The 70,716-nt window shown below is 40.8% G+C and overlaps 5 protein-coding genes across 7 annotated transcripts in view; 1 reads left to right on the top strand and 4 right to left on the bottom strand.

Annotated features, from left to right (window-relative positions):
* LOC116042628 (axin-1-like) overlaps positions 1-10,417 on the bottom strand; it is a 20,639-nt gene extending 10,222 nt beyond the window's left edge. The window contains exons 1-7 of the mRNA XM_031288903.2: positions 10,220-10,417; positions 8,506-9,196; positions 5,325-5,518; positions 1,538-1,690; positions 824-958; positions 612-708; positions 125-262 (exon numbers count right to left, since the gene is read on the bottom strand). Of these exons, the coding sequence (XP_031144763.1) occupies positions 125-262; positions 612-708; positions 824-958; positions 1,538-1,690; positions 5,325-5,518; positions 8,506-9,126 (1,338 nt within the window). The 5' untranslated portion in view covers positions 9,127-9,196; positions 10,220-10,417. The remainder of the gene's footprint in view (positions 1-124; positions 263-611; positions 709-823; positions 959-1,537; positions 1,691-5,324; positions 5,519-8,505; positions 9,197-10,219) is intronic.
* Positions 10,418-27,377: 16,960 nt separating this feature from the next.
* Positions 27,378-29,971, bottom strand: thumpd1 (THUMP domain containing 1). The gene is made up of 5 exons (XM_031288905.2): positions 29,457-29,971; positions 28,784-28,958; positions 28,594-28,679; positions 28,230-28,392; positions 27,378-28,105 (listed from the first exon to the last, which is right to left on the bottom strand). Exons 1-5 carry the CDS (start codon positions 29,661-29,663, stop codon positions 27,771-27,773), a joined length of 966 nt encoding a protein of 321 aa, XP_031144765.1. The 5' UTR covers positions 29,664-29,971; the 3' UTR covers positions 27,378-27,770.
* Positions 29,972-30,969: 998 nt separating this feature from the next.
* Positions 30,970-35,425, bottom strand: eri2 (ERI1 exoribonuclease family member 2). The gene is made up of 9 exons (XM_031288904.2): positions 35,220-35,425; positions 34,854-34,918; positions 34,635-34,715; positions 34,408-34,535; positions 34,138-34,300; positions 33,750-33,850; positions 33,229-33,310; positions 33,042-33,130; positions 30,970-32,612 (listed from the first exon to the last, which is right to left on the bottom strand). Exons 1-9 carry the CDS (start codon positions 35,240-35,242, stop codon positions 31,134-31,136), a joined length of 2,211 nt encoding a protein of 736 aa, XP_031144764.1. The 5' UTR covers positions 35,243-35,425; the 3' UTR covers positions 30,970-31,133.
* A 274-nt stretch (positions 35,426-35,699) lies between these two features.
* Positions 35,700-48,972, top strand: LOC116043023 (RNA exonuclease 5). 3 transcript variants are annotated; one of them, XM_036000860.1, is made up of 20 exons: positions 35,700-35,821; positions 37,721-37,993; positions 39,089-39,215; positions 39,311-39,431; positions 40,224-40,331; positions 41,110-41,198; positions 41,304-41,419; positions 41,906-42,044; positions 43,585-43,679; positions 43,764-43,866; positions 44,020-44,111; positions 44,682-44,790; positions 46,175-46,291; positions 46,370-46,507; positions 46,713-46,805; positions 46,933-47,287; positions 47,687-47,886; positions 48,145-48,254; positions 48,342-48,414; positions 48,490-48,972. In XM_036000860.1, exons 2-19 carry the CDS (start codon positions 37,728-37,730, stop codon positions 48,394-48,396), a joined length of 2,433 nt encoding a protein of 810 aa, XP_035856753.1. In that variant the 5' UTR covers positions 35,700-35,821; positions 37,721-37,727; the 3' UTR covers positions 48,397-48,414; positions 48,490-48,972. The 3 variants fall into 3 exon arrangements, with proteins under 3 accessions (XP_035856753.1, XP_031145379.2, XP_035856752.1); XM_031289519.2 differs by having other exon boundaries at positions 48,342-48,972; XM_036000859.1 differs by having other exon boundaries at positions 35,704-35,821; positions 37,724-37,993; positions 48,342-48,972.
* A 913-nt stretch (positions 48,973-49,885) lies between these two features.
* Positions 49,886-59,914, bottom strand: parn (poly(A)-specific ribonuclease (deadenylation nuclease)). The gene is made up of 26 exons (XM_031289418.2): positions 59,795-59,914; positions 59,444-59,521; positions 59,265-59,344; positions 59,091-59,158; positions 58,541-58,622; positions 58,289-58,349; positions 56,959-57,124; positions 56,372-56,434; positions 56,226-56,264; positions 56,110-56,152; positions 55,943-56,023; positions 55,729-55,785; positions 55,431-55,508; positions 55,268-55,311; positions 55,139-55,181; positions 54,777-54,852; positions 54,577-54,687; positions 54,410-54,479; positions 54,249-54,304; positions 53,535-53,621; positions 53,369-53,443; positions 53,105-53,279; positions 52,861-52,988; positions 51,437-51,491; positions 51,207-51,352; positions 49,886-50,816 (listed from the first exon to the last, which is right to left on the bottom strand). Exons 1-26 carry the CDS (start codon positions 59,811-59,813, stop codon positions 50,770-50,772), a joined length of 2,028 nt encoding a protein of 675 aa, XP_031145278.1. The 5' UTR covers positions 59,814-59,914; the 3' UTR covers positions 49,886-50,769.
* Positions 59,915-70,716: the final 10,802 nt, after the last annotated feature.

Raw genomic sequence — 70,716 nt, 5'->3', positions numbered from 1 at the left:
GAGCTACCCAGGTGCCCATAATTCAAGTATTCTTGAGGAAACAACATCAACAATGGGATGAATTACAGCTCCACTCACAGTGTCTGAATCACATCACGAGGAACACACAGACACACAGACTTACCAGTCGTACTCTCTTCAGCCTCTCTTCGAGTCTTTCCTGGGCCTCTCTCTCTCTGAGAACCGTCTCCAGCCTGCTGATGAGCTCCGCTGCAAACCTCTCAGGCTCTACGTGGATGTCCTTTGGCATGCGGTACGTGCGCTGTATATAGACACAAACACAACAATTACATGCCACAAATTCCTATACACATCTGCAGCTCAAATTTAGATGTCATTTTAGAAAATGAACGTGCAAATTATTAACAAATTAAGGTTAAGAAAAACAGTAATAACCATTTCATAGCACAAATAGGAGTAGGATACTGTGAAGAGAAATACATGAAACATGTACTGCTACAGTAATAATTAAAGCTGCAATAGCCATGCTGATAAACAATTCCCCACTAATATCTGAATTGGGTCACCAGGGTTCATGCTACCGTTACACTACATGAATACAACTATGAATGCTGACATGAGGGTAAGGGAGTAGTGTCTGTATAACTCACAGGTATATGAGGTAGGGGAACACGTCCATTGGCTTTGGCACTTTCATGCATCTCTTTGCGATGCTGCTTCCGATATCTGTATGGAGGAATACCATCTCTGCACACAAATACACAGATAAACCACAATTAAACACAGATCTGAACAGCTAATTCAGTGCGAAAAGTGTTGTCACGGGTATGCAGTAATTCTGGGTGCATCTGCGTGTACTTACACACTGCTGTCGGTCAGTGACAGTGTGTCTGCATCGCTCGACATGCTCTGTTGCTCACTGTCATTGGCACTGGTTGCTGGAGCGCGAGCGTAGCCCATGTTTGCGTAGTATGGGTTTACCGGCTCCCTCCACGGCCTGAGGACGAGCGGAGAGATTACAATGTAGTGAGCTCACATTCAAATGTTGATTCATGCACACGCAGGCAAGGGTCAGCTGGACACGTCTCAAGACTTGTCATGTTTGGAGTCTTCTAACTCAGCAGGTTTGGTTTGTTATGTTACTTCAATATTCAGATGATATCGGTCATTTTAAACACAATTTAAAGAACAAGTGAGTCTATACAGAAAACCAGACATTTAATTAATTAATAATCAAAATAGGTGTAACAACCTAACCACTGTTTAAGTTGATAAAAAAGGGTTTAAGTAAAGAATTTCCTATTGTTCTTTTTTTTACATAGTATGTATAGGAAAAGGTGTTTTAAGACTGCTACGTTTGCATCAAAATTCACTATTACAGTAAAATGGGTAAACTATTTACACTAGACAAGGTGGTATTAAAAATGAAAATATTCATCATTATCAATGTTGGCTAAATTACCTTGTAAATGATCAATACTGATTTAAAAAAAATGTTTTACACATTGTGAAAGGAAATTATACAATCAATCAGATTCTTCTGTATAAACTTAAGAACGTTGAGACCCACACACACCTGTACTCCCTGCTGTCCGGCCTCCTCCTGTTGGTTGAGGCTCTCTGCGGTGCCGTCTGCATCAGCAGGCTTTGAGTCAGCCTACCAGCTGGTGTGTCGCTGCAATCCTCATCTTTCTCTTCCTCCTCCTCCCGCACTACTCCTCCTCCACACCTGAGATCAAATTAAATTAGATCTGTTAGTCAAACATAAGAAACATTTATTAAAAATATTTTGACATTTTGTTAGTGTTTCACTAAGCAACTTCGTAACGCAGTGAAATTTCAGGGCTCCAGAGTAACATTTTTACTAGGAGCACTGTCGCCCCTAACTGAAAAGTTTAGGGGTACAGCAGAAAATTTAAAATCGAACTGCAACGCAATTTTTCCCATTTTAACTGTATTACTGATAAATGCTTTGGTAATAAATACAGAAACTACAATCTGCTGTCTTATTTTAGTTCACAGTCACATTTTAATTGAAAGGTGTTTAAACAACAGCCTGTAACATAGCTTTCATTGACAATTTTAACCTCTTCTGGAAATGCCCAGCCTTCTTCCGTGGTGATGGCATACACCCCAATGGCCTTGGCTCACGTATTTTAACCGACAACCTTTTCTACGTAGTTAGGAATTCATATCCAGTCCGACTGTCTACCGGGTGTGCTCACTTATATCCTGAATGATTTATTTAATGACAAATGCCTTGATTTCTTGTTCCTGGAATTCGGAACTCTAACTGAACTTTGTCCACCAGACTGTTGTTTTATCAGTACTCCCAGGACCTCGGGCCGGGGTGGAGGTCTCGCGGTTGTGTATAAAAACTGCTTTCAAAGTCGACAGTAACCATTGGGGGTTTTTTTTCCTCATTTGAACTACAGGTGACCAAAGTTGGTAGTTCAAATCCATTTTATTGTGTTTTAATTTACCGGCCCCCTGGTTCAAACAGTTCTTTTATGTTTGAATTCAGTGATCTTTTGTCCTCTATTACTGGGTTGGAAAAAGTGGTTATGGTTGGTGATATTCACGTCGATGACATTTCTTGCACCTTTGCTGCAGATTTTCCTAAATGTCACTGAGTCTTTTAATTTTATCCAACATGTGTCTGGTCCTTACACTTCTTAATCTTGACTCTATTTTCTCTGAGGAGCTGCATGTTACTGACCATGACTGCATTTTATTCAGCCTGTCTTTTAATTTAGATTTACGGCCCAGTAAACGTATAAGCTGTTCTCGCATCTTAATTCGCTTCTCAGCTGAAAGGTTTTCTGCAGCTTTTGACCAAAGTGCAGTGTCGTCTTCTAATGCCGACATTAATTGTCTGGTCCACTCCTTCAACACATATTGCTCATCAGTTTTGGATAAAGTGGCTCCAAGTAAAATGTGACTTGTTCCCTCTGTCAACTCATCCCCACGGTTAAATGACTCCACTCGCTGTTTTCGGCGTGAATGACGGAGGGCTGAACGACAGTGGACCACCAAGCTTCATGTTCACCGGATCTATCACAAAGAACTATTATCTGAATATAATATGGTTAAGGAGGCGAGGACATCTTACTTTTCTAACCTTATTTCTTCCAGTAAGCGTAACCCCAAAATCCTTTTTGACACCATCAACAACATTGTCAATCCTGCTCCTCCTGAAGTGCCAGTGGGAATGCAGTGACTTTCTATTTTTCTTTGAAAAGAAGATCAGAGATGTCAGGAATAGCATCATCTCTTCTGCATGTTCTGTTCATTCCAATCGGCCATCAATTTTGAATCGTTTTGCTCCTATTTCACGGCAAGAACTCACTGACTTGGTGAGCAGCATGAAATCTTCCTCAAGCCCGGTAGATCGGTAGATGTTATACCAACTTCCTTATTTAAAAATGTCCATGGGTCTGTGAGTACTTGTGTGCTCTCTATAATCAACAGCTTTCGATACTGTGGATCACACCATCTTGCTTGAAAGACTTAAGCACTGGGTTGGTATCTCAGGGAGCGCCCTGGACTGGTTCTCTGCTTATCTTTCAGATAGAAGTTTTTCTGTGTCACTTGGTCCTTATTTCTCTGCTGCCCATTCTTGTGGGATGCCTCAGGGCTCTGTGTTAGGTCCGATTTGATTTACGTTGTATATGCTTCCCCTAGGCTACATAATTAGGCAATTTGGAGATATCAGTTATCATTTCTATGATGATGACATCCAGCTGTACGTTTCTTTTAACCCGGAAGAGACTTACGAAGTGTCAGTACTGCTCAAATGTTTGTCTTCCATTAAGGACTGGATGGCGAACAACTTCTTGCAGCTTAGATAAGACCGAAGTCCTTATTGTTGCTCCAGATACTACAGCCTCCAAGGGTGTTCAGCTTTTGGGGTCATATTTGATCATAATATGTTTCTTGACCAACATATCAAATCACTAACCCGCACATTTCTTTCAACTGAGAAACATGGCTAAATTAGAGCTGTGGTTTCGCAATGTGAACTTAAGATGATCATTCATGGTTTTATATCATCCCGGCTTGATTACTGCAACTCCGTTTTCATCTGTCTCAGCAAGTCATCCCAGGACCGTCTACAACTGGTCCAGAACTCTGCTGTAAGGCTGTTGACCAGGTCCACCAGAATGTCACACATTACTCCCGTTTTATCCTTGTTACATTGGCTTCCGATCAAGTTCAGAATCCAATTTAAAGTTCTTGTTCTTACAAATACATAAAGCATTGCATGGTCAGGCGCCTGTTTATATCTCTGACCTGCTCCATCCGTACACTACTAACAGGTCACTCAGGTCTTCTAACCAAGGACTACTGGTGGTCCCACGCACTTGTTTGAAAACTAAAGGTGACCGTTCCTTTAAAGTAGTAGCTCCGACTGTTGAACGCCCTTCGTATTAACTTACGCTCTGCAGTCTTGGTTGACGCTTTTAGAAAGCAGCTGAAGACACACTTGTTTCAACTCGCTTTTGTCTCATGTTTGTAATTTTGGGTCTTTTTAGTCTTTTAATCTTTTACCTTCATTGGTATTTTATTTGTTTTTGCTTGTTTATTTTCTGTTTTGAATCCTACTGTATTTTAACAAATGTTTGTTTGAAGCACTTTGTGAATGTCTGTAAAAGGTGCTCTATCAAATAAAAAAATTATTATAATTGCATATTCAGAAATGTAAAGAAAGTATTATTATTGTCAATGTACTGTATTATTGGCTCTCCCTCCTCTATCTTTTTTTGTTAACACTGAAACAGCAATCATATCGAAGGTGATTAAACTTCCATGGAAAGGGGAGTACTGTATCTAACCATCTACCAGTGGGTGTGGGAAATATTGAGTGATGAGGGAGCCAGAGAGAGAGAGAGAGAGAGAGAGGAACTCACGACACTCAAAACACACAAGCACTATTTGTTTTATGAGGATAATAGTTATTTATTTAGCAGCCTATATGTATTTTTTTTTCTCAAAGAAGTGGTCTTAGCTCCAATCTCTCTCTCTCATCCTCTCACACGTATCTCCCATTAATTTCTCCCTCTCTCCAGCAGCGTAGTGGTAGATGAGTTGGCGCGAATATCAGAAACTTTTATCGAAAATTGCAGCAAATTCACCACGCTGCCGGTATGTATAGTTTGGGTGAGAAATATTTGCATGTGATTATTTCGCATTTTCGTGTCTTTATTCGTCACGCCCCCGGTGTGTAAAGGCCTTAACTCCTTATCAGCTATTACTATGCAGCATTTTCGCAAAATGTCTGGAGCCCTACATTTATTGTTGAGTTGATCCATGACAGGCATGGATCCTGTGCAATACAAGACATTAGTGGTGCATCGTCTCACCTCCACTCCTCATCTTCAGCGAGTGTGGGTAAGTACCCAGGCACAGGCTTGGCTGGCCCCGATGAAGGGCTCTGATCACTGGGGTTAGGCTTGGGGCTCTCTCCTCCTGTCCGCGTGTACTCCAGGTACAGATCCGACTTAAGAAACAAAGGGTAGGTGTTCTCCTCCATCATGCCCTGGATCTCTGTCTGGGCCTGGAACAAACAAACAGCGGTCAGATATCGGGACTCAGAGCTTGTACAGAACTTAATGATGCCTAAAGAAGTTACCTTCATGTATCACTTCATTAAGTCCAACTCATCGATGACACATACTCTTTTCAGACTGAAGCCAATGGTTATGGTCTGAAAGGTTTTGACCTAGCTCTTGGCTCGCTACTTTTCTCTCCATTTAGGCTTAAACACAATTTTAACACTGCTTAGATTTTGAAAATAAATGTGAACACAGGTGACTATTATCTCTAGAGGTGCAAAGATTAATCGATTAGTTGTTAACTATTAAATGAATCGGCAATTACTTTGACAATTGATGAATCGGTTTGAGTAATAATTTAAAAAAGTCTAAATTATTTGATTCCAGCTTCAAAATGTGAATATTTTCTGGTTTCTTCGCTCCTCTATATAAGTAAACCGATTATCATTTAAGTTAAGGACAAAACAAGACACTTGAGGCCATTCTATTACTCTGAAGATCTCATATCTTTACTGTACATGTTCTACCTCAGTTTATATTGCTTAAGTACTTTAGTTTTGTATTCTGCTTTATCATCTGCTAAGTCCTGCCTACTGTTTACCTCTGTTAGCCTGTCAATCAATCTCCATAGTAGACGGCAGTTGTATTACTTTCAGTTGCTTCGGAGCGGTGGGGACTATAAGCGAAGTGTTGTTGTAGTTGAGTTAAAAATCACACTGCATAGTTCGGGAGTAAGAGCCTGTGTGCGTCCATTGGAAAGCCAATGTCCCTTCCGTTTGCAGACATGAGTCTACGTTGCTACCTTGTTGCAATGTTAGCAGTACATATTTCGTTTTCATGTTAGTTAGCGGTTTTAGCTCTGCATGTAATGGGTAAGCTATAAGCTAATGTGTATATGGCGATGGTAATTAAGCTGTGACAACTAACCTACATTACATGCAATGTGTAGTAATGCTGTGCAGCTAAAGGGCGTTTGTAACAAGTTACTGCAGTAGTGTGCCATCCATTGCATATGCTTACTGAATAAGCAGGTGTACAAGCTGAGAGGGTGCTGCCCAGTAAAGCCCTGTGTTCTGTTCATGCACATAAATACATAAGCTATAATGAATGTTATTCTTATTAGTTCTGATGTTGTTTACCATGTTATTTGCCAGCACTGTATAAATGTACTTCTTGTCTGAGAGTGTAAATGGTGCATAGTGCGTGAAGTGGCAATAAAACTCACTGAAGACAAATATTCATCTCAAGAGCATTTATACTGATGCCCTACGGTGATTACACTAACTGACCAGCAAACAGAGTTCGTAGTCAATCACACATCATCTTGTCTGATTTAACAATTACATTTTCTGACATTTTATAGACCAAAAAACTAATCGATTTAAACAAACACATTGTTAGTTATAGGCCCAATGATCACTATAGGGGTTTTAAAGCAAACTATTACCCACTGCAGATCAACACAATGACACAGGGTAAACCCACATTTATGCAACTGAGGGACTACCTAGCTATTCACACTTAATCCAGACTGACACAGAGAGGTGTGTTAATCCCTTTGATAGTCCTCCTAACCAGGTTTGAAATGTAATTTATGGGTGCTTAAACAACATTTAACTGACTCACAGAATATACAACTATATACAACTATATATATATATATATAAAGCAATAGAAAAGCAAGAGAGTGTGCTGGAAAAGGTTGGCTGCAGAGAAAAGTGAAACTGGCCTCATTTGGTTCATGGTAATTATATAATCTTATTCTGTGTAATTTTGTTGTTTAGTGGTGATGTGTAAGGAACTACAGTACGAGACTCAAGTCTCTGTTAACAAGACCTGTGATAGCAGTCTCTTATGTGTGTGGTCTGGTAACACACATAGTAGAGCAATATTGCATCAAAAAAAGAGCAATGAAGACAGAAAGAATGAAAGAGATCAAGGGGAACAGATGGGCGAGTGAGCGAAATACTAACCGGAAACTAAACCTCAACTTGATTTGGTCTTTTGTTCTGGTTTACTTACTAAAGCAGAAAAAAAACAAGTTAACATACAAGTCTGTGCTTTGGCAGTGACAAGTGTGGAACTATAGTTGCATCCTCTCTTGGTCACATATTTTTAAAATATTATTTCAATTTTGCTGCAAGGCTGCAACAGCCCTTTACGGCCACAAAAACATATTCGGGAACCCACAAACCTTTTGAGGTACTCAAGTACTATAACTGCATTTTAACTGCAGGAACCCAGACCCAGTTATAGTTCCTCGGCCACAGGTCCTGCCCACTAAAAAGTCTCTTCAGTGGAGTAGTACTAAATGTTGCTGACAGTTCCATCAAAAGCCTTGAGCCAGTAACTGTTGCGCAGCATTCATTCTGACTGCAAATATGATGAATCTTCCCATCAATGTGAATAATCTTCCATAAAAAATTAATACAAACACAAACATACTCTCTATACTAAAAATGAAATGCAATTTGGCATGTTCATAGACAAATAGATTCTCTACAATTTCTGGCCTGTTCAAAGGCCCGCTACACCAGTAGTGATGGAGGCAGACGTGGCAGACGTGGCTGTCAAGTTCGTCAATCTAGAAGTAAACATTGACATACAACTGAACTAGGATGGCTTCATAGACGTAGGCCAAAAACACTTGTCCCTCAATCGTGTACTGAAGAGAAGTGAGAAAAGTTGTGAGAAAAAAAAAAAGATAAGGTTCTCAGCCATCAAAGCCAATTGCGGTTTCTTTTTGGTGTCATACATTTCCTTGCTGTATCCTGCCAGACTGCAAAGCAATTCTGTTTTGCATTAGTTTTGCATACAATACCCCAACAGCCTAACAGTTCTGGCTGAACCTGACCATTTGAAAGTGCTGAGATGGACAAAATACAGCCTGTGAGAAATCCATAACAATTTCCGCTTGCCTGTGTAATCCAACATGCATTGCTGTTATTAGGAATATTTACATTAAACTTTAAATCAGTGTTTTAATTACCTGTTCAAACATGGCAGGGTCTGGATGCGGCCTTCCCACACAGTCTCTGATGAAGCTCTTGGTGGCTGCTTTGATTTGCCTGGAGACAATCCCACTTCCGTCTACAATGTACTTCCTGTAGATGGCCTTTGCCAGTTTTGCCCTCTTCTCCTGGCTGGTTTTCCTGAACCCCGAGCAGGCAAACCAGAAGTCGAGAAGGTCTGCACACCCTTCCTGGCACAGGAAGTTTCGGAACAGCTGGATGCCTTCCTGGTCGTCAAGGAGAGAATGAAGCGACTCTGCCCACTTCAGGTAAGGTGGCGTTGGTGAAGCCGAGCCCTCAGGTTCATACCCCAAGTCCAGATCCGGGCGCCGTGGGGTCGCAGACGATGAGGAGGGTGTGTAATTTGATGGATCCCCCATTTTTGATGATGAGGATGACGTGGGATAGCCAAGGGTTTGGGAAAAGGTGTTTGGACGGGTGTTGGCTGACTGGACTGGGGGGACCACATCAGATCCCTCCTCACCAGGAACTGGGGGTCGCGGAGCATCCTCGGTAAAGTGGGTAGGGCCGCTCATAGAGGCCACAACCCCACCACCGCCCCTGTACCCAATTCCATGTAATTCTCTGACAACACTCATGTCTCTGATTGCACAAGGCAGAGGTCAGATCTTCCCCTCTAGCAATGATTTTGCTGGCAAACAATTCACCCTACGATGGAAACAAGAAAAGTGGTTAGTTGTAGCAGTGGGAGTTGATACAAAGGGAAAAAAAACATTACCACTAAGATAAGCTGTCAGGTGACTGACTCATCTCTCACTCCCTTCATTCTGTCAGACTACACACACACATATATACATATACATATACATATATATATATATATATATATATATATATATATATATATATATATATAGCACTATTAGCAAACAGCAAAATGAGATGATAAGCAGAACAGATACATGAAAATAGAATAAAGAAGGATATAAACAAGTGTGGTTGAGAATGAGGAGAATCTTAACACTAAAACTAAAAATATTGCTAGAATGCTAACTTGGCATGTAACGTTAATCTTGCTAACCAATACCTGTTAGTCTACAGTATTATAAATACCGTCAGTTGCTTGCAACTAGCAACTAAGACTCCAGTCTGACCAAACAATTTGAATGTTGCGTGCGTAAATTTCCAAGCTTTAAGTTGACCATTAAGTTTTTGTCGTTAGTTTAACAGCTAGCTTAAAAGCTGGCGCTAACAGTTGTCAAAACAAAGCTCACACTTAGCTAGCGTAGCTAGACATCATTTTCTAAATAACCAACTTATGTTAACAAGCTAAGACAGCTAGCTAGCATTGTAGCAATGCCACCACCAATGCCAGTGCTTTGAAGTGGGAATCTCATTCATCTTGGCCTGCAAAGACGGTGGGGGATGGGTACAGAAACAAACTCTACAACCACACAAGACGGGCCTGCATGCAAAAACACTCCAACACCAGCGTACTTTGTAAATGTATTCGTGTCAAGCCAACTTGTACAGAAGCAAGGCCAACTTCCCTACTGATTAACGCCAACAAATCAGCCGATCTAAGATCAAACAAAACAAGAAAGCGAGGGCACGTTTTCCACTCTATTGGCTGCAGCGCCAGCTAGCTTGGTGTTAGCTAGTTTTGGTTAGCTTGTTAGCTTAGCTAGGTACGTTAACGTCCCGTGTTTTCCACAAAAGTGTCCGTCCTACCGTCTCTGAAAGCCCGATCCCCGTAATCCGATGCATTGGGGATACTGGCGCGAACTGTGTGCTCCAAAATGCAGCATATGGAAAGCTTTCTAATATTAAATATTAACAAAAATGACCCGTCGACTGCCCCCTTAACTCCCCATGGTGGCTGGTTTCTGAGCAATAATACAGAGCGAGAGAATACGTGCGTGCACACCGACGCCGTGCGGTGTGTGTAGTACGTTTATAGAAATATAACGAATAGAAGCGACATCAAGTTCCCAGTTTAGCAGCGGTGAAAAGTATTGACATTCTTCACTTTAGTTAAATTAGTATTTCCACAATGTGCAAAGACTCCATTAAGAGCAACAATCATGTATTCAACTTAAGTTAAAGTACAGTAGTATAATCAGCAAAAAAGTTCCCACTATGCAGGGAAATTTTCCTTTTTTCAGTGTTACATTATTATATATTACATTATTACTGCTGCGTAAGCAGCGTTTTAATGTTGTAGCTGTTTGCTGTGGAGCTAATTTTACCAAATGTATTTACTGTGAGGTGGTTTAATTTACTGTAATAAAACATTTTATTTTGGATACTTATATATGTTTTTAAAATTTCAACCTGCCAAGTAACTTTAGCTGTTAAATAAATGTAGTATTAAATGTACTGTAGTACAAAGTACTTACACGCATTAATGCATATAATTAAAATACTCAAGTAAAGTACAAGAACTTTAGAACTGTATTTAGGTACAGTAGTTGAGTAAATGCATTTAGTTACTTCCCCACTGCAGCTTACTGGTCATAAGTAACATAGACTTATGGCGCGTTCATGCCACCTCGGAATGACAGGGACCGCCCCCGTGATTACGTTGTTTTTCCGACTACCAGCGTTCACATGGTTAGGATGGTCGGGATCATAGACTGTATGGTCGGGATGCGTGTTCTTCTTCTTCTGTTATATTGGCGTTTGGCATAACAACTTGTTGCATGACTGCCACCAACTGTTGGCCGTAGCCCACAGTGTCCACAAAATAAATGTGTCCACAATAAATAAGTTTATTGCCATTGAAATATGTTCAGCGAACCAAAGTCGCCTACATCAAACGTCAGTTGTCAACAACGCGTCACCAACTGGGAAACTCGGTTAGCAAAATCCGGCCCGAGTTTCCCACCTCTGATTCCCACAGGAAGGGACGTGAATGATGACGTTTTCACTCGGAAAAACGTTTTTCCGATGTCCACGAACACATGGGTAGTCGGCCTTACTGAGAACGCCCACTAAAACGTCATTTCCGTTTATGCCGTGGGGGGGAAACAAACCATTAGAATTAATCAGCGTAGACCTTGTTCGCGCTTAATCTTTACTATTTGTCATATTTGCGATTGTTTTTTTTTTGCTTGGTACAATGCCAAAAAGTTGCTGTGTGGCATTCTGCGCCTCTAATAAATAAAAAAAAAAATCCTGATCTTAAGTTTTATATACTGCTGAATAGACAGACGGAGCTGGTGTTAATACCACTAATGTCGCTGCTACAGTCGAAACTGTAACAGTTACATGGAATGTATTCATTTAACATGCTAAGACATACTAGATAGCTTTAATATAGCTTTAATGGACGTGGGATAACAATAGACTGTTTTATGACCCTGGGATAACGTTACTGATAATACACTCAGATTGAATCATGTAAGAGTAGCTAACGGTTAACGTTAGCTGTCTCCTAGCTGGAGACTCAATCAGGTAGCTAACGTTAACAAAAAATGTCGGGAAAAACGACACCTCTGGCCGTTCTGTTGGGTCGTTTGTCCAGTCACTTATAATGTCAGGACAATCTGACCCAATCCGGCTCAGTTTTTTTTTTTTTATGTATGTTGCTCTGCCAAGCGGCAAAAGTGCTTTTGAGTAGTCCATACTGGGTTAACGCTATGTTATCCGGTCAGGGGGAAAGGATTGTTTCCCCCCACGCTGACTCCGCCACAAGCCACACCCCCCGCTATGACTAGTCACGACCAAGTGTATAGTGTATATCCACGACGTTTCACTTCCGGATTGCTCCGTTGCTGCCGAAAATTAGGCCGGATTTCACTCTTTTCGGCTGGATGTCCGTTACCTTACGCTTTCTTTGTGTTGGCATTTTAAACTCCGGTCAATTTATGAGGACTGTGGTCAACTGTTCCTCAGATCTCTGCAGGGTAAATCCAGACAGCTAGCTAGACTATATGTTGAAACTGAACAACTTTTGACCGTACACATGGCTCTGCCCGGTGCTTAGCGCCGCCCATGACGATTGTGATTGCAGTGATAAAAAATGTATCTCTAACACCGCCATCATTTGTTCTGATGCCCATTTCTAAAACAAGCGCCTACTCCACTGGTATTGAGTTCTTTGAGTGACCGTAGTTATGCAGTGCATTGTTGTGGAAGAAGTATTTAGATAATTTACATAGGTAAAAGTAGTCATACCACAATGTAAAACTACTCCATTATAAGTAAAAGCCCTGCATTTAAATTTGACTTAAGTACAGAAGTATCAACAGCAAAAATGTAGGCCTACAGGCTACATCGAATGTGAAAGCACACATTAGGCAGGAACACACATGCACGCACACACACACACACACACACACACACACACACACACACACACTCAGTAACTCAGAATTGTAACTGACATTGCATTAAATAAGTTGCTATCAGTTTATAGTTCATTACGGTTCTATCTGTCCCAGTTCTATGTCCGGGTAGCGAAATTGCGCACAACAGCGCCCCTTATGGTCATTACACAATTTCACAACATAAAGTGAATTGCAATACAAACGCTAGCGTCCTTTCTAATTAGTAGTTATTACAGCATTAATGGCAAATTGTTTGTACCACAAATGGCTATTAAAATGAACAAAAAGGCCGAATGCATTGAAACTGAAGAAAAAAAATGACCGAGCCTGACACAGGAACAGCCATAGGCAACATGACCAGGGAGGCTGCAGCTGACTTTGCTCCGGCTCTGAATGCGAGACAAATCTGAGACCACCCACATGTCACCGAGAAACACTGACAAAAAGAACAAGGCGACTCACGGATTTTCTTTCCTCTGGACAGTTGTTCAGTTAACGGAGCCAACCTCCACTGGAAGATTGACTGACAGGATAGAGAGAGCACACCACCGCCGCCACCACCTGAGCATCCTGCTTGTCACTCGCCTCCGCCGGGCTGTCAGTCAGGAGCACCGTGCTGCCACCGGTTTGTGTGTGTGTGGGAGAGACAGAGAGACAGAGAGAGAGAGAGAGAGAGAGAGAGAGAGAGAGAGAGAGAGAGAGAGAGAGAGAGAGAGAGAGAGAGACAGAGAGAGAGAGAGAGAAAGAGAGAGAGAGAGAGAGAGAGAGAGAGAGAGAGAGAGAGAGAGAGAGATTATAGTTAATAGTCTTCATTTCCTCTTAATATTACAAATAGCTTAAAACCCCTTACCAAAAATGAAATTCACATTTTGAATATTTTAGTGAGAAGTCATCACATGCTATTCCACACGTTTTAACTGTAAAATTGATGCTTTCACATGTGATACTTTACATTTTACACAAGGAACATCTGAAAATCACCTGTGCTCATTCGTGATTTAATCAGCAGTGGAATGTAACTGAATGTAAGTAAATACAACGTAAGTACAATTTTGACATACATGTATTTTACTAGAGTATTTCCATTCTGTGCTACTTTCACTATATTTCAGCGGGAAATATTGTACTTTTTTTTTTTTTTTTTTTACATAAAAAAAACTATATCTGAGTACTTCCTCCACCACTGGATGTTATCAGAAGGTCTCTTCCACATGTGATAAACTGTAAAATGTGGTTACCATGTAATAAGCTTTAATAATAACAATAAAGCAACAAAAACAATAAAAGCAGGCAATCAGGAAGTGTAGAAATAAAAAATAAAAAATACAAGTTATAATTGAGAAAAATCTCACTCAATTTAGTAGCTATTGTGGAGCTTTTGATTATATCATATGATGTTCATCCGCAGTTGGAGTCAGTTGTCTTGGCTGTTCACTATCTCACCACAAGGTGAGATTTGCTGTTTCTAAAGTCAAGAAGGAGCTTTAAACCTCTGCTAATGACAAGGTTAAAATAAAATGAATGTGGCTCTTTGTCTTTAATAATAATAAACTAATAAATCACTGATTTATATTTCTAAAAATGAATAATAGCAGCACTAATTAGTAGAGCACAAGGTAAAATCAAGCCAAAGCTTCTTCAATTTCACAAATTCAAATTGAGCTGTACATTATTATAGAAAAAACTACAAGAAAACAATTTTAGCGGTAATTTTCTCTTTCTAATGAGTTAAGAAGACCTCTAAATCCATCTATGATGTGCAGTGATTAACAAAGTAGTTTACCATGCCTCCTGTAAGCCTCTCAGGCTAGCTGTCCCATGTGGAGAAGGCAGGGTCAGGTGGCTCAGATGAGGTCCAGACACTCGTCCTCATCTCCTCCCAGTCCTGTATGGACAGTTCTTCCATAGTAATCTGAACCTGGGGAACAGAAAAACCAGCAAACTGAGCAAAAGACATATTTTCACATCTGTGCTGTAGCTCTCATCTATATCCGATTGTTGTAACATTTCTGTCACATTAGAAATCTGTGTCAGAGATATGTACAATTAGAGAACAATAGCGAGTGTGACATTGTTCAGAGATCTAGAGAAGCCTTTCAGCACCAATGAAGACAGGCAGGGTTGTTTGCAGCGGTGGTTTGAGAAAATTATGATGAAATGTTTTGCAGTGTGTTTGATTGGCAGACTGTAGATGCCAAGCTAAACACGCTTCATTATGGAAATGTATTCATATCCCTTTGGCTTATATGCTCAACAGTCATACACACACACACACACACACACACACACACACACACACACACACACACACACACACAAACACACAGGTTACTGCTGCAACAGGCTGGTGCTGTTATGGTTGCTGCAGTGCCCCCAGAGACAATGAGGAGAGAGGGAAGGGAGGCAAAGAGAGAATACTGAGGAAGATGAACTTGACCTTTATGATGTCTTGGTGAGGAGGGGTTGGGGGCATGTTGGTACTTATGAATCTGTAATGAATGTCGACTATGTGTGTGTGTGTGTGTGTGTGTTTGTGAGAGTATTGTAGAGGTCTAAACTCTTAGCTGAAGAAAGGTCATCACACCTGGGGGGCACTAATACACCTGGCTGCATGCTCCCTCTTTCTTTATCTATCTATATATCTATCTATATATCCATATATCTATCCATCTATCTATCTATCTATCTATCTATCTATCTATCTATCTATCTATCTATCTATCATTCTATCCATCCATCCATCCATCCATCCATCCATTCATCCATCCATCTATAAACCTGTTAAAGCTGGCCGATGTTTTGAAATACGCTTAACGTTATATCTCTCATTTCATCCGTACAAAAACTGTAAAAATGACACGTTATGTCTTGGTTATGTGTCAGACTAGTTCTTGTCCATTGGTTGCTTGGCAACCTCACAGTGATGAAAAGACTATTCCTATTTCTATTTTAGGTGTAAACACTTAACGCATGGCTAAATAGCTTCCTTTATAGTTAAAGCTGAAGTTAAACATTAACTGCAGTTACATTTAAAACATTTATAAGTGTTCAGTTGGATTAAAATTAATCCAATATACATGTTCCCTGTATGCAGCATGACTCAGACTGTAAAGGCCTGTGATATTCTGTTTGTTTATTTTAGGGTCACAGCTGACATTTGGGCTTGTCATAGTAGGGAAAGGCACAGGTGTTACTATAACATTAACGACGGCTTTGTTCTGTTCAAGTGTCCCAGTAAACCATGAGTGACTGTGAGCCAGCATGCACAATACCAGGACCCTGAACAGAAGCAGCTAAATAGAATTCAGCATTTATTCATATTATTATTTCTACCTGTGCTTTTCCTTCTGTGACATGTCAAAATATCTTTGGTGAAAATGTGCCTATTGCTGCTTCATGCAAATATTGGACGTTTAAATAATTTGTACATCAATGTACTTAATGAAAACCCAAGGATTATTCAGTTTCTCAACTGAATATCCAGAGATATAATATAAAAAGGTATAATATCACAACAAATGTATTTATATCGCCATATTAAATGACATGTGGTGGAAGATTGTATCCATATGACCAATTCTTCACTGATTCAAGGTTTCGTCGTGTCATCATTATACAATACAGGATTGCACAGTGAAATATAATTCTTAGTATTTCTTTTCACTTTCTGTGTCCTGTGAAGCATTCAAGGACAGTGATTCTCAAGGTGGGGTCTGTGGCACTCTGCCATGGGGTCCGAGAAAAGTATTTAGATCCATTTATTTAAATGATCATGATACAAAAATAATATATTTTTTCAAAAAGCTTCATTTAACAAATAATATTTGAATTTTTAAATTCATAATAGTTCATAGATTAGGTTCTAATCTAACAGATCTATAACTCTTAGAATCTTCATTATGTTAATACATGTCTAATATTTTTCTACTAAATATCTCTTGTGTTGTTCTTTCACATAACTAAGACTAATGAAATGTAAAAAAAGGGCTACGTCAAATTATTCCAAGGTACATGTACACGAGGGGGTCCCTGGTATATTCTCTATCTTGTAAGGGGTCCTTGGCTGGTAAACGATTGAAAACCTCTGTTATAGGAGACTGTTTTGGCTAATACGAATGTGTTGCAGGAAATGATGATTAACCCTTGTGTTGTCTTTGGGTCAAATTTAACCCGTTTTCTAAATTTCTATATCAGAAATATGGGTTTCTTTTTAACTATGCCTAATTTCGATTGCCCAAAAATAACACGGATGATTCCACACGACGCACTTCGCAAGTACAACAAAAGACCGGATCTCTACTTCATCGAATTTTGAGTGTTTTATTACATTTTTTAGCATTTGAAAGAAAAAATTGAAATGTTTCGAAACAGTATCCCGACTGAATGTTGACCCCTCTGTGATTATCCTTCCTTTAATATTATTCTAAATAATTCATAATTTCTGCTTTTTTAACTCAAGAATTATATTTCCTATAAATGAGGTATATTGACCATGAATTCCAAAAATAATTGTAAAACTGGTAATAAGTCAGTGTTAGTGGTGTTTATACATGGTAGTAAAAAGAAGCGTTAAAAGCACATTCAGAACATTGAGAAAAGCACCAAAAGTGCAACAAAAAGTGTAGATTTTTCGAGTTTTGACCCGGGAGGACGATGCATGGTCGACAACACAAGGGTTAAGCAATGCAATTGGTACTGATTGATTATAAAGTCAATGTTACATGAACAATCTATATCCATCGACTGATGACCCTTGCTAGCTAGTTTGAACTATTTGCACAGTCTTAATAAAAACACAAAGAGCCTCATTATTACTATCTAAATATTGTCAAGTATGTGATGAAAACAACCATTCCCAGTGACGATAAAAGTGGATTATTAAATCTTAAATTGAGGCAGCCCCCTTAGACTACTGAGACAGAGCTTTTTGTTAGTGTGTTGGTCCAGCTCAGGGGTCCCTTTGTTCCAGCTGCCACAGCAGATTTGGGCGTCTGTACGGAGGCCTGTCAGAAACAGGCTTATCTCTTGGGGGCCTCCCAGCACAAAGACCCATTTAGATGCTCACAGAGAGTGAAATCTTCATTATATACCTCTTGAAAGAAAAACAGACCTCTGCTCTTTAAGAAAATTAATTGGAGACACATATTTTGCTTGGCTGCAACGCATGCTCTAAAACAAAGGAACAGGAGAATTTAGTACAGTGAATCCTTTAATTATGTTCGACTTAGAGTGAGTTGGGAGATATCGATGTTTCAGGTCTGTTTGTGTTCATGTTTACTTTAAATTTAGACACTGTCACAGGGCTATTAAGGACATTGAGAGTTGAGAACCTTATGTCTAGTTTTGTCTTACTCCTACAGTGTTTTTCTTTTTCTTAAAATACTCTAATTAAGTTACACTAGAGGATAAGACAAATGTGAAATAAGATACCACAGTGTCAATATCAAGGGTTTCTATCCATACATGCAATTGCCTATTCATGTATCTCTATATCATCCATCCATACATCCTTCCATCCACCTATCCATCCATCTGCTGGCCTTTCCCAGCCATGCCTGTAGTAAGAGTGTCAGTATATCTGCCATGGCGTCCTGCTGATGTGTATTGTGATGGGGTTGAATACTCCAGCTACCAATATGGCCTGCACCAATACTGGATTAGCCACAGTGGATTAGCTGCCTGCCCTCCTGCTGCTTATTCAAATATTGTTTCACGTATTGTCATCATTGGGGCAGAGCTCTGGCCCAGTAGCCTGTAAGCTAAAGAATATTCTCAAAGAAAACCAGAAAAAAATGTCTTCCATTTCCCCACAAAAGCGCCTAATTTCATTTTTCAGTGAACGTGGAATTTGGACCACTGAGGGTTTAGGAGGGAAGTGATGGTTTCGGAGAGAGCGGCGGCAGCCCTAGAACAGGGAGAAAAAGGAGGATGGAAAGATGATGGAAAGCAAAACCCAACCAGGGCCAAAATCAGGCATGAAAGCGTGCCTTGATCTTTGATACATGGTGTTCTTCTTTTTTTCTCCTCTCTCCCTTTCTCTCTCTCACTCTCACACATACACTTGGGAGTCAAGGCAATTGATGTGCTGCCTTTGATGGCAAAGAGAGGCCTATATTAACAGCCAAAAGACCATGATGAAAGGGCTGAGAAAAAGAAAGAAAATGGGTATAAAATGTGTTATTAAAAAGAATGGCAACTCATGATGAATACTTGGGATGGAGTGATGGTAACCAGACATCGGGCGCTAAGGGTTTGATGGTTTAACGGCAGCGGAGGAGAGGCTAAGGTAGACGGAAAGCTTACCGTGCTAGCCCGGCGGTAGTGGTGGCTGACGTTGGCTTGGTGGTTCCAGTATGTCATGCTGGTGGTCATCCTGTTAGAATAAGGGAAGTGAATACACTTGCTGCACGGCCAGGGTTCCTCCTGGTGATTCGGAGGTCTGGACGCCAGTGGACGTCCCACAGCAGAAGCAGTCGCCATCTTTGTCCCGTTGTTGTCTTGGATATCCTCTCCTGCGTCTTCATCCCTCCCTCTGTCCTTTGATCATGCCTCCCTCCCTTGCTCTCTGCCGTATGACATCATCACGCAGCGGTATCGACAAGCATCAAAGAACCTCTGGGCAGGACTGTGTATCTGTCGGTCTGTGCGTTTGAAAGGGGTGTAAATATGGAGCATAAAGAGTCCTGTAAGCCCCCCGCTCCCCCCATCCACTGTTATCCTCTCCCTGCAGATGGATGGTTTGTTTGGCCAATACAAAACTATACACACACATGCACACACCCACACCACCCATCTCTCAGTCGGTTGTATCCCAAGGCCCCCCGCTGTGCCTGTAGCGTTTGATGATGTGTTTAACGGCTTCATTCATCCCAAAGCTTGTTTCTTTTCTCCACCATTTGTTTCACCCTCCTTATCCATCTTTTCAAGCTGTTGCAACAAACACAGATGTGTCCTTTAGTCAACTTTGTGGCTTAATGACAGTTAATTTCTTCTCAAACTGATCTAGTAACACTCCTCCTTGAGTCACCACCCCTCCTTCCTCCCACTTTGACTCTCATCCCCTGCTCTTTCTCTCTTACCTCTTACAGCTGGTCAGTACCATTTCCAATCCTGTTAAATTTGTATGTCCTCTTGAGGAGCCCTTCTGTCTGTCTGTCATTTGCCTGAAAATCACATATACATGTTTCACTGTCACACTCTCAATCCTCTGCGGCAGCTGTTATCCAATCCAATGAGATCTTCCCCGCCCAAAAAACACACATAATTTGCAACAGAATGAGTAGCATTTGACCAAACATTCATGTACGAGCAAACAGAATAGAGCCAGTCAACTCTTTACCACTATCAGCATATCTGTAACATACATTTACTTTAACAGTTAACAATCAGTATCTGACCTACAAAGACAGAGAGAAGCAACTACAAAAATAGTGAAGTTGAGAAGAAATGGGTTTTAAGGAATCAGGTTGGCCAGCAAACTGTGCAACAGAGAGAAAGGTTGTAATGCATTATTTTATGTATTTTAGGGCTGATTATTTTACCTCAACTCAACCACATCACGCAAATTCACTTACTGCTAGCTGTTAAGCTAGGCTAGTTATCTTATAGCCAAACTAATTTAGGTTTCTTTTTCTTCGTGATGACTATACTACATTTAGTTATGTAGAATGAAAAAACAGAATTATCAAGATGTCAGTTCATCAAATTTGATATTTTTAATTACAAAGAGAGCTTTGGAAAAAACGTTAATTTAGATTCAGCTAAGGTTAGCAGTGGATATGTTTTCACTAGAGTTAGCTATCTGGTTTTAGTTGTCTAGTTAGCTAACTCCCTCTGTGGCTTTGTTTTTAGCTTTATTTTGTAGTTATTGTAAATTCTACATTCTGTTTTCGCCGAAATGTTATATTTCAGAGTATAATCCAATTTAAATATAGTAAAACCAATGTCAAAAGGTCAGATCCTACTCAATTTTGACCAAATATGTAGTTACTGCGCAGTTCAAACTTAACATTTAGGGCAAATATATTTGTTATGTAACAAAGGTGTAGTCAAACACATGTTCTCTCTCTACCTATTTATTACCATTACACTATCTCCCTAACTGCATTGTTGTTGCTGGAATCCAATAAAATATCGTACTGTATTTGACTAATAAGCTAACATAAGCTAGCAAACTAGTTAAATCCAATGGAACACAAACCAAAAATAGCCTAATGTACTGCAGCTGAATTAATTATGTTATACTGTGTAATTAAGCTTTAACATCTCCACATGCTTGAGAAGTTTTACACATTGTTTTACATGGTAGTTTCTGATGCATTGATGTGATAGAAGATGTACTAGCAAAGTAGCGCACAGTGTTTACCTGAGAATAGGTGTTTGTAAGATTATACTCAGACTAGTGGCCACTTTATTAGGTACACCTGTACAATCTAATGCAGTCCAATACAAGCCCTGCTATTAGTTCTACATTAAAGATGTCTATACTGTTTAGTTTTTGGCAACATTGTCGTAAATGTGTAAATTCAATGATATGTTTTAGCATTAAGATCATGCGAAAGTTAGTGGTGGTGGTGTGCTGGACTTGATCATTTGAGAAGTGTTTCTTATATTCTACTTCCTCATGTATGTAAATAAGGACATCTTACTAACATCTCTCAATATAACGCAGTCAAGTGCAACACCACCTATTTCACCACAACCTCAATAATAAACAAATGATTGAATTTACACAATTTCATCAATGTCACCAAATATTAAACATTATAAATTTCATAAAGGTAGAATTTATGACAGCGCTTTTGTATTGGACTGCATTATTTCATTTTCATTTCTGTAAATTAGTAACCAGCTGGCTAATTTTCAACTGTAGTCCTTTGACCACATAATTTGAGACCAGAGCAACAGGAAACAGCTAGACATTAGTATTAGTGTTAAAATTTACAGACAGAAGACAATACACCATAACAGCAACAAAATAAGCATTCTCAAGAAGCTATGCAGAGCAACAGGAAGCAGCAAGACATTAGTACAGTAATACATCAACAGTATCCACATTCAGCACGTAGCCATGCATGCAGGCAAGCAAGCAAGCAACAAAACAGCCAAGCAACACTGATTATAGCCATTTTCTTGATACATGCAGCAATAAACAATGAGACAACAAAATATATAATCATGATGGAGATAGAATATTGATAGAATATTAAAAGTCGCAGTACAAGTTAATAAAATGGTGAAATAGTAAAGTACAAGTGAATATGTTATACATACACAGGCCATGCAGAGCTGACTATTAGATTGTACAAGTGTACCTAATAAAGTGGTCACTGAGTGTATGTTGCCTGTAGAAATTTCTAAACAACTATTGGCTTCAATTTCATCTTAAGAGTCTTGGTGCCATTCATATGATGAGTTCTTTCTGTGTATTCATATATACAAGGGTAAATTCATACAAGTCTCATTAGTGAAATAGGGCTTTGATCCAGTTCCTCTCAGCACTGATCATTGGTTCAAGAAAGAAAAGTAATTAAAGCTTTTTAGAGTCACACAGCTGATGCCCCAGTTCCACCTCCTCTCCATAGTATCCTGTTCTTCTATTTTGCCAGCTTTTTATTCACATCTTTACTCTGCACACTGCCCGGCCGCCTCTCTGCCCCCACGTCCCCTATCCTGTCTAACTAATTGTCAAGGTTCTTGTTCGCATTATGCTAAAATGCATCTCTCTGCAGCAAAAGCCACCCAGTGATATAGTAAGCCCCCTCAGCGAGGATTATACAGCTGATGATAATGAGTGAGTAGATGTGAGTGTGTGTGGTGAAGGGAATAACTGCTCCTGAATTTGTTGTTCACGTATGCTCTCTCCTCTCTCCACCTCCTTCTCTTCAGCTCAGAAAAATGTTTCTCAGCTTTCCTACAAACCAGCCCTCTTCCTCGTGTCCATGTTCCAATCCCATAAACAGTGATTTACATTCAAACAGCAACCTTATCCCAGGTATTAAGAAAACTAATTTCACAACATTAATAGACCCCTTAAAAATGCCCACTTATTTCCTCCACAAATTACTTCCCATAATCCTAATCAACTAAATCCGTCTGCTGATTGGTCCTCTTTCTGCGGGGACAAATAGGAATGTTTGGAATCAATTCGAGCACTCTTGGCCTACCTGTAGGATTGTTGGGGTAACAGCTAACAGCAGCGAGCTGACAGGCTGTAGAGGGTTGATAAGCATTTCTAATTATTGAACCCCATTCAGAAAGCTGGCAGCCACACACATATAACACACACACACACACACACACACACACACACACACACACAGAATCTCTCAGAGAAATGGATGTCCTCCAAACCCATATTCCCATTGCCACAATAGATACAAATAAATAAAGAATTCATTGGTGTGTGCATCTATTGACTGCCATGTGTGTGTGACAAAGGAGAAGGCATCTGGAGAGCTACAAACTGACGCCTGGACAAAATAACAGAAAAGCCTCTCCATACAATAGCTCTGCGGTAAACACCAGTTTGACAAAGCTTATAATTGCTTTTTGTTGTTGCTGTCGACGTTTGGGTTCAACTCAGTGGTCATTTTTTGAGGCCATAATTTCTTATCGAACAAACACCACATTCAGTGTCCCTCAGTCATTGTTGGTCTGCTTGTGACAACTTTATGAGTTGCCACAAGCGAATACAGCCGTGCTATGTATATCTTCATGATTTTTTGAGACTTTACCCTTCGCCATATATTTGCTGTTCTTGTGTCTGATGCACATGATGATGAACATGAAACAAAATGGCAATTCAAACTGCTAGGTGTTTTGTCATTGTAGGAAATACAGGTGTTACTAAAAACATTAACAATGGCATATGTTCTATTCAAGTGGCGCAGTAAGCCATGACTGTGTGACTGTGAGCCAACATGCCTGAAACTGACGCAGCTACATGGAATTCACCCATCATTCATTTCCTTTTTACACCTATGCTTTTCCTACTGTGACATGTCAAAATGCCTATATTTATTAGAGTTTTTTAAATAAAATAAGCAAGCGATAAAGTGGACCTTGAGCCGAGACTGTCATGTGCTTTCTTCAAGGTAAAAAATGAATGTGGCTAGGTCACATCCAGATATTGGATATGATTACTGATTCACAAAATCTCCTCTCAAAAGGATTAATGCTACACTTGGGAGTCTGTTTTAGTTACACCATTCTCTATAATTTCATTGTCATGGGTTGGACACATAAGGTAAATGTAGTTTTATTGCAGGATTTTGAATAAAGCGCCCTTATGTTCTTGTATCTGCCCGGATGTCACGTACCTGCCGTGCACCAATCACAATTTAGCAACATTCAAATCAATATGTGATGACAATTGTGGGGTTTTCAGGCCTCTGTCAATCACATTTAATAAAACCATAGTCTATTTCCACAACATTCCACTTCCGGGATTGCTCTGTTGCCAACAGAAGTTCCGCCGGATTTCACTCTTTCCGGCTGGATGTCTGTTACCTTCTGCTTTCTTTGTGTTGGAATTTTAAACTCTGGCAGGGTAAATCGAGACAGCTAGCTAGACTATCTGTCCAATCTGAGTTTTCTGTTTCACGACTAAAACAACTTTTGAACGTACACATGTTCCACCAAAACACGTTCCTTCCCGAGGTTATTTTGCAGCGGCACCGTAGCTCTGTCCGGTGCTTAGTGCTGCCCATGACGATTGTGATTGGTTTAAAGAAATGCCAATAAACCAGAGCCCATTTTTCTCCCGTCCCAGAATACTGTGTGGACTAGCCAGACCCTTCTCTGCCCGCCGCACTTGTGGAGGAAGGTCTGGCAAAGCGAGACTAATAAAACCAAAACAACACAGTTCTAATGAAGTAGATTAGCTGAGTCTTTCAGTGATAGACTCTAAATAATAATATATAATAATTTCTAACTTTATTATTTATTATTATTAGCTTATTTAGTAATAAATACGGAAGGTTATAATGCAATGTTTAAACTAAATTTTCAGGGGCTCTAATGGTTATTTTAACCATATGTAAGTAGGTGAAAGTAGACCTGGAGTCCTTAAAAATCCCTGAAGCTCAACAATTTGAGCCTCGACTTGTTCATTCTGCACTGTGAGAGAGAAGGCTACAGTTGTGAGGGGGCTGAGACCATTGTTCGGGTAAAGTGAGACAAATGAGACCCAGGAGAGCACTACTTAGCCATTAATAAAGGTCAGATATGGAGCCACACCAATGGATGCTAATCCTGACCCCGGGGACTGTGTGCTCATGCGCCTGTGGATGCAATTGTTTCACAGGCCTGTGACATTTAAACCTGAATGAGCGTACAATCCTGGGTGGCAGAACAGTGTGTACGTGTTTGTATGACTATTTTGTTTTAAAGCAGCGGGCTTTAGTGCCAACTGAGGTTTAATTAGAAATGGCCTTGGGCCAGTTAAAACATCAGAGGCTATTTTCTCATGTAGACAACACACAGTGGTTAGTACAATAAATATTCTCTTGATTTTAATTATGCTGTTAAACGTTTAAAACTGTCAGATTCCACGGAATGTTTTTTTGAATTGAATAAAATTTAAATAACCTACATTTGTTAAAATATAATAATATTATATAAGTTCCTTGGCCAAATGTTTTTTATCTATACTAAGATTTCACCTGACAGCAGCGATACCATTATGAGGCATCACTGTATGTTAGTCATTATGTAGTCTCGTCACACAGTCTAATTGGTATTGTACTAATAACATGCTGGCAGGCTGAAAACATCCAATCCTTTCCCCTTGTGTTGGAGCTATAAGCTTGTCAGCAGGTCACACTGATTGGGGCACCTGAGAGCCAGTGAGAATGCAATTTGTGAGTTTAAGCTGAATGTGGTGGAGATAACGACTGACGGGTCACAACAACAGTTCAGCCCAAGTGTAATGAGCAGAGAAATTCACAATTCTGTTAATGCATGTGTGTTATGTGTACATGACAGAGAACTATGGAAGTCCACACTATGATTAATGCCTTCACTGAATGCTAGTGCAGTTTATACTGCACCATATTTGCTTTAGAGAACATTTTTAAGTTTCTCTTATATTTAGATATTTAGTTTAGATTGTTCTACCCGCAGCTAACAACAAAGCCAAGTTCTCCTGATAATATCTTCAAAAGACAAACCATTACACTGTTCATGACCTTTGCAGAAAGGCTCGGTGGATGCAGAGGAGAGACCCAGGACAATTCTACAGAAATATGAGCACATTCTGACTTAAACCTGTAAACGGAAAATATATATATATAACTCATGCAAGAGTCACAGATGCAAGACCTGTCCAAACACAGCAAACAAAAACCAGACAGTAGCTCTCATATTTGATCATGTGTCACCCTGGTGTTGCTCTATAGGTATAGCAGTGCTGGCTGACTGGTCTGCCGGTTTTATCCAGACTGAAATATCTCAGTAACTATTAGATTGATTGCCATGAAATGTATTGTTTGTACAGACGTTTATGCCCCCCAGATGATAAATCCTACTGACTTTGGTGATCCCCTTACTTTTCCTCTAGCGCCACCATGAGGTTGACATTTGTGGCTTTGAGTAAAATGTCTACACAACTACTGGATGGGTTGCCATGCAATTTGTTACAGACATGCATTTTCCTTTCAGGATGAATTGTTATAACTTAGGTGATCCACTGAATTTTAATCTAGCGCCACCATCATTTAATTTGTCCAATCATTTGGTTTATGACCAAAAAAACCTGCAAAACTAAAGACACTCCCATCATCCTCGGCTGTCCTTTGTGTTAAGTGCTGAATAGCATGTTAGGATGCTAACAGGCTAAAACTAAAATGGTAACCTGGTAAACTTACTATACTTGAAGCTGCACTGTGCAGTCCTATTAGGCTACATCATTGATTGATACTTTTTGCATTTATTTCTGATGGAAAGACTGTCCTGGACTTTTTTCATGTTCACAAAGATCTGATAAACAATAAATCATGACAAAATATGACAAATTGTGAGCCATATTATCACTATAGAAACTCACCCAAGAACAATGCAGTTTTTTGTCATCACATTGTAGTGGTTACTGTTCCAGTTTTCACCTTTCGGCTGTCAAATACATCTGTCATGAGAAGTTATATTTTACGTCAATATGAAAGCCTACATTGTTAATATTTACAAAAAACAGCCATTTATACCAGAAGGTGATGTAGAGAAAAACATATGTAGATTGTTTAGAAGATTTTGATACATTATTCATCCAGAAACAACAACCATAGCACACTGGTCACACAATGACCATGTCGCTAAATGAGGGATTAACTCCATCTTGTGGTGCAGAGAAGAACTGCCAGTTCAATGATACTGGTGGTTAATAATGTCAAACAGGACATTTGACAACATGTGTGAAATGCAAGACCACAGACACCCTGCAGGTTTTTAGTAGTAAAGTAGCCTACTTATTTTACACTCCTGTCTTCTCATCTACTTTCCCCCCAGTGGTGTCAATCACTGAAGCATAATGTACCATAAAATGAGTATATGTGGCAAAAACATTCAAACACACGGGTAACTTTAATTTAGGGACTGCTTTAGGAAATAACAGTTACAAAAAACAGAGTTACTAAATGTGACACAGTAAAAATGTCAAAATAAATAAAATGACATTGAAATTATAAATCTAATTCAGCATTTTTAGAAAACTGATCACCTTAATTTAAAAATGGACATCCCAATAAAGTTGGTACTAACATATCATAGATATCTTTATGAATATAAAAAAAGACATTCAATTATATCAGGATTCTGATAAAGGAGGGTAATTGGCTAATCTTTGCTTTGAACCTTTCATTTAAAACAAAATCACTACAATATAATGCAATTTAAGATGAACTTTTTTTTAGAAATTTTAAATCTGACTGACAATCAGCTTCTCTAAATGTGAGCTCTTACTCCCCGTCAACTTCTTCCTTATCAGCCTCCTTGTTGTCCTGTGGCCCATTGTTGTCATTGTCTTCATCGCCTTTCTTCTCCTCTTCTTTGTTTGTCTCCTCTGCATCGTGTTTCTCCTTCTGCTCAGCTGCATTCGTATCCGTTTTTGCTGTGGTCACGTCAGGCTTTGGTGTGTCCTCTTTCATTACTTCCTGGACATTGTACTTTCTGTACAGTGTATAGTCTTTTACCACACTGATGCAACACACAGCCTTGATGACCTCCACAATGATTGTCAGTTCTGGGTTGGTCAAATCAACCTTGTTCTTAGGGTTCAGCTTCCCCACGAGACCTGCAACGGTCAAAAACCAAAGAGACAAGTCAGTTGTGTTCACTGAGGATCAAAAAGGGGAAATTCACTTTTCATTTACTTCTTTATTCTCATCTGACACCATTCACCTAGAGTCCAACACTACCTGCAATTGCTTTGATGATTTCGTCTCTCTTGTTGTGGCTGCTGTTGCGGGCCTTGAAGGCGATCTGGTAGGTACCACAGTTTGGGGTTTTGAACCAGGGCTCCAGGAAAGTAGTCAGGTACTTCACCATGTCATCCTGAAAGGCCTTGCACGTTCCAGTTACCTGGATGAGAAGAAAACAAGAACAAGACACGGCGGCAGCATGGAGCTTAAATTATTCTTGATATACTTTTAACAATACTTTTGATTGTTATGAAAGGATTAACAAAAAAAACTGGCTGCATCTCATTTCAATACACTCAAAACATCTGTTAAATCACATGTATCATAGTTAGGTTGACAGTTGTAAATTTGAGCTTCTCACTGGTAGCATCCGAAGGATCACACGTGACTTTTTCTTCTTGGTGGTGTGGAGATCAGAGAGGATGTGATGAACCAGCTTGTCAGATTCTAGGAGAGGAAAAAAACAAAAACAAAAAACAAATTGTGGCCACAATAACACTAAAAGGCAAACAAATCATGTCAATGACCCGTCCAAAAAAAACTTGACTTACCCAGGTTTTTAGTTTTGATGAAGATGACATTGTTTGCTCCACTGTCCAAAGCCTGGAAGCGCCTCTCCTGTTTAGCTCCAGATGCTTTCAGCTGTGCCACTTCCTTTTTCAGTGCTACATCAACATCTTCTTCATCAGCCTCCTCTTCACTACTGCTCCCATTATTATCTTGCAACTGTGATCATGAGAGAGGCATGTTTCTAATAACATATTACTTCTGCAAACTCAATTACTTGTTTAGTCTATAAAATGTTAAAAGAAAAGTGCCCCTTTCTAATGACTTTTTTTTGTCCAATCAACAGTCCAAAAGCCAAATATATTCAATTTACAATGATATAAACTGGGATCGGCGGCTGATAGCCAAAGCCCAGGTATCGATATCGGGACTGAAAAAGTCAGATTGGTGCATGGTTACATTTGTAATTGCTGGCTAGCTAAAGTCTATTGACATGGATATGTGCACAATAACAAGCTTTTGCTCTGGCTACCCCTATGTATTACACAAAACCAATGTGCAACTAAAACTAAAATAACTTATGGTAAAATATGCAATTACGTCGTCACTTTCCCACTACTGTAGGGTGCCGTGCACTTGCTTGCTTAAAACAGTCCAGGCAAAGAAAGGTAGCTATCTGATCACGTTATAACAAGGAATATTAATGTCTGGACTCACCTTCTCGGGCCCATAGAGCGTGTCGGCGTACTCATTGAGCAGATTGAAGGCCTCCGCGGTGCACTTCCTCTCGTTCATGTTGCATGTGATGAGGATCCCCTGCATGCCTATCTCCAGCTCCCGGGAGCCCTTCCACCGCTTGTTGTGGTGACCGCCCGCATACCGCTTCTTGCTCCGTTTCCTCAAGTCGTTTGACACGGCCGACATATTAGCAGACAAACTTAGGTACGAATCAAAACCTTGTATTTAAGCTCAACAACAGCGGGCTAACTTGTTGTTTTGGTTACTCCCCCTCGGCTTTATTAGCCGTTAGCTTAACAGTTGAGGCTACAATTTCCGGTATTTTAAAGCTGTAGCGACTACAATGTAAAACTAATGTGAATGTTACAAAATGATACAGACTGTCCGCTTAAATGTGTGTTCAAATCAATGAACTTTAGCTTTTCAAAGGACCGATGTCTCATTCAGTCACAACACAGCACGTTGTTTGGTTACCCCGTACGGCGCGTGAGGAGGGACAAAAGTCTTCAACGTTCTCGCGATTAATTGTTCACCTTTGGATTTTTGGCAGTGCTTATACAGTACATGTTGTATACTTACTATATAAAACTGGTAGTGGAATGTAACTAGGTACATTTACCCAAGTACTGTACATATTTTGAGGTAGTATTTCTATTTTATGCTACTTTTTACTTACTCCACAACTACATTTCAAAAGGGAAATGTACTTTTTACTTCACATAGCTTTAATCACTAGTTACTTTACAGATTAAGACTATTAACACAAAATATAAATCAACTAATAAATATGATATATTACTAAATGTTAAGGCAGTATATAGAGTAGTTAAAATGAGCGCTATTAAAGGGATGCTTATACATTAATGCATCACTAATTATAATACAGTACTACCATAAATATGCTTGTGAAATGGGCTATTCTGCATGAGTACTTTTAATACTTCAAATATATTTTTATGCTAATACTCTTTTTCTGTGTGCCAATCTGACAGCCACATACTCCTTTATGATGATACGATGCAGGACTTTTACTGAAGTCTAATAGAATATTTTTTTACACTGAGTACTTCTTCCACCACTGATAAAAACAACTGTCAAAACCAAGAGCAAAACTAAAACATGAAACAAAGTCAAGTCATGATTAAAACAGCCACTTTATCATTTTATTTGACCTCCAAAGCACATTTGCCAAAACATATTTTTACTGTACAACAGATAGAATATTAAGTATATTATCATTATTGGTTGATAGATTGTGTTTTTATAGTAAAAACACATTACTAACATTGTGCCAAATATTATAATATATATTAAATAATACAACAGAAAAGCAACAAGTCAGTATTTTGGGGCATTTTAACTTTATAAAAGCTAATTCATTCTCCAAACTGGAATCAGTAAAGTTAATTGAGCATTCACTATGTCAATAAAATCACAGCTTTGATTTTTACTGCTGTATGTAGTTTATAAAAAGAGATCTCCCCTTTATTTCAAGCGTATCTATTCAGAATCAACTTTATTACAAAACATAAAAAGCAAAATACAATTCATGAGGAACCGTCTTTGTGGCTATTGGTTACCAATATAATAACATAACATAGTCTATGTGACTGAGGTAGAACACACACTGCTTTTTTCCCCCCCTCTCCCAACTAGTTAATAGCTCTTTCTCAGTGTTGACCTCTGGGGTGGACGACAGCTCAGAGTCGAGTTGATCTGACAGAGTGAGACAGAAGACTCGACAGCAGGAGCGTCCACTGAACTGCTTTTCATCAGAGCCGACTCCCACTTAAAGAACTCGCAGCCCTTCTGGATTGCGCCTCCGCTGCCTGACCGGCGGACTGGACAGCAGTAAAACCCTCGCCCGTGGTTCGGACCGCCGTTGGATACGGACTGGCGCTTTGCACGACGCCCACACGCACACAGCGGGGATGTGATCCTCTGTCCTCCTTTCATTGTCGCGGAAATGGAGGTGCGATTGGTACGTGAGGAGAGTGTGTTGGTTGACAGGGAAGAGAGGCCATTCTTGGAGGCGCAAAAAGAACCGCATGAGGAGGGACGTGAGGGTTTTGCTGGGTCAGTGTAGATGGTGAAGGAAGACTGTGGAGTCTCTTTGTGCGTCTTGTGTTGTGTGACGACTGCTTTGGGCCTGGCAAATGAGGGAGAAGGGGTGGAGGTATTTTCTGGGATGAAGGGTTTGTGTCTGAATACAGAGGGTCTGTTTGTTTTAGAGTTTTTATGAGGCTCATCTGACTTTTCTTGTACTTGAAGAAAGGTTCCAAGTCCTGTTTTGTGCCGATTTGATTTGGAGTCCCGAGTCACAGTTTTAGGCACAGCAAAATAAGTATTGGGCTCTGAGATCGCTGAATGCTGCCTGATGTCATTCTTTGTAGGTAAAGATGTGGTTGATGATCCACTGGTCATCTTTTGAGTTGTTAAGTTGTTTTCAACGCTCACGGTTTCTCTGATTTTGTCCCTTAATGTGACCTGACCGCCTAGTGAAGGTTTACTATCAGGCTCTTCCCACACATGACATCCGCCGTCAAAACCGGACACGTAATCAACGTTAAACTCTCTCTCCGTTTCACTGATAAAGCCATCATCCTCCTCCAACATCACATCATCATATGAACCACACCTATCCTCAGTTTCCACTAAAAGTTCTGCACTTTCCCCTTCTTCCACACGTCCTATTGTCGCTCCTGTTTTGGAGGGCTGGTTTGGCTGGGGCAGACTTGAAAGGCCGCCCAGAGTAGTAGAACACAGAACAAGGCTGCCGTTGTTGTTAATTTGCGGTGAAGGACAATTTGTCATAACGGAAGAGGAAATATTAGTGACAGCCACTGCTGTAACTGACCTCCTGCTGCATCCCCATAGTGGCATAGTTGTACCATTCAGCAGTGTCTTTGGTGCGATCAGGCTTTGACAGATCTGAACAGAACTTGAGTTCTCATTTGTGTCCAAATCCCTCGCAATGTTCTCTGAACGTGATTTTATCTGACATAAGTTGGGAGGAATCTTGGAAGACGAGGGTTTGTTTGTTGTAGGTGCGTTTTCCTTTTTGTCAGTGTTGGATTTTTCTTTCTTGTTGTCTGCAGCTGTGTTTCCAAACATGGTTTTGACCACTGATGGCTTCTATAAGAAGATGCAATGAGAGATAAAATCAGTAATTCATTCCTGATTTTTTTTCTTGAAACTGTGTAGTCAAAGAAGTTCCGTCAGTAGTTATTGGTGCTACTCTGTATAGTCCCCTTTAAGCTGCACGTTTACTTATCTTGCTCTTCCTTTTGTCTTTGGTGTCTGGAAAGAGTTATTTCAAATTTTACGAGGCATCGTAGTACAAAAAGTCTAAACACTGGACCACAGTCCAGTTATATATTTGTTTATTTATATAAAAAGAGCATCACAATAAAACTTAAAAATCCTACATGTAGTTCTTTCTGAACCAAACAAGCTTTATCCACGAAGACTTAGTCATCATCCATAACAGGTTTTGCTTGGGGAGGCAAAGGGGGGCCGAGGGATTTAGGAGCTGGGATGCATCGTTGGACGACAGCCACTCACCCTCTCCAGGCTCCTAGTGATCTTCATCATACACCCATCCCTCATCATCCTCGCTGCCAACTGAGCTGTATTTCGGGAGTCATCCAAACCTGAGGAAAGAGAAGAAAAAAAACAAGACACAGGATTAGATTGTGTCTATTTTCTGTGTGGACTTATTTGGACAAAATGACTTTTGCTTTGTTTATACCAGAATGTTCTCTCCCTGAAAACTGTATCCCTAGATCTTGTAGTGCCCCGTTCAGGCCTTTGGGTTTCCTGTCGTAAAACAGCTGAAAAATACAAAAAAAGGGGGTTGATCACAAAATGCGTAGTGCTGAAACGATTAGGTCTAATCCAAGTGATTAGTTAATTGATAGAAAGTTTTATCAGTGAACACTTGGTTAATCAAAGTAATTTTTTTTCTGGTTACAGCTTCTTACTTGTGAAGATTTACAGCTTTTTCTGGTTACATTAATAATTGGATACCTTTTGGTCTGCTGGTCAGACAAAATAAGCAAACTGAATACTTGAATGTGGACTCTAGTAATTTAGGATAATAATAATAATTAATAACTTTAACATATAATTCATATTATATATAGACTAAATAGTTTTAAAAATAAATACCTGGTACATTAAACAATCGCAAAATTAATTGTGAGGTACAGCCATAAAAATGAGGAAGCATTAAAGAGAACAGAGGTTTAAAGACAAAGAGAGTGAACTTACCCTGTAGGTGCTTCTCAGGTCTATCCAGCTGTTGAGCACATCAGGTTTATGGAGCTGCTTGCGTTTACACTCGTACTGCAAACAAACTCCGAGATCCCAGTCTGATACGCAACGCAAATGGAGGCACATTAAAATGAATTATGTGTTTTCAATTTTCTTTTCAAATTTCCAACAAGGTGAAAACAAACCATGTTATTGTGATAAGGCAGCCTAGAACTACGGAGCCAGATAATTCTCTTTTCTTGTACTAAATGTGCTATGTTTGAATATAAAAATGGCATTCTAGTCGATATTTAGTGTGCTCTGGTCTCCAGTGCAGGAAATAGGCTTACTAACTGAGGCAGAGACCGACCATAAAGATGTGTAGAACAAAGCAATTGAATTTTACCTGACCATGTGAGGAAAGTACACAGTTTTTGAGAAGGTGAAGGTGCAGAAGATCTCTGTTGTCTGTTGGGAAAAACCACACCCATCTCGAGCTGCAACTTTTGCAGCCAGCGGCTGAACCGAGAAAGACAGATCTGAAGGGGTATCCCTGCCTCAACTTGCATCTGTGAGACAGTGAAACAAAGATGTCAGATGTAATGTAAAACTATATACGACACACGGCAACAGAAAGTGCACTCGTATGTTTGTAGCTGTGTATTTAAACTGTCACCTGTGTAATCCCGGTCAGCTCAGTGCAGAACTCGGACAGAATGGGGTGCTCTTGGGGTTGAACATAATTATGAAACTCAGACTCGACCTCCCCTGTGGATGTGTTCAACAGAACAGCAGGAAACTCAACTGCATTGAAGGAAGAAAGGAAAGAGGCACGTATGTTATCAGCAACAAGGGTGAAATATAAGAACAGTCCAAAAGTGAAATTTAAAGGGCTATACTTACTAATTTCCTGGGTGGAGTTGTTTTTCTCTCTCCAGCAAGTGGACTCAAAATCTATCACAATCAGGTATGAAAATTCTTGATCTGAAAGAAAACAGACAGTATTATACAGTTGCAAGTGCAACAGTGTAATCTAGTGTAAACATGTAATGACAAGGGGATTAAGTCTCAACATCTCTGTTGGTCTGTATGCACACTATCAATGCAAATCATCATACTTACTTGATAACAATGATTTCTTTGATCCATTAAAGGACTGACTCCGCTGCCTCAATAATCCAAGTTCTCTGTAGAAGCAGAGAGAGAAACAAGACATGCAGTAACGTTAAAGCTAATATTAACTGCAACGGCAGCCAGACATGTTTTTGCCAAATATTAGCGGTAATAACACTACTAACGTTACTACTACTACTAAATACAATGTATAGGGTAAGAAAGTGTTGACCATTTTAAACACAAATAGATGTAATATTTAAAATATTCAAGAACTCAACGCCTCATGACCGTAGAACCTGAAACAATATATTTGTTTTCTTCGTCTTCGCGGTAACGTTAACGTTAAAGGCTCATGGTTATTCAGTTACTTACTTGGCAAGTTTCTTTGTCGACATAACGTTAGCTATTTCTTGAATTTTGGTAACTAACTTTACAAAGTATGAAGGTATAAAGGGGTCTTATCTAGAAAATGTGGCCAAAATCGCGCTGTTTTTTTCAAATGTCCGTCCGGGTCCGTTCGTCAGTCTGAGCTTGATTAACAGGGCTGCTAGTCATTAAAATCAACTGCAGAAAGAAATAGTCGATCACAGAAACACCGACGAAACTGAACGAACTGCATTTCCGGTTATACCATTTTGTCACAAAAACAAAAGCATAACTTACTGCAGCCCATAGACATTATGAATCAAAAACATTTAAATGCCGATGTCAGTCTGATTTGCAATATGTGATTTTATTAAATCTTTAAAAAACTACGCAATTGTAGCTACCTTTACTGACTAAAACACATTACAACGGTCTCAACATGAGTTTATTTTTAACGTTACAACCCGGAAGTAGTGCTAGCTAGTATTTATAAACTTTATGTCACAAAGTATAACGTGGAGCAGTGCCTGTGTTTTCACCATGTGTTTTTAGCTTCTATCAATAGTGTAAAAATATGAGTTTGGAATCCGCAGGACCAATTATATCTGGTATTTACATCATATTTTTTCTCGTTACTATTCTCACGCTTATATCCAACATATAAATACTCCTTAATTATAATTGTATAAGTGTAAATAGTTTTAAGTGTTAGCCAGCTAACGTTAAGTGTGTAGTGTTCCTAGTTTAACTGTTACTCTTAGTTCTCCCTTTAGTTTGGCACGTTAAGTATCTTTGTACGCCTGTAAAAGTTCAGATTCCCTGCCAAAGGCACTGGAATCAATTCACCTGGACCTAACGTTACAGACACATCTTACACTTCATTATTTACCAGTTGCAGCACAAATAAAGCACAAATCCCCTTATAATGGGATAAAGTACCCCGAATACAACACATCCCAATAATCATTGTGTTGCTTTACAGATAACGTAATCGGTATACATGCAGTTTAGTGTCCCAAATTATTTTCCAAAAACTCAATGTCCCAAATGTTGAGGGTCTTATTCGAGACAGGTTGCCCTAATCATAACCATAACCATAACCCAAACACCTGTTAAACAGGTGGCAATAGCAGGTTCATAATTAAGGACATTGTATGGGGAATTTTGGACTCTAAACTGCACGTATACCAACGTAATCAACATTAACCCAAATCACCAACATTTATTAAAAAATAAAATGTCAGTGCAATCCCACGTAAAGGGTGGGATTGGGCTAGGGATGTAACAATTACCGGTGTAACAGTAAACCGTGATAAAAATGTTGACGATAACGATTACCGTTTTAATACCGAAAACCGTGATCATTTAATTTGACTTTAAAGTGTTCATGTTTACAGTTTTATATTTAAATTTTGATTATGAAGAAAAACAAGTATAATAGTGTAGTAGTGGTGTTTCTTTGATTTGTTTACATATTTTTCTTTATGTCTTAGCTTGAATGTTTGGATTTGTATAATTTAAACCTGCACTACTGGAAATGTTCCTGACAAATAAGCTGTTTACATGCTGAACCCTTGTTCCTTTGATGTTAAAAGTGGCACTTTTGATAAGGTTTTGCCTATATTTTTGTAATATAATAAACACTGTTACACTTTTTGAAACTATTTCAGCTTGTGTAGGCCTATCAGTGCTTTCTGAACATATTGAACACACTTAAAAATACAGCGATAATACCAAAAACCATGATCATTTTGGTCACTATAACTGTGAGGTTAAATTTTCATACCGTTACATCCCTAGATTGGGCTGGGTATTGTTTGAAATGTGTCAATACCTGTGCCAATATGATACCTAGGCTATACGTAAAGCACTTCTTTCAGTGCCTCACATTGAGGGGTGTTGTACTGTAAAATGTAAAAAAAAATTCTACAAACCTTTCTCTCTGTTTTGTCTCACACGGATGGAGTTTACCTGCAGAATTACTTCAACTATATTAAAACTGTAACATTTAAAAGTAATTTCCTGAATTTTCTCGGGTGCTGGGTGGATAGGGCTAGGGGGATGTACTATATTTTATCATTATTGAACGTATAAAAAACCTTTACCTACATAACTCATTTTCTTTATCGTTTTCTCTGTTTATTTCTCATTTCTCGAGTCTTAGCACAAAGCAACCACAGTCTACAATACAGTTGAAAATGATGATTTAAAACGAGGAAATATCTGCTCAAAGAATAAGTAATTTTTTTTTTTTTTAATTTTTGATATTCAAAGTTACAAACACATTGTGGTCAGTACTTGCAACATTGAGCTTTGTTACACAGCCCCAGTTGGCTAAATGCAGTGATCCCCTATTCTACCTTCAAAAATAAAACAATACTAATTTCAAGAGGAACATGTGTAAATCTTAGACATACATACACTTCTCCTTAAATTATACAGTTTGACATTAGACAGCCAGGAGACAATGTCATTTCAAATATCTTTTTTTTTTTTTTACCTCCCAGTAGAAACATGAGCTTGAACATGGAACCTTCCTCAGCAGCAGCAACATGCAACAGAAGGAAAAGAAAAAACATCGCCCCCACAGCACATGACGAGGCCAAGAGATTAAAAACTGTGCAGGAGGGCGAGGAGCTGCTGGAGTGTGGACATTCCTCACGCTCTCAGAGGATCTCTGTGTTGCCCGATCGCCTTCATCAACCAATTACACCGGATGAGCTGACAGAGCTGCTGCATTATGCCGCTCTGGGGAAAACAGGTGGCATTAAACAGCCCAGGTAATGACTGTAAGATGTTATCTACTTCATCAGCTTTCATCAAATTACTCTCCGTAATGCACTTTTACTGTGCCCCTGTGCTCCAACAGCAATCTCAATGATCCTTTTAAAGTCATCACTAGGGATCGACCGACACTGGTTTTTCGAGGCCGATACCGATTATTAGTAGTTAATGAAACCGATAACCGATATTTGGAACCGATATGCATTTACAGTGAAAATGAAAATCTTGAAAGTGCTCATATTATGCTTTATGGCTTTTTCCCTTACCTTTATTGTGTTATATATCTTTTTGTGCATGTTATAGGTTTACAAAGTGAAAAAGCCCAAAGTCCATCCCAAAGGGACTTACCATCTCCAACAGAAAACACTGTTCACAAACTGCTCCAAACAGCTCTATTGTAGTCCAGCCTTTACTTCCGTGACAAACGTGCGTTACTTTGTAACACGTTATAATGCTCGCCTAGCTGCTAGCATGGCACTCCCTCATACTCTGCAACTATTTAGCTAGCAGTCCTCACCTAGCTACTGCGCATGTGCGACTCCCAACAAAGATGGAACAGAAGTGAGAGGTCTCACTCTGTAGCTAAAACAGAGAGCTCAACACACAGGGTGAAAAGAGGAGCTGCAGAAATGTACAGTATGACAAAAAGATGGTGTTTTTTGAAAATTAAAAACATGTAAACCTATTCTGGTACAACCTCTAAATACAATTATGAACCTGAAGATGAGCATAATATGAGCACTTTAAGTCAAAATTAAGATTTTGGAATGTTACAAAATCCAACACAGAACCTTGTTTAAATGCTTGAAGCAATTATTTAATAAATTAGAAACTTTCAACATAATACACAGTAAAAGATAGACAGTCAGAGAGACAGACACAGAGTTGTAACGGAGCAAAAGTAGCCCACTTTTTAATGAATTAACTTTATCAGTTATCAGGCAAATAAAACGCCGATACAGATAATCTGCAAACTGCCAAAAAACGGCCCAATAATTGGTCAGGGCTGATAATCGGTCTATCCCTAGTCTACTCCGCTTATACTTATCTAGTCTCAATTTTCTGTCTTCATCCCCCTGTGTCTCTTCCAGTTGGTGTCGTCTCCAGCATCAGAAGAGGGTCAAAGCTGTGAATGTGGTGATCGTGGAGGGCCTGACCCAGAGTCACTTTTACAAACACTACCTCACCCTGCGACACCTCAGGACCAACTACACAACTGTAAGTAACCAGAGGTGACGTCCATTTATAGATTCGCAGTGTTTGTCTTTTGGGTTAACAATGGTCCTTGTTGTTTTTTTATCTGGCTGGATCAGAGGCTCACCTTTACTCCATCATCTGCCGACCTGGCATCAGGAATCTTCAGCAGTGAAGTTCCTAAATCGGCTTGTCCATTTCTTTTCCAAAGACACAATGGATCCAGTGAACTGCACAAAGGTGAGAATCTTATGTGGACATGTTCTGAGTGTGTGTAGGTGTGTATACTTGGGGCGATATATGAATACATTATCAGTGTAATTGTAGTGTAGTGTATGAGAGTAGATATTGTTTTTTATTTTGGTTGTCAAAAAAATAATGCTGTAGCCCACACAATTCACCCTTTCCTTATTATTTAAGGCTACTATAAAGTGAACTGTTTGAATATTTTCTAAACGTATTAAGATGTTAAAAAAAAAAAGTTAAAAAAAAAAAAAAAAAAGTATTAAGATGTTATAGGTCAGTCATTCCCAAACTGTGGTCCGCGGACCACTAGTGGTCTGTGAGGGTACTGCAGGTGGTCCGTGGAAAAGCAAAATAAAATATAAAATAATAGTTTTTTAACCTTCATTTTACCAGGAAATTATGATGCGATGACCAGTTATAGTTTTAGTGCTAGTAGGCCTATTAAGAGGTGCGGATTAATTCAGGTAGGACTGTGTGGACATATTTTATTATGTGTATTATGAGGTGGTCCGTGAAAATATTTGATTACAAATAGTGGTCCACACACACAAAAAGTTTGAAAACCCCTGTTAAAGGTGATTAAATGTACAAATAATGTTTCATTGTTTCAGTGGTCCATTTGACTGTATAGTCAAAAATCTTCTATGTATTTATCTGTTTAATGCCATTATATTTATCGCCAGAATATCATCACATTATTATTAGCTTTAGTTGTGTGTTTTTTCTCAGTGTTTTTGGTCTTGTTCTTAAATGTGTGTGTTTTATTGCTATCACACACTGCTGCAGCACTTAGGAGTCACCCAGTAATCACCAAGTTTGGGACACAGAGGAGAGGACTGACAGCGTATGTGCTCACCCAGGAGGAGATGATCAAGAAACACTTCCCTGTCAAAGGTGAGTGGCTTTTTTACTCTGCACACGACTGTCTTAGCAGGCATTCTCCATGTCATTGTTTATCAAACGCTCTATTTTTTTAAATCAAAAAATCTTATAATTTTTACATTTATCTACTATGAAGAAACTGCAATATAGCCTCTGCAAAATAGCCTTCCCCCACAGCGCTGCGGAGGAGGGTCTGGCTAGTCCACACAGCATTCTGGAATGGGAGAAAAACGTGTTCTGGTTTATTGCCATTTCTTTAAACCAATCACAATCGTCATGGGCGGCACTAAGCGCCCGACAGAATCCACGGTGCCGCTGCAAAATAACTTCGGGAAGGAACTTGTTTGGGTGGAACGTGTACGTTCTAAAGTTGTTTTAGTCGTGCAACAGAAAACTCAGATTGGACAGATAGTCTAGCTAGCTGTCTGGATTTACCCTGCAGAGATCTGAGAAACGGTTAACCATAGTCCTTATAAATCAACCGGAGTTGACTAAAACAACCTTTGAACATACACATTTTCCACCAAAACAAGTTCCTTCCAGAGGCTATTTTGCAGTGGCACCGCGGCTCTGCCCGGTGCTTAGCTCCACCCATGACGATTGTGATTGGTTTAAAGAAATGCCAATAAACCAGAGCACGTTTTTCTCCCATCCCGGAATGCTGTGTGGACTAGCCAGACCCTCCTCCGCAGCGCTGTGGACAAAGGTCTGGCAAAGCGAGACTAGTGTGGACATAATCTCCCTCTCTCTTGGCTGTGTCTCCATCTCGACCGTCTCTGTTTTGACACAGGAATGCCAGGTTTTGAGGAATATGTGTGCACAGACAGTGTTGACAGCGTGACTGACAACAGCCCTCTGTATGGAATTGACTGTGAAATGGTGAGATGCTCTCAATAATATAATGTACATATCATTTCCGCTTTCCATTGTAGAATCCAGTTATGCAGTTTCAAACAATTGACACTTAAAAATGTTGCGCCTCAGGTTCAAACAGAAAAGGGATATGAGCTGGCTCGTGTCTCTCTGGTGGACAGTGATGGGAACTGTGTGCTGGACGATCTGGTGAAACCTCTGAACCGAATCTTCAACTACCTCACCAGGTACACACTAGAGATGTTCCGATGTACTGATATCGGTATCGGGAAGTACTGGAGTTTATGCACCGATCCGATACCACGTAATAAAGCCCTAAAGAAAATCTACATTAAAGTAGTTTATTTATGTTCTTTGTCTGTTATAACTGACTGTCAAACTGCATAATAAAAGAAAGTTCTGCAGCATTCATTGTTCATGTTTCACAAAGAGTTTAACCTGAGCCAGACTGACAACAAAGATAGAAATACTATCACATCCATACAGGGATAGTAGTATACAGTTGTTAAAACATAATCAAATATATGACACACTGGTATCAGATCGGTACTCGGTATCGGCCGATAAGCAAGTTCAGGTATCAGAATCAGTATCGGGAAGAAAAAAAATGGTATCGGGCCATCTCTAGTACACACACACACACACACACACACACACACACACACACGATTGATTTCTAATACACATTATTGTTGCTGGGTGCCTCCTGATAGGTTCTCTGGTATAACCGCAGCGATGTTGCGGCCAATCACAACCACCCTGCGGGACGTTCAAGTGAAGCTCAGGAAGTTGTTGCCGAGCGACGCCGTTCTGGTGGGACATTCCATAAACAACGACCTCGTGGCTCTGAAAGTGAGATCCCACTGATATTTTAATGTCTGCTTGTAACAATAACATTATCAGGACAAGGTTCTGAGTTGACATTGTGGTTGTTGTTGTTGTGTGTGGTAGTTTAAATGGGTCAGGAATCTGAGGGAAGCTGAGGCTTTTGTAAATGTTCGTAGATAGAAGTGTGTGTTGAGCAAACACATCCCTACACCATCTGTGGTCTTCAAAGCTTTAAAACCCTTCTCGTGAACGCGATATCTCAGGAATGCCTTGAGGGAATTTCTTCACATTTGGCCCAAACGTCGACTTGAACTGATTAGATTTCTTTCTTCACGCCATAACTCAGGACCAGAAGGGGACATTTTCGGACATATTATTTCACATTTGGTCGGATACTGAATTTTTTTTTTAAGATTATTTTTCGGGCTTTTCCGCCTTTAATTGATAGGACAGCTAGGTGAGAAAGGGGAGAGAGAGGGGATGACATGCAGGAAATCGTCACAGGTTGGACTCGAAACCTGGACCTCTGCGTCGAGGCATTAAAGTGCCCATATTATGAAAAAATCACTTTTTCTGGGATTTGGGGTGTTATGTTGTGTCTCTGGTGCTTCCACACACATACAAACTTTGAAAAAAATCCATCCATGCTGTTTAGAGTGAGATACAGTTTCTGAATGTGTCCTGCCTTCAGTCTCAGGGTGAGCTGTTCAAAATCTGCACGGCTTGTGACGTCACAAGCCGAAACGAGCAGGCTAACCGCAACCATTAGCTCGTAGCATTAGCATGCTAACGCTATGGCTAACGCTAGCATGCTACCTCGTTCTCAATAGCAAAGCACTGCTACAACACACACAAGTTCACCATAATCTACAAAAGAACTACTTACATGTGCGCCCTCATTTTGAAGTCTCCCAGCTAATCCTGCCTTGTAACTGACCGAAGTTGTAGAAACAGCCTTTCTTTTACTGTCTATGGAGCTAGCTAGCTGACATGATCTACATCTGAGCTACTGGGCATGTGCAGTGTAATCAAAGATAGTACAGAAGAAGAAGAAGAAAAGAGGTCTCACTCTGTAGCTAAAACAGAGACCAGCTGAAAAGAGGATCTGCAGCAGTGAGAGAGAGCACTGCAGTACAACACAAATATGGTGTTTTTTGAAAATTAAACCATGTAAACCTATTCTGGTACAACCTTAAAATACAATTATGAACCTGAAAATGAGCATAATATGGCTGCTTTAACCTCTAAGTATATGTGCGCCTGCTCTACCCACTGAGCCAACCCGGCCACTGGTGACACAAATTTTTAAATTGGGGTGATTGGATAGATTTTCTGTGCTGCCGGGTTGAAGATTTGTGTGAAGCATCCATGTTTTGCCAAAAAAAAACAAACACAATACTTGTTTTATTTAATTGCTTCAAAGTCTTCACTACATATATCATATGAGTGTGGACAGACATGAACTGCAACTTGACTGGTTGGCAGAGGCATGCAACTGTGGGGTAGAAATTCCAATTTTTTTCTATTAAAGTTGACCTGCATTATGTTTGTGTCCTCCCTGCAGCTGATCCACCAGCATGTGATCGACACCTCACTGCTGTACAGGAAAGAGTTTGGACAGAGGTTTAAACTGAAGGTCCTGGCTGAGACCGTGCTGAAGTAAGTTCCCGCTCTCTCCTTGTGTCTCTCTCTGTCTCTCTCACCCACCACGGCTAATAATTTAATTTTCCACTTGTGTCCCAGGAGGCAAATACAAACTGAAGAAAAGAAGGGTCATAATCCCATTGAGGATGCTCTGGCAGCCCTGGAGCTGGCTCAGTACTTTATTAAAAGAGGACCTCGTCAGGTAACACATCGCTTTCTTACACACACACACACACACACACACACACACACACACACACACACACACACACACACACGCATGCACACAGACACACACGCACGCACACACACACACACAATTTATCTTATATTTTCTGTGTATGCTCACTGTCAGGTTGTAGAACTTCATATGGAGGAGCTGTGGGGATATACGATAGTGGAGGAGGAGTCCACTGACTCTGAACCTGCACCCACACCAAGTCCCAGGTACAATACGTTATACAATCTGTATACCTCTTTGTATTCTTTACATCCTACCACATTTACTCAGCCCATGTCCACACTAAGTCAGTTAACCATATCTTTCCTCTGGGTTTTTGACCTCCATACTACTGTATGGTAGCATTTTTTTCACACCCCAAAATTGAGCTTTTCAAAAATATTCCCCATGGTGGATCAATACAAAAATGAAGCCGTCACGTTTGAGTTTGGACTTTTAAAATGTAGCTTTTGGAAAAGCGGTGTAAACCTCCTCAGACAAGGAAAACGTTTTCAGAAATGTTTGAGTCAGTCTACAGATTTCTCTAACTTAGTATGGAATTTTCTACTCAAATGTCTCTGATTTAATTGTCCTACAGAATCATTTCCACAACGACAAAAGGGTTTATGAGATTTAACATCATCCACGAAATCCACAAGGATAGACTTATGGGGAAAATATATCTTGAATCACTTTAATAGAAGGATTCTGCTCTTCATTCACAATGTGAACCAATCTCATCGCACGTTCTGCTACAGTTGTATTTGACAGATTCTCCGTCTTTATTACTTGTGCAGGTTTGCTGACATACTACAGACACTTGGCCGGTCGGTAGCCTTTTTAGGAAAGCGCTGTGACATCGCCCTGGATCTGTCCCATCAACAGTGGCACAACTCTGACAAAGAGGTGAGACATGAGAAGTTTTGACTCCGGAGCCGTCTACTGTATGTCCTAATCGCGCACTGCCAGACCTTCCTCCACAGCTCTGCGGAGGAGGGTCTGGATAGTCCGCACATTATTCCAGGATTGGAGAAAAACGTGCTCTGGTTTATTGGCATTTCTTTAAACCAATCACAATCGCCTTGGGCGGCGCAACGGCGCTGTGCGGCGCTGTACGGCGCAACGGCGCCTCTGCAAAATAGCCTCGGGAAGGAACTTGTTTTGGTGGAACACGTGTACGTTCAAAAGTTGTTTTAGTTGTGCAACAGAAAACTCAGATTGGACAGATAGTCTAGCTAGCTGTCTGGATTTACCCTGCAGAGATCTGAAGAGCAGTTAACCATAGTCCTCATAAATCAACCAGAGTTTAAAATGCCAACACAAAGACAGCCCAAGGTAACGGATATCTGGCCTAAATGAGTGAAATCTGGCGGAATTTCCGTCGGCAACGGAACAATCCCGGAAGAGGAACGACTTGGATATAGACTAACTGTCTCCTGACCTTTACCTGATCAAACACTCTAAGTTAGCATGGTTTCCTACCCAAACTATGCATCAATCTGTTTTGGTTTGTGCTGCATATACAGCAATCCTCATAGAGGGTTTGCTGGTTTACCTATTTGTTAGATATTTAGGTGTTAGGTTTCAGTGGTGAATGTCTTCAGGTTAGAGCTGTAATCAGGCTTTAAAAGTTCGGCCCGACAGGGCCCGAGCCCGACAAGTACATTTTGATTGATAGCTTTTTAAAAGCCCGAACCCGTTTACAGCCCGACATTATTAAAATGCGCGCACGCACACAGCTCTTTTGCCTTTTGTCAAGAATGAATAATTTCTGATAGTCAAAAGTTTTCCACACCTCAGACTTTGCTTTCTTAGCCGATGCAACCAAAATGTACTCACCAGAGGCTCAGGCCAGCCTCCGTTTCACCTCCTCAGCATCCATTTTCACGCTAATCGTAACGCATCACTTGACCGCTCATTTACCGCACAATCCGGAGCGGAAGCCCAAGCCAGGCCCGAGCCCGTGTAAAATGATAGAGATTAAGACTGAACCCGACGGGTTCGGGCAAAGATCTTCAGCTCTACTTCAGGTATCTGGTTTTGATGAAAAATCTTCAGTGGCATTTTTTGACAACGAACTATAAAGTGACAGAGAGAGGAAAGATGAATGAAGTTGCTCTTTTTGTACAAAAGATGACTTAAATTATCATTGTTTATATTATAGGTGAATACATAACACATATGGTTTTGCTGCACTCACTATATATCCTCTGTCTTTCTTCTCTTTCCTCACCATCCTCCCCTTAACTCTTCTCATTCTCCACCCGTTGCTTTATCTCGTCTCCTTCAGGTGTTGGCCTCTTTCCGGAGACGGACCAAGTGTCCGTTCCTCTCTGTGCTCCAGTTTTCTTCCCTCTTGGACCATCAGAAGAGGAGCTACCCTCATCAGGAGCACCAGCACCAGAGGGTGAGGCATTTATTCACAACATGATACATTTTAAGTGTTGTTTTGATGCACTACTTAATGTGTTTGTTTGCCCTGCAGGTGTGTGCAAACCTTCGAGATATGTGTGTAGTGGTTGCTGGGCCGTTCCCTGCGGCTTTCTCTGAGAGGGAAGTGAGGCGGCTGTTTTGTTGCTGTGGACCGGTTCGAAATATCAAAATGTTGAACACAACTGTCAGGGTATATCTCACCTAAATTATGATCCTTTAGTTTACATTTAATAAGCTGTATTTCTGTCACAGATGAACACATCGACAACTAAATACGTCTTAGATATGCTGCTAATTACTGCTTTAGTTTCTCTTAAACTTGGGCTGTTTTTCTCCCCTTTTTGGATGTGCTTTATTAATCGTACCTTTATTTTCTGACGATGTTTGGTCTCCAGGTTCATGCAGAGGTAGAGTTTGAGCTGCTCGAGGGAGCTATGCTGGCTTTAAAAACGTTGAATGGACTTGATATGCAGGGACAGTCCATCAAGGTAACTCTCTTCCTGTTTTTCTTTTGCTTTCTGTCACTTATTCTCTTTACATTACAGTTAAAGTTAGTCCAAAACATTTGTAGACTGCTGCATCCCCAACATGTATGCCCGTGTGTGCCTTTTCTAGGTCCAGAGGCCTGTTTACGAGTCAATGCTCGACTTGGATCTGACTCTTGATACTTTGATGTGTGACAGTCTCAACACCAGTCACCTCTACGTTGTTAAATTAAACCCCAGTGTCGCTGAGAGCATACCATTTTCTGCAAGGGTCAATGGACACACGTCAGATGCCAAATGTTCTGTTAAAACAGCAAACAGGTTGCCCTCAGTGAAAGTTAATGGTCAACGGTCGCATCCCACGACCACCGCAAAGTCTAAACTGTCCGAGGAGACGGTCAGAGAGACATTTGGTCACTTTGGTGCGGTGGAGAGAGTCGTCCTGCTTGCCAAACCTGGAAAACGTGCAAGACATGCATACATAAGTGAGTAAAAAGCTTTATTATTCATTAAGCCGCCTAGAGATGATCCGCGGTAAAACCACTTTTGCGCTGGCCGTTCCATTGATTTCCTATAGGGACAGCGGTGCCGGCCCACTAGGAGCAGCGCTATCCTTGGCGTCGCACACCGCTCGGATTTGCGCCGAGTGCTGCACTCAAAGTTCAAATGATTTCAACTTTGACCTAGTTGCTGATGACCTTTCAAGGTGCGAGCGACCATTGGCGCAACCAATTCCAGAACTTTCCTGCGCTGCGCTTTGCCTCTTTGCTCTGCACCCTACCTCGCGGTTTTGCCGCAGATCATGTGTAGGTGGCTTTATTCCTTGTTTTACTGTTCAAACACAGTTTCTGTGTGTCTATAACACGAGCGTCTCTGGTTGACAGAGTTTGAGAGCTCCGAGGGCAAACATGTATCCCTCAGCTCCTCTGAGGATCTCTGGAAGGAAAAATACCTCGTCTGTCCATCCCTCACTCCACCCCACTTACCCTCATGGGTTGCCATGACAACAGCAATCACCACAGCGGATCCTGACAGTGAAGCAGCAGAAGATGAGGAGAGGACTCACATGCACACCAGTTCTCAGGTAAAGACAAGGGTGTGTTGACTCCAATTGGTTGGCACAGATTCCTAAAGTTACTATTTAGAATATAAATAAATAAAATAGGTCAGTCCCAGTGAAAATGGGTGCCCTGCCTCTCTGTCTGCCAGTGCATTTTTTCTTCAGCATGCCGACACACAAGGCTACAGCAGAGCCGAGTCTGATTTTGATGAAGGCTTTGTCTCTGGTGCCATCCATTTTTTGACCACATGTGATGAAGACTCCAATATGTAATATATGTAGGACCAGGAAATGGATCTCATGATGGGGAAGTTGGACTGCCGCCTACGGAAGCTCTTCAGATCTCTCCCAGAAGGCACCTTGTCTGTAGTCGTGCTGCTCGGACACACCAGGTGAGGACTCTGACAGTCTGAGGAAAATCTGCTACCAAGTTAAATATTTCTAAACCTCTTCTCTTCTCTTCTCCTCCTCCTCCTCAGTGCTCATGGCTACCTTCCGGGTTTGTGCCTTATGGAGGTCAAGCAAGGGTCTTGAGAACAGAGATCTGGTCCTCTGTTGGAATGAATACTAACCTGCACTATCAAAACAACTTTCAGTCTATTGATGCCTCCTCTTGTATGAATCAAGTAAAATCAATGAAGATAAAAAAGACTTCCCTAAGACTCCCTTTACCTCAGACTTGTTTTACACGTTTCTATTTGGTAAAATATATATAAAGGAAAGTTTAAGTCAAATACAGTACTGTAAAATATTTTTCATGGCCTTGATCAGAGTAACAAATTAACATCTGCCTTTGGACTGATCTGCCTTCTCAGACAGTAATCATTGTATGGATTTTGGCTCTTGGTTTTAACTAAATCATCATTTTGTTATAGACTTGTTATAACACATGCTGAGGTGGAGTTTGAAAGTCTTCTAGATACAAATTGTTCTCCTGGAAGAAAATCAGACGGCAGTTTCATGAGGTGACTGTCGGTAAATGAATGTTAAAAATTATTAATTGTATTAAGTAAAATGTAATTTTACTTGTACTACTTTTAACTAGCAGTATTTACTATACAGGATCTATGGATTTTGATACTGCACCATTAAATTTGTTTTGATGTCAAACTTTGTCTTTTCTTACTTTCAGTAACCATGATTAATATCTAGCGTTTCACTTTGGTTCCAAAAACAATCTAAATAGGCCTTTTTCACAGCTGACTTTGACTGGTCATGGTAGGAAAAGCACAGGTGTTACCAATAACATTAACGATGGCTCCGTCATTCACATTTCTATTTTTTTGTCCACCTGTGCTTTTCCTACTGATACAAAATGTCTAAAAAAAATGTAAATATAATGGTTTTTAAATGTTTGTGGTCACCAGATTCAGTTCTGTTCTGTCAGTGTTCTAGCAGGGGAGAAAATATTAATTCAACATGAACATTTTTAAATGACAGCTGAAAACCTATTTAATGTGGCTTTTAATTAATGTCACATTTACACACACACACACACATATATATACATACATACATATATATATATATACATATATACATACATACATATATATATATATACATATATACATACATATATATATATATATGTATACATATATTTATATACATATATATACATACATATACACATATATACACACATACATACATATACACACATATATACATATACATACACATACACATACACATATATATACATACATACATACACATACATACATACATATATATACACATATACATACATGTATACACATATACATACATGTATACACACATACACATGTATACACACACTTATATACACATTATATATACATATGTGTATATACATACACATATTTACACTTTTTTTACTGTAGTCATGTAAATTCTCACTTGAGTGTACATAATTGAGATGTGTGTGTAACACATGATGTATTATATTGACCGTGTAACAGTTGTGCTCTAAAGTGACATTTACAGTGCTGTGATTGAGTTAGTTTGGGAACAGAGAAAAGACAGAAGACAGGAATACTAAGAAACATTCTTTAATTTTTTTCCCTTTCCAAGGAAATAAGTGTTTTTAAACTTTGTTATACAAAAATGTATACGTCTTCTTAACGTTTACACCTTTTGCATTAGAACATACTTTTACATTGTTGCAGGTTGACAGTGACAAAACATTAAACAGGTAAAGAAAAACAATTCTGTACAAAAAGAACACAAGCACCTCTCATGAAAGATCAAAATGCCACCAATAATAATCACATCATCATTGATAAGCTTATATACGTTTTGATAAAACTGGGGAAGTTAACAGAACTTACATTTAAAAAAAAAAAATATGGATAAAATACTAAATAACCCAGACATTGTAAACTACAGGACCTGTCCGGTGGCATTTTATCTCACGATTTATGAAAGGGCTTCACAGGGATACAGAGACTGGAGAAAATTACCATCTCCCTCACATGCACAAACTCGCACACAACTCACTCACAAAATATACGACTGATTGGAGGTGACTGTCATTAAAAACGAATGATTTCAAAGTGACAGCATGGCTGTGGTGGCAGATTCCAGTCTGAACACAGAATAAATGAACATTTCTTTGAGTTTAGATTTTAAGATTCTAGTAAAGAATGTGCATTTACCCAGAAGAGTTGCCCGCCCCTTTGCTAAAAGATCAAAATATGGCAGCTGTCGTTATGGCTTGTGTTCTCTCTTTCAATAGTCCAGTCAAGTAAGCTTGGCTGATAGCTTTGGACACGGTATCCACAGCTGTTGAGTGAACGAATTAATTCAGGGCGTGCACCACTCCTAGTGATGTGCAACCTTACAGAAGAGCACCTTAAGTGCTTAGGAAGAGACTCCGAGCAGGAGCTCATTGTGACAGTGGCTTCTCCACTCCTCGCGCTACCAGACTTCCGGGACCTCAAACAGCGATGTTGTAGATTTAGCCCCTGTACAAGAGGAGGGACAGACATGTAAAGATGAGAACAAGAACACCACCCACAGGACTTTGATTTCGCAAGTTATCATTCTGAAATCTCAACAATTGGTACATTTAAGCTATTTAACCCTTTAAAAAGTCTTTTTGCTCAGGTTTTTATTCCCCTTGTTTACAGGTTTTGGTACAGTCTACATCTATTAGCTTATTTTCAGGATAGGTTGCGCTACTTAGAAATGCCTTGGACACATGTTCTTGGACATCATAAATTGAAGAAAAAAAAGTTTGAAAGTGTGTTCACACCAAATTCTGCGTCTTTTATTTAGGATTTCTTGGACATCAACCTCTCATTAACCGTTTGAACTGTGTCAAGCTGATTCAAAGTGTTCACTGACAAACACACCTTTGGACTTCTTTTTCTTGTTCTTTTGACCTCTCTTCCCATGGACTTGTTGCCAGGTGACCGTCCCCTCAGCATTATTGCCTTCAGGACTTCGCTCCTCCTCCTCCTCAGGGACTGGACTGGACCCCGCTGAATCTGATGCATCTCTGCAGGGCACAGCAACAGTTAAGAGACTTGAATCACAGCAGAATAACAGTGGCAGCATAAATGATCACCTCCATTTTACTCACGCAGTCTTTAGCCATCCTTCTGAGGTCTTGCTCTCGATAGCTTGTCCACTTTTGTCTAGGAAACAATGACTAGTGCATTAGATCCTCAATTAGACCCATATATGCAACATATACACTTACCTAAAGGATTATTAGGAACACCTGTTAAATTTCTCATTAATGCAATTATCTAATCAACCAATCACATGGCAGCTGCTTGAATGCATTTAGGGGTGTGATCCTGGTCTAGACAATCTCCTGAACTCCAAACTGAATGTCAGAATGGGACAGAAAGGTGATCTAAGCAACTTGGAGCGTGGCATGGTTGTTGGTGCCAGACGGGCTCGTCTGAGTATTTCACAATCTGCTCAGTTACTGGGATTTTCACTCACAACCATTTCTAGGGTTTACAAAGAATGGTCTGAAAAAGGAAAAACATCCAGTATGTTGCAGTCCTGGGGGGCGAAAATGCCTTGTTGATGCTAGAGGTCAGAGGAGAATGGGCCGACTGATTTAAGCTGATAGAAGATCAACTTTGACTCAAATATCCACTCGTTACAACCGAGGTATGCAGAAAAGCATTTGCGAAGCCACAACACGAACAACCTTGAGGCAGATGGGCTACACCAGCAGAAGACCCCACCGGGTACCACTCATCTCCACTAAATAGGGAAATGAGGCTACAATTTGCACGAGCTCACCAAAATTGGACAGCTGAAGACTGGAAAAATGTTGCCTGGTCTGATGAGTCTCGATTTCTGTTGAGACATTCAGATGGTAGAGTCAGAATTTGGCGTAAGCAGAATGAGAACATGGACCCGTCATGCCTTGTTACCACTGTGCAGGCTGGTGGTGGTGTAATGGTGTGGGCGTGTGTGGCACACTTTAGGCCCATTAGTAGCAATTGGGCATCGTTTAAATGCCAAAGCCTACCTGAGCATTGTTTCTGACCATGTCCATCCTTTTATGACCACCATGTACGGTAGTATGGTGTTCCTAATAATCCTTTAGGAGAGTGTATACACTTTATACCACACTATACCAAGCATCCCAAGGCTTGTGCTGTCCAGGCAACTTTAAAACCAAGACAGGAAAATTACACAGGCCCAATGGCTACCATTTGTCAAAGAAATCATAATAGAAAGTTGACATATCTTGAGACTACAAAAAGTCTTAGTGGAAGAATAATTGCGATAATTTAAGACTCAATGATGACAGAGGAGCTACAAATGAATCCACCAAAATGTACTGTATGAATGATGCAAATATCGTAAATCTTATTTTCTAACAAATTGTTTGTTAGCGTTATTCAATGTTGCAAAATTCTTGCCAAAAAGAAAAAGATGCATGCATAATTTGCATTTATTTTTAATAATTTAAGGGAAACCTGCTGCATATTACCACAGCAGGAAAGTACTTCGGCACGCATGCGTTCACACACACACCATCAGTTTTCATCTTCTTGCTGCCTGTGCTTTCCGGGTATGAGCAGTGACTCCAGCCATCTGTAATTGGAGAGTCTCCGGCCCCCTGCTCTCCCTGAGCGGGACTGATGCTGCGTTTCCTCAAACCCCTACACCAAAAAGATACATGCATCAATAGGAATAGAAATTGTGCATACCTGTAGAAACTCCCAAGGCGAGAGGTAAATACACTGAATGTTAGGTTGAAAATGCAGTGCAGGTGTACCTGGGATATCCGAAACCAGCACAAGTAGGGGAGGTGTAGTGAGGTTTCATCCAGCCGTCCTCTCCCCAAGATTTGGGCGTCTGGTTGAGCTTCTCCTTGTCCTGCTGCTTACCCTGGATGTACTCCGCATACGTCTGGATCCTGTAACTCTCTGCGTAGCGGCTGGTGTTCATGGCTACGTGGTGAGATGAAGACGTTAACAGATTGCCTCAACCTTTTTTGTCCCTTCTGTCCTGTGTTGTTCATCTGGGAAGTCAAACTCACCTATCTGTACCTGGTCCGTCTGACTTAGGGACACAAATGCTGACGTGTCGTCTATCCAGGAAACCTGGATGTTTCCTGAGTGGATAATGGAAGTAGAAAGTGAGTGATAAAACAATGGGTCATACCCGTGTGAAAACAGAATTATCAGGCAAAAATCACGTCTTACCGAAGGCACTAAAGAGCTGGTAGAGGTCACTAGTCTTCCATTCTTTTGGGAAAGTGACGTACAGGACGTGGTCTCTTTTAGGTTGCACTGTAGGAACAGAAGAGGTGAGGTGGAGAAGTGGTGATAGTTGTAATTTAAAGCTGAATTACAAGAAAATCAAAAGCAAAAGTTTAACAAGTGGCTGGTTTAAAGCTGTGGCAGGCTAAAATATTTACACAGCTAAATTAATAGTATGACCTGTGACTTTATTTGGAGATTTCCTGCCCCCTCGTGGTCAGAAATCACCTAATGTCCTGTGGTTTTTGTAAAAAAAATTATGTTTACATTTTGTGTCCCATCATCACACCTATCTGCATCCTTTGGGGCCCAAAAAACACATTGAATGCATTTCCTTGCTCATTTATAACATTTCAAAGCAGGTTTTCAAAACTACTTTAAAATTGTGCAGTTTACATCCATGTTTACTGCTCTTCTTCACCGCTTTAATGTTTCTTTGCACGTTACCGCCACCAATGTGTATCATGTTTCCACAATTCAAACAAAACAGGGACCTGCTGAGAAAAAAAAAAAAAAAAAAAAAAAAAAAAAAAACCCTTTGCTCCAAGGTGCTAGCAGTGTTTTCCACAGGGTACCTTTAAATTTGGCAACATTTCCAGGCATGTAGTCAATGCAACAATCCTGCTTACCCCTGCTGTGCTACATGATCATACTCACAATCTGGTCCTGTGATGTTGAGGTAGGGAATATCTATTATCCTCATCAGGAAAAGCCTTGAGAACAGAAAAATAAGTATTTCATTTATTTATTTTTTAAAGATTTTTAGCAGATAATGAAAGAAAACCACAAATAAGAGTACATTTAAGTGCATCTCTTACTTGTTGAAGAAAGGCTCAATTAGTTTGGAGTGAGCAGAGATGTACGCTTTGGGTGGAGTCAAGAAAGAGCCTGTAAAGAGAGCGTTGGGCAGACCAAGTCAAACAACATGCATTTAGACGAATTTCATTTTATTTGCAAACAGGATCAGTGTGCTCGTGTGCGTTACCCAGGTAGTTGGCCATTGAGATGAAACAGAGGCCAGTGATGTAGGCATCGTACCCGGCCTCGTGGAGCTGTCCCTGGGCTGTGTCATAACCGGGAAACCCCTCTGCCGTTTCTGACAGGAACAGTGCAAATTAGAAAGAAGTGTTGGCAGGATTTTGTAGGTTGAGAGTGGTTCAGACAAATGTTAGTGTATTTACTCACCAACTTGTGGTGACTTGAAGGGGCTCTCCTTCAGCTGTTTCTCCAACTCTGCCAGAGATGTGTTAGTGATCAGCTCCTGAAACACAAAAGTCTAATGAAAAATCTTTCAGAGCCACTTGTTTGCTTGGTGCTCTGACCAGTGACGCCACTTGAGCAAAGATTCTGCTGCTTTTGGGGTTCTCTTCTCAAAAAGGCCCAACCAGTTTCAGCCTCGAAAAAAGGCTGAGTATATACACTGTTTATAATTGACTATATTAACTCCCAGTCAGATAACTTGGCAAGTGATCACCTTCCTAAAATATCTCTAACACCAAAACGCATGATGCCACTGGTATTCTACAGCACTGAAGGAGATCATTTACCTTAAAGGGCTGAGTGGAAGCCATCAACTTTGTGTCCAGAATTCTGCAAGCGAATAGATAAATATTACATGTTAAATAGCACTGTTGTGAAGACAAGTAAGCAGCTTTAGCAAAGCAGAGGAGTATTACCTTGGGAAGACACACATTGTGATCTCTTTAAAGTCTTGAAGATCCTGAAGGAAAGAGCATTGGCACAAGTAATTCATGAATCACATTACTTAGCAATAAACTGCCATTTCATGAAGCCAAAAAAAAGGCTCCATATTTAAAAAGACAGCCAACAAGTGTTCACCTCTGGCAGAGGGCAGTAGAACTGGTGGATGGTGTGCATCACATCCAACAGCATGTTGTGACCAACCACAAGTTTAGCCTGTGTGTCAGATGAAATAGGTTAAGGGTACAAGTCAGATTTTCACCAAAATATTTAAAGAATAGTGAATTAACAGACATTTACAGTCCAGTGATAATATGATGAAACAAGAGTAATTTATTCTAACTGCTAAATTCCAACTTAAAATAGAATTATTAGGATTATAGTGCAAATTTGGAGCAGATTTACAGTTCGACCAGAGAAAAGTTGGTTAACGCACAGATTTAGAGATGGCGTGGATGACCCTGGAGAAGCCAACAGCATCATTTAGCTCCTCCTGTTGGAGATAAAGAAGTGTGGATGGGTAGGAATATTAGATGGAATTAAAAACTAGTGCATCCCAATGTTTTCCTACATTCAATACACTCCTCACAATTAGGACAAGAATGTGACTAACCCACTAATTCAATGTCCATCCTGAACCCCAAACTCACCTGCTCTCTCTCTTGTTTCTGTTGTTCCCTCCTCTTCCTCTCCTCATCATCTACTTTGCTGACCTGGATGTAGCGCTCCTTCTGCGCACATACAGAAATTACAATCAATATCTTACATGTTCCACACAAAAACTGGCAAAATTGGTTGACATAAAACATGTTCTTACCTTTTCTGTTTCCACAGTTTCCACATGAAGCCCCTTGGGAAACCTGTGAAAACAAGACCAATCTTAATCTTCAATTCAACACAAAAATAAATGCAAAAGTGTTGAGTGACACTCACTTCCAGTTCAGTGTCTGGTATATCAGCTTTCTCTGAAACCTGGTAAGACAATATAAATAGAAGTAGAGTTAATTAAAAAAAAAAAAATGTACATGATCGATACAAGTTGAGTATAGTGTGGTATTCTGATAGAAGAGCTAGATTACCCAGTACATGGGTCCAAGTCCAAAGTCTTCTCCGAGTTAGTGAAGAGGGCCTCAACCTTCTCTCTGTGGGGAAAACAGGAGAGATGATCAAAACACGTAAGGGGCAGACTCTAACATGATTGTGTAAAAGCTGTGTATTGCCCTTAGATCTCTCAGATTAGTCCAGTTATTCCAAAAACTAAATGCAGCTGATCCACCTTAAGGTCAGACCACCAGTGAGCAGCCGCTAACCCCCTTCACCTTTAATCAGCAGGTGTAGGAAAAAGACACTGGAAGCGCGCACACACACACTCGGTCGCACACTGGTTAACATTATGCACCGAGTTATTCGTTAAAGCTACTTGTATAAAACATTGTTTAAAATAAAAAAAAAAAAAAAAAAAAAAAATTTAGAGAGAGAGAGAGAGAGAGAGAGAGAGAGAGAGAGAGAGAGAGAGAGAGAGAGAGAGAGAGAGAGAGAGAGAGAGAGAGAGAGAGAGAGAGAGAGAGAGAGATATATGAATCATGGTCTGAAACAAGAGCCATTTTACTGCCTTTAAAATGTACATATTTTACACAAAGTACTCCATATGTACTGCAACACTTACATCACCCTGTTGATGTAGTCTTTATGCTCCTCAGGTACGTGTGCAGGGCCTTTGGAGGAGGGGGAGATGTAGGATGGTGTCCCTACACCGTTAGCATGTTGATTTCTCCTCTCCTCTGTCTGCTCCCTCAGCTGGGCTTCCTCTTCTTGGTTTAGATATGGGATTCCTTTGAAAACCAGACAAGTCACAATTTTACATTGGCAGCTCTACACACTCACTGTCCTAGACAACCGCAAAGACTACAAGACGAGAAAGCAATTTGTTGAGCATTAGTTATAAGATGTTTTCTTGCCTAATTGAGAAAATAAAAACCACAAGCTACAAAAAGTACATCTTCCGCAGACTCCGCTAAAACTGCATTCTCTTTTATGTGTGGTTATATTTTTGGAGGGGTGAAAGTAAACAACAACATAACCCTCTACCTACAGCAGACACCACATTATTCAAAACAAAGACTGACCGCCAGAATATTAAAGTCACCCTAACTAGCCTAATAATTCAGACCGAATTGTCATTTTGTGCACACTGCAAAGCGACTCAGAGGTCTGGACCGAGGCTAACAAAAGGAACAGTATCACAGTCTGAGTGAAGTGCAAGTGGTCCAGAGCCAGCTGTTCCAGTATGACAGATGATTACAGCTTTTCCAACCAAACACTGAAGCTAGATAATGCTCATAACTTTTAGATACTGGTGCCAATATAAATGTTTCTGTTCTGAACATGTTTTTTTCCTATACCAAAAATACAGTTAGTATAAACTTCTCAGGCGTTTAGTGTTGTCTTAACATCTTAAAAGACCTATGCCTAATTTAACTACAGTATTAAACAAAGAATTAACTAGTGATAGACCAATTTTATCGGCCGGCCAATATTTGCGTTTTTACGTGTATCGACACTGGCTGATACGTGGCTGCTGCGTTCGCCGATAGTTTTTCCCCGGCATTATTTACAGACAGGTGTCCACAGGCAGCTCTGTGATGCTGGAGATGCTGCACCCATCCATATGATGCACATTGCACACAATTTGGGTGATATGAATGCAAGATGATTGCAGAAGTGACACTGATCTGTGTTTTTGTTTATTATTTTTAAAGAAATGACAGAGCAGATTCCAAAAACAAATCCAGTGTGGCAGGGTTTACATTTTTATGATGTAAATTGAGGGCGCAAAAGCAGTATCGGCTCAAGAAAATCGGCAGCCCGTATCGGTACTAAAAAAAAAAAAAATCCATATCGGTCGATCCCTAGAATTAACTAAGAAATTGACCAAGCATTCCCTACCAACTTTTCATAAATAAGACGTATCACATGTGGTGCTGCAGTGTACTCACCATGACAGAACACCTTGTTGAAGTCAAATCCCTGACTAGCCAGGAAGTCAATACTGGAACTCTGAAAGGACAAAGACGATCTACCATTTTAACTACTTTCAAGCAAAAAGCCGTGTCATCTTTTTACAGCTCACTGGTTGTTTTCAGGAACAATCATTTTTAAACCATCCAAGTCACTGTCACTATTAAAGCTTATTTATCTCAGTTCACAGTGAAGCAATCCAATGACCACAAGGAGCAACACTGACTTACTTGACAGATGAACTTTAAGTCAGGGGATGTCCTGTTGAACGGTTTCGGGAATACATAAAAATTAAAAGACTTTGTGATATACCTGCAGAGATGGGAATACAGGAAACAGAACAATGAGGATTAGTGAAATAATTCCAACTGCTGGGAGTTTTACAATAACCTGGGTGCAAGTCACATGTCATATGCTAGCATGCTAGCCTGGCAACCACTTTTTCAAAGTTAGTGCTAAGCTCTTTTTATTAATATTAGTTAAACTAGCTTTTGGAGCCCCAGTGCTGTTGCTCATCTTGTAATCCAGCTTTGCTTTAATTCAGGAGATGGTACAGAGTACTTATGATTTGTCTGTGTGAAATCACACATCTCAAAATGTGAACCACTGCAATTTTTTTTTGTAAGTGTTAAATCCTATGCTGATTCTGTATATAGATGGATGACAATTAAGTATCTTATCTTATGACAGTGTTGGGGGTCCTTTGGGAGATAGTGCTTAAAATGTGTCACCAAATATCAATGCCAGAAGTTCTCCATTTGTGAAGCAGATATCACTCACTTTGACTTTGTCTGGTCGTACGTGAACGTACATAATCCAAACTGGAACAGCAAAAAGTCCATTGAGTGCTGGTGGACAGAAAGAGTTTAAATGAGATACACAGTACACTACTGGACTACGGAGGAAAAGCAGGATGCATTGGAGGTGTGCAGTGTGCATTTTATCAACTCTAACCTTTTTAAGCTTCGTGTATCGCTCCTCCGGTGTGTCCAGTCCGTTGGTGAGTGCACTGACATTAGGACCGTCGCTTATCCCTAAAAAAACCCCACATAACACATGATATAATTCTTCAACACAGCGGTGGCTATTTCAATCTCAATTTCTGCTAAAACTCTTTACACGGTTAACGTTACCTGAAAATTCTCCATCGATGGCAAGGAAGTCAGCCTCCTCTATCGCGCTGTACACCGTGTTTAAACTGTCTTTATAATCTGCAAAAAAGGGAAAGTGCATTAACATCCGTAGCTAGGTTAGCGTGATGAGGAAAGCGTGCTAGCCTGCAGCGGAGCACAGAAACCCGCAGCCTTGCAGCTACATAGCTAACTGGCTAGCAGCACAAAAAGCTGAGGAATTTAAGAGTTCTGTCCGTTTTATATATATATATATATATATATGTATATTAGGTCACTACTCGGTTGTGTATTATCACAATGTATATATAGCGAGATAAAACTCAAGTGAGCAAAATGTGCCTGGCTACTTACTTTGGCGTGTCACCTCCATCCCTGCACAATGACTGAACCCGGCTGACAGCTAACGTTAGCTAGCCTACGTCAACTGGCTTTTTAACCGTTTTACAAACACTTCCGGGGCCAGAAGACGGTGTTTTTGTACACGCCTATTTGGTGTTTTAGTAGAGAGAGAGAGATTATAATTTAATATTTTAAATGGCATCCCTTATATTAAATATATGAGGAGGTCATTTATTATATTATGTGTTGGCTGCGAAGTTACAGAGATATAAGAGGGGACATTGAGTACTCAACATGTAGAATGTCTCCCTTAAAAGTGTTATATTATTATAGAATATTATATTATTCTGTTCACTAACGAATACATTTAAGAGCATTTTGATGTTGCAGTTCGTCAATGTGGAGTCAATTTTACATACTGTATACTATCGGGTAGATTAATTTAGTAGTAGGCCTACTGCATCATATAAATCATATCATGTCGTGTTTTTTATGTTAAAAAGTAACTATAAGCGTCAAATGTAGCCTAGTGGAATAAAAGTATGTTTGTAGTGGAGCAGAAGTATAAAGTATAGAATAGAAGAATAAAAATACTCAAATAAAGTACAAGTATATCAAAATTGTAGGCTACTTTCTGTAGTCTATCTAACTGTCTCTCTCTTCTGTGTTACATCTTATGCCATGCTTTATTAGTTAAGTCAAGGCTACATCCAATTAGGGAAGCAAGATGCTCTCAAAATGCACTATACTGTGACCTTATGCATAGATTTTAACTTTAACTTTTGATGACGGGGTAATCTAGAGTAGCCTAAGTGTGCACAAAATAACGCATTCATTTAGGGTCTCTGCTTTCATGTTCTTCAGGATCAGAGGGGGCTGAAAACATCAGACGTGACATGAAAGCAAGGAAACAAGGACCGGATGTTGCACAGTCTATCACTATCATAATGTAGGCTAGGAAAGTACAGTAGCCTATGTGCCACAAAATCTGCCTTGCCTGTGAGCAGGATTTGCGGCTCTAACCGGATCATGGTTGCATAAGTTTACAATCCTGATGCGATTTAAGGTGGTGTCTTTGAAGTCAGGCTGGTGATACAGCTCCCACCGAGTTTCAAAGAGGCAGAGCAGTTCGTGTGATTATTATCCACATTTTGTATTCTAAGATGAACATAAAAAAGTATTTCTAATAAGAAAGTGTGTTTACGGTGAAAGCAGGGATAAGATATTCCCTCCATTAAAATGCAAAGATGACATTTCGAAAAGTCAAACAGAAGGTTTTTCTTTTCTTTAATGAAGGGAAACAGGAGCTTTTATGCCTAATGTTTTCTCCAGGGTGTAATTTTGTAATATTATATTTTTTTAACAGTATTTTACAAATATGTGATAGGCTATGAAGTCTTAGCCTACAGATTAAAAGCATTTAAACACACAACAGAAATCTATTATCTTACTGCATGTTAAATATGTTGTCTATGCATGCAACAAGCTGCATTTGATATGCCTTTGTTTTTGTTTTTATTACTATTATATTAGTTTTACTAGCTTGTGGGCTTGGATGTAGACAGGCTATACACGCCCTATTTTTTTTTTTTAAGATGACAACAAGCAGAGGAGAATGTAATTACAAAAGCTGCAACTGAGATCAAAATCATCTTAAAAAAGTGTCACATTTAAGAACAAGAAGAAAAAATACATCAGGATGACAAAGATATGAGTGACATAGAAAGAATAGATTACAGCAGACCACAACATGGTGACAAATGCTTACATAAGTGGTAAATGCCAGGGCTAAATAAACAGATTTAATTAAAGGTTGATGAGTGGAAGTGAGAGTGGGAGGGAGCATGAGTGTGTTTATGTGTGTGTGTGTGTGTGTGTGTGTGTGTGTGTGTGTGTGTGTGTGTGTGTGTGTGTGTGTGTGTGTGTGTGTGTGTGCGTGTGTGTGTGTGTGTGTGTGTGTGTGTGTGTTGAACTTCAACAGAGGGCACTTGAATCACAATTGATTCGTAGGAAGCCTTTATTTTTGAATGACCTTTAAGGTGTCATTTCAGATTTACTGCTATTGTGGTTTTTCAACCCACACACTCTGCAGCAGAATCTGTGACGTGCAGACATATTCGCTCAACTTTATCTAACTTGTGGTTTTAAGCTTTTAATGTGAACAGAAATGCCCTCTCAAACAGCTGAGCTAAACCTGAATGAGTTTATAATTTCTGTGAAAACATATCCCTTAAAAGGTTTTCCCACTCTTTTCACCATCAGACATCTGTGCACTGCTGGGGGTGGCCTGTAGCTCACCCAGTAGAGCGTGTGCCCCATGTAGGCTGAGTCCTTTGCAGCGGCCCAGGTTCGAATCCGACCTGCAGCTCTTTGCTGCATGTCATCCCATCTCTCTCTCCCCACTTTCCTGTCTATCCACTATCTAAAGCGAAAAGCCCCAAAAAATAATCTTAAAAAAAAAGACATCTGTGCACTGTTCTGGCGAGTAAGTCCGAGATGACACACTTGCTCGACTCCACGTATCCACTAATCTCAGGAAATCTAATTCTCTAAATTACTTTTGCTCCTTTGTTGAGTGCAATTTGTTATACTGTGACAACTTTGAATCCAAAAAAACTATTTGGGGGCATTTTATGATTTTTAAAGCTTTAGTAATTACTTAACAGAATCAGAAAAACATTATTAATTATGTGTCACAACTAAGATATTATGATATATCATTTTAGAGTAAGCCACCTAGCAGTATGTCATGCTGTCATGGCATCAACTGGATCGAAAGCCACAAGACTGGAGAGGATGGATGACCTTCATTGATATCCTATGTTCCTTAGGGAATACAAGGGCCTAAGTAAGTACATAAGTAACTAAGTAAGTAAGTAAGTACCCAGCAGTATGTAAAGTAATTAAAATTAGCTCCACATTTACCAGCTGCAACATTAAAGTAATGAACACATGACTGTGTCAATAATTATAATACAATAATATAATAAATGTTATTCTGAAATGAGCCACAGTACATAATCTGTACTTTTAGTTTTGGTATTTTAAATACTCTATATTTTAATGCTAATACTATTGTACTTTTACTTAGGTAAGAATTTGAATGCAGGACTTTTACTTGTAACAGAGTATTTCTACACTTGCTTCTTGTGCTGTAGGTAGGTGTCAAGATCTGTCAAGTGTGTGGCGAGGCTTGGACCCAAATGCAGTCAAGACAGAGCAGTGCTTGAGTTCAAAGAGTTAATTAGGCAATGGGTACAACAAAAAGTGTCCTGAAGAAACAGGAAAAATATCTCCAGCAATACTGAGAATACAAAAAACAGGAAACACGGAACAAAACAGGAACCCTGAACATAACATACCTGACCAGAGAAACCACAACACGATAGTACTCAACACAACAGAACAGCACGCAACAAAATACAATGATCCGACAAGAGACAAAGACAGTACAGGGACTAAATACACCAGGAAACAAGGGACAGGTGATACAACAGGTGGAACAAATCAGGGTGGGGCAGAACAATCAAAAAGGCGGGAAACAAACAAAGACAGGAAGTAGACTAGACAAGGGAGACAAGACAGACTACAAAATAAAACAGGAAACAGAACATAACAGAAAAACAAGACTACCACAATAAGACAGAACAAAATACCAAAACCCTGACAGTAGCCCCAAAGGGACAGATCCCAGATGTCCCAAAAACAAAACCGAACAAAAGTCAACCCAGGGACAGAGGGGGACCGGAGGAGGGACGAACGGAGGAAAAAGTCAAACTGGGCTAGGGAACAGAGGGTAGTAGGAACTGGGGACCATGGGCACGGGGGACTAGTGGCAAAAAGGCCTGGGGAAACAGAGGGCCGGAGAGGCCTGGGGGAAACAGAGGGCCGGAGAGGCCTCAGGGAAACTGAGGGCCGGAGAGGCCCGGGGGAAACAGAGGGCCGGAGAGGCCTCAGGGAAACTGAGGGCCGGAGAGGCCTGGGGGAAACAGAGGGCCACTCGTGACAGGGAACAGAGAGGCCACCAGGGACAGGGAACAGAAAGCCCCAGCGCAGATGGGACCCCGCTGGTGGCCGGCGGAGGAGGAGGTGTCCCTCTGGCGGTCGGCGGCAAAGGCGATGTCCCTCTGGCGACTGGCGGCGAGGGCGATATCCTTCAGGCGGCCGGCGGCGAAGGCAGAACCCTTCAGGCGGCCGGCGGCGAAGGCGAGACCCCACTGAAGGCCGGCGGCGAAGGCGAGACCCCACTGGAGGACGGCGGCGAAGACGATATCCCTCTGGAGGCCGGCAGCGAGGGCGATATCCCTCTGGAGGCCGGCGGCGAAGGCGAAACCCCTCTGAAGGCCGGCTGCGAAGGCGAAACCCGTCAGGAGGCTGGCGCCGAAGGCAAAACCCCTCTGGAGGGCGTCCGAGAAGGCGAATCCCTTCTGAAGGACAGGCAGACCGAGCAAGTGAAGGGGCAGCTGGGTTAGAGACAGGCAACGAGTCGGCTGGGCTGAAGACAGGCGACGGGTCAGCTGGGCTGGAGACAGGCGACGGGTCAGCTGGGCTGGAGTCCGCCAAACAGGCAACGGGAACAGAGGTCGACAGGGGCGCCGACAGGGCACGAGTGGGTCTGGCCGAAAACAAAGGCAAGGTCTCTGGGGGACAGGACAAGGGCAAAGTCACTGGGGCGGTCTCAAGGACGGTCTCAGGGACAGACTCAGGGGTACCGGGAAAGGGCATAGTCTCTGAGGTGTCGGGCAACAGCAAAGTCTCTGAAGTAGGCCTGTCACGATAACAAATTTTGCTGGACGATAAATTGTCCCAGAAATTATTGCGATAAACGATAATATTGTCGTTCTGAGACCATTTACTAATATGATAATGACATAATAATGCAGGTACACCTTTTCAAAGATCAAGACACTTTTATTTCTAAAGAATATTACACACACACACACACACACACACACACACGCGCGCACGCACGCACGCACGCACGCACGCACACAAACAGACTCCAGCCACCACGTCACTTCTGTTTACTGATAGCTAGCGTTTACCTTAGGCTAATTTATTAGCTAGTAAGTGGCGATTTTTGACAAGCAGGTAACGGAGTCTCAGTTCACCATCCGGGAGCCTCTGACAAACTGACAGCTGTAGGCTTGTACCGGTTAATGTTCTGTGCATTGTCGGACACATACAGCAACTTTCCTGAAACCGCTTGCAAGACTGACAAGTCCACAGCAGCGTTTGTGTCCGTGCCTGTCTCCACCGCCTCCACCTGCAGGTTGTCAACTGCGTGGTTTGGAATGAAAGGGAGAAAACCGGACGCCGAGTAACACGGTGGATATCGCTCATATACGTCTTCTTTTTTTGACGGCGCCTTAACGGCAAAGTGCTGCGGAAAACCCCGCTCCAACTTCTCTCTCTCTCTCTCTCTCTCTCTCTCTCTCTCTCTCTCTCTCTCTCTCTCTCTCTCTCTCTCTCTCTCTCTCTCTCTCTCTCTCTCTCTCTCTCTCTCTGCCAGGAGTCCCGCCTCCACACAAAGACCATGCGACTCACAAGACGGTTCACTCCTCGTTACGCTAAGGAACCGAGAGTGGTGCTCCAGTCTCTTTGGTAGAGAGAGAGAGAGAGAATGAAAACAAACAAGCATGCAAATGGAAATTATCGCGGCCGGAAAAATTATCGAGCTAATTTTTTTTATCGTGCGATTAATTGATTTATTGACTATCGCGACAGGCCTACTCTGAAGTGCCGGGCAATGGCACAGTCTCTGGGGCCGCAGTCAATGAAGGCCCTGGGAGACTGGTCAGCTGAGACTCTAGCAGACTGGTCAGCGTAGACTCTAGGTGAACGGTCAGTGCAGACTCTGGGAGGTCAGTCAGCGCAGACTCTGGGATGTCGGTCAGCGCAGACTCTGGACGGCTGGACGACAGCTGAGACTCTGGACGGCTGGAAGTCAGCAGCGGTTCTGGGCGGCTGCACGTCAGCGGCGGTTCTGGGCGGCTGCACGTCAGCAGCGGTTCTGGGCGGCTACACATCAGCCCAGGAACAATGGTCAACTCGGACTCAGGAACACTGGTAGACTCAGGAACAGCAACACTGGTCAGCACGGACTCCGGGTCACTGGAGACCTTGGGCTCAGAACCGCTGGACAGCACAGGCTCAGGTACACAGGTCAGCTCAGGCTCAGGAACACAGGTCAGCTCAGGCTCAGGTACACAGGTCAGCTCAGGCTCAGGAACACAGGTCAGCTCAGGCTCAGGAACACAGGTCAGCTCAGGCTCAGGTACACAGGTCAGCTCAGGCTCGGGGCCTCTGGACAGCACTGGCTCAGGGCCGATGAACAGTGAGGACTCCGAACTGAAGAGAGGTTGAAGCGGGGCATGTCGACGGGAGCCATGTCGACGGGAGCCATGTCGTCCTTTTCCCCGTCTACGGCCTCCACGGGTCCCAGGGAATATGGCTAAGCGGGTGCCCTCAAAAGACTGCTGGTGGTCGGGGAGTTTTGCTGACCAGGTGGCAGTAGGGCAGTCTAACAAAATTTCCGGAGAAGCCGACCAGGGAGCAGGCTGGGTGACGGACAAAAAAACTGTAGTTACAACGCTAGCAGGCCTAGCAACTGGCAGGCTGGTAGGCTGCTGAAGTTCCGGAAAGCTGCCCCTCTGAGGCTCAGGAGGACTGGCTAACTGAGGCTCAGAAGAACTGCACGTCAGCGGAGTTTCTGGAAGGCTGCCAGGCTTGGAGACAGGAAAGCCAAATTCCTGCTCCAGAGACAGCCAGTGAGTCTCCATGAGGTGCCTGGCAAAGGCGGGATATTCCTCATGAATCTCACGAAAAAATCCCAACATCATCTCACTATCAGTGTTCATGGGGTGAAAAAATGGACTGCTGGGTCCATATCTGGTCGGATCATTCTGTCAAGATCTGTCAAGTGTGTGGCGAGGCTTGGACCCAAATGCAGTCAAGACAGAGCAGTGCTTGAGTTCAAAGATTTAATTAGGCAATGGGTACAACAAAAAGTGTCCTAAAGAAACAGGAAAAATATCTCCAGCAATACTGAGGATACAAAAAACAGGAAACACGGAACAAAACAGGAACACCGAACATAACATACCAGACCAGAGAAATCACGACACGATAGTACTTGATACAACAGAACAGCACGCAACAAAATACAATGATCCGACAAGAGACAAAGACAGAACAGGGACTAAATACACCAGGTAATGAACATTAACAAGGGACAGGTGATACAACAGGTGGAACAAATCAGGGTGGGGACAGAACAATCAAAAAGGCGGGAAACAAACAAAGACAGGAAGTAAACTAAACAAGACAAGGGAGACAAGACAGTCTACAAAATAAAACAGGAAACAGAACATAACAGAAGAACAAGACTACCACAATAAGACAGAACAAAATACCAAAACCCTGACAGTAGGATTGTGAAGATCCAGGACTTTGGACATCGACAACTTCTCAGTCCCTTCCCCCTTTCTGCTAAAGCCCAAAACGGTCTCCTAAGCCCCTCCCCCCACAAGGGAGAATGAATGTGTGCATGAGCAGTTATTGACACTCAGTTAGACACCTCCCCTGGCCATGATTGGTGCATCTGAACAGGGAGCGGTGGATTTTTGCAAATCACACTACAGGCTGTAGGTGGTGCCAGAGGAGCCAGATTTCTTTTTTTAAATGACCTGCTAGTTTCAGCAAATATGAAAGAAAGTTAATTTTATAAGTCATACCTACTGCATTTTAAGTGAAAGATCTGAATACTTCTCGCACAGATTTTTGGTTGCTGTAATCATGCCGTCCTTGTTGGCTACAAAACGATTTCAGTGTAAGTAATGGGAGACAGAATCCACAGTCCTCAGTTTGTGTAAGAGTGACTTTGAAAATGTACCTAAAGCTATGGTGACGTTTCAGCAGTCTGAGTCTGATAAATGTTGTGGGTATCTTCCAGAGTTACATTATTTTCAGCGCAACATTTCCTATTTGTGTTACTGTCTGTCTGCTGCAGCTCAGCAAGGAAACACTGTCTGTGGAAACATCATTTTTTACACAGAACGAGGACTGTGGATTTTTTCCTTCATCACTTATACTTTGTATTAAATTCGCTTTAGGAAGGGATCTCTTTGCAGTCAGAATGGACAGCAGGAATGATTACAGCAAACACTGTACATATGGGCATATCAGTATTGTTTTCAATGGACAGCGACAGTGGAGCGATGACAGGAAATGAGAGGAGAGAGAGAGTGATGAGGAATGATGTGAACAAAGGTCCCCCACCCGGACGCCAACTGCTACCACACACACACACTGGCATATAAGAATTAAGGTCAGTGTTGTATAAGTGGTACCCGTATATGTGTATGTTAGGTAATATGGTGTGTGTGTTTAACAGCTGCCAAGATTCACTAACCTAACTCACAGCCAAATTAACCCACTATGGCCTTGGGGCAAAGATGAGCTGTGTGCAGTGTGTATGTAGTGATTTACCTGTCACAAGGGTCAATCAAGTTCAGAGTACTCACCAGGCTACACATGGCAGTGTCATTATATTTTGCCTGGAGTCCCATATCCAACCTGTCCTGCTATGCTGGGATATTACTTAAATTGGCCACAGGTTTGTGGTGTTTGTCAAATTAGTTTGTAGTCATTTTTATTAAACTCAAATACACTTTTTGGTATGTGTACCATGTTTGCAGACTGATGATCAAACTATATTGCCATTTAATTTCACTTTATTATTCAGTCTGACATTGTGTTCATGTTAGCCATTTTCTATCTACCCTAACCTAATCAGTAGTGAGTGACATATCTATTCCACCAACGTCACTTTCAATCTACTAAAGTTGTGGTAGCAGTTGTTATGAGCAGTTATTGTTCTTTAAGTCAAACAAATATGCCAAGATTAGTTATTTCTGTAAATTTAACTCCACCAGGCTGTATAGCTGAGTCAATCTCATCCACACTTTGGAGAAACATCAAATAATACTGTTATATGTCGTTCAACCGAGTACAGATTTAAAATACATACCATTATCAAGCCTGGATCCCTCTGCTGTCTGGTTTGATTTGCTGTAACACAATTGAACAGTGGCAAAAACACACATTTTAGTAGAAAAGAGATATCTTTTGATTTTGATGTCATATTGCATCTTTTTTTAAACATTTTTAAATGTTAAACATTTAACAAAAAATAATCCTTGGTTTGACTCTAAACTAGACCGCCACCACAGGAGGGCACTATACTCCACAATTTATGATGAGTTGTTATCTTGCTTTTAGACACTTTAGTCCCTCCCCTCTTCCCTTTTACACACACACACACACACACACACACACACACACACACACACATGCATGTGGATGCTGGTGCACTACAAAAAGCTCTCTTCTCCCTCAATTTCTTTCTTTTTCCTCAAAGTACATCATAGCTTTTTACAGTCAAAAGGAGCACAATGGGGAAGTCACAGACCGGGCAGAGTCAGGAAGTGATTAAAAGAATGGAATTTAGTCAGGGTGAGGGATGAGTGGTGGAAGAAGGGGAGCTGCAATTTAAGGTAACAGCAGGCTGACCATTAGCATCTGTCAAGTAAGCGTGTTTGTGTGTGAGTGTTTGTTTGTTAACTGATCCAACTTGTGTGCATCTTCGCAATCAACCTGTTTCAGAGCAGACAAAGAAATTGAAGAGAGGCCACAGGGGATTGACGTGTTAAAGAAGGAATCCGAAATCAGGAAGGTTGGATGAAGGCCACACTTAAAAAGGAGCACAGGTGAAAAAAAGAAAGAGAGAGTCTAGTTGTAATGTTAGTGGTTCAGTAAACATTTTCTGGACTGTCACACACACATAAAAGCATACATACACACATAGAGAGGGGAGCTCACATTTTTGTAACCTGCTCAGACAGTCGTGTTATTGCTCTCCTAATCATGCGTGAGATTAGGTGGCAGCACACAAGCAAAAACCTCCTGTTGACACGTCCTATTCCATTTTATCACACACACACACACACACACACACACACACACACACACACACACACACACACACACACACACACACACACACACACTCTGTTTTACCTGGTTCTCAAGTGAATAGAAACTGCTTTCAGGCCAAATGGAGAAATGAATAAGTGTGGTTTATCACTCCATAATTGTAGGGTGGGGATGGAAGAGGAACAGAGACATGGCTGTGAAAGGGATAAAAGTTTTTCAGAGATGTGGAAGTGTAACCGATAAGTAAGAACAAAGAATAAATTGATGGCAATTTAGTGAGAGGAGCTTTGCTGGCTGCCTCTCTCTGGTCTGGTTCTTTGTTTAAAAAGAACTTGTGGGAGGATGAGGGGTTTGACTGGGATGAAAGGAAGAGCTGGAGTGAATCTCAGCTGTGGAGACAAAGAGGAGGAAGTCTCACTCTCAGAGGTGACACTCATAGAATTTGTGCCAACCATTTTACATCACTAGGGTACGGAAATGGCTTCACTTATTACATTTGGGACTCTAAGTTGATCTCAGGTAAGGATGCCCCCTGGGCATCTGGAGGTGTTCCAGGCACGTCCAGCTGGGAGGACTAGGTGAAGGGATTATATCTCCACCCTGGCCTGGGAACGCCTCGGGATCCCCCAGTTGGAGCTGGATAATGTGGCTTGGGAAAGGGAAGTTTGGGGTCCCCTGCTGGAGCTGCTGCCCCCGCGACCCAACCCCAGATAAGCGGACAAAGATGGATGGATGGAGTTTATCTCACATTATCAGAGAAGCGCTGCAAATTAGGAAAATGACTTCATCTTCAGCTATTTCTTGGTTCATTTCATTGTTTACTCTCGATGCGACTCAGATCTCAAACCAAACACATATGTACAGAACCAGAATCCACTCCTGACTTGGTGATTTTGGCGCAGGCAAATTCAACAGGCACACATGGATAACAGAGACTC

The sequence above is a fragment of the Sander lucioperca genome, chromosome 4, assembly GCF_008315115.2.
Source record: "Sander lucioperca isolate FBNREF2018 chromosome 4, SLUC_FBN_1.2, whole genome shotgun sequence".
Taxonomy (NCBI): Eukaryota; Metazoa; Chordata; class Actinopteri; order Perciformes; family Percidae; genus Sander; species Sander lucioperca.
The sequence above is the reverse complement of the archived record's forward strand: the minus strand, read 5'-3'. Positions and strand labels throughout refer to the sequence as shown.

Bases quoted from the DNA above. Each gene is read 5' to 3' on its own strand.
- thumpd1 (XM_031288905.2), bottom strand. From the start codon at position 29,663: ATGTCGGCCGTGTCAAACGACTTGAGGAAACGGAGCAAGAAGCGGTAT. The intron at 28,959-29,456 runs GTGAGTCCAGAC...TCATGATCACAG, and splicing joins CGCTCTATGGGCCCGAGAAG to TTGCAAGATAATAATGGGAG. The intron at 28,393-28,593 runs GTGAGAAGCTCA...CTTCTCATCCAG, and splicing joins TGATCCTTCGGATGCTACCA to GTAACTGGAACGTGCAAGGC.
- eri2 (XM_031288904.2), bottom strand. From the start codon at position 35,242: ATGTCGACAAAGAAACTTGCCAA. The intron at 34,536-34,634 runs GTAAGTATAGCC...CCTTCAATGCAG, and splicing joins CAACTCCACCCAGGAAATTA to TTGAGTTTCCTGCTGTTCTG. The intron at 34,301-34,407 runs GTGACAGTTTAA...ACTGTCTCACAG, and splicing joins AGCTGACCGGGATTACACAG to ATGCAAGTTGAGGCAGGGAT.
- LOC116043023 (XM_036000860.1), top strand. From the start codon at position 37,728: ATGAGCTTGAACATGGAACCTTCCTCAGCAGCAGCAACATGCAACAGA. The intron at 39,432-40,223 runs GTGAGAATCTTA...ACACTGCTGCAG, and splicing joins ATCCAGTGAACTGCACAAAG to CACTTAGGAGTCACCCAGTA. The intron at 46,806-46,932 runs GTAACTCTCTTC...TGCCTTTTCTAG, and splicing joins TGCAGGGACAGTCCATCAAG to GTCCAGAGGCCTGTTTACGA.
- parn (XM_031289418.2), bottom strand. The intron at 59,345-59,443 runs GTAACGTTAACC...GGGTTTTTTTAG, and splicing joins CATCGATGGAGAATTTTCAG to GGATAAGCGACGGTCCTAAT. The intron at 56,435-56,958 runs GTAAGTGTTGCA...TTTTCCCCACAG, and splicing joins GACTACATCAACAGGGTGAT to AGAGAAGGTTGAGGCCCTCT.